The 72,089-nt window shown below is 40.4% G+C and overlaps 1 pseudogene; it reads right to left on the bottom strand.

Annotated features, from left to right (window-relative positions):
• Positions 1–19,470: 19,470 nt before the first annotated feature.
• LOC149226065 (V-type proton ATPase catalytic subunit A-like) lies at positions 19,471–45,979 on the bottom strand (annotated as a pseudogene).
• Between the last annotated feature and the right edge of the window lie 26,110 nt (positions 45,980–72,089).

The following is a 72,089-nucleotide window of genomic DNA, read 5'->3' as shown; positions in this document are numbered from 1 at the left end:
AGCTTGGTAACCTTCAATATATTTGACTTTCCCATTAGAAGGCTTATTAATCCTAGACTCAACATCTTCTAGAGAAAAAAATATCATCCTTAATAGATGTGTTTAAGATGGTGCCCATGGTGTCTGGAGAGTCATACAACTTCTTAAGATAGTTATCCCAATTTTCTAGGGGGATAGAATGATTATCTTTAGTTTTACGAACAAGCACATTCTGCCAAAACTTTTTGGGCACAACTTTAGAAAGGTGGAGAAGATGTTGTTGTCTCTTATTAATATATGACCTCTTCTTCCTCTTAATAAGAGATTTGTAAATACTTATATTTTGGAGGTTAATGCTTTCATTAGGGGCATCTTTGATTGCTTTCTTGGCAATTTTACAGTCTTTGTCATACTAAGGATTGGAAGTTCTATTATTTTTCTTATACAAAGTCTTATTAGAGAATTTTCTAATGGTGGTGGAAAGGGTAGTAGTAAAATGGTAATAGATTTGATCAATGTTGTTATTATAAGTCAGGGAGCCTAAATTCCTTTTCAAATCCCTTAACAAAAGGTCGATATTACTTCTATCGAAGTACATGTAACGTTTGCTTTCATTGTTCTCCTGCATGTGGGTGGTATACATAGCAAGATTGAGGGATAAAGACAGTGGTCTGTGGTTAGAGTTAGGCTCATACCTATTAAGAAGCTCAAAGTTTGTAATATGGTTGAGGACATGGATGTCAGAGATCACATGATTCACGACGCTGCTACCTAGCCCATGGAAACAGGTCATCTGACCGAAGAGAGATCATTTATTAATACCATTACAAATGATTAGGTCATGGGAACTACAAAGTTTGAGGAGCTCGGTGCCGAATAAGTTCTCGATTATGTCTTCAGATTTTCTCTTGAATCTATTAGCTAAGTGACCATCCTCATCAAGCCACAAGGGGTTGGGGTTAGAGTTGTTACTTAACATAATAGCTTTGTTAGTAGCAGTCCGAGCATTAAAGTCCCTGAGCAAAAGGATATTGCCTTCATTCCTTAGGTTGTAGATGTCTTTTTCTAAGGTATTGAAAGGAAAATTCTTATCCAGGTTGTTTTTCTTATAGGATGTAGAGTTGATAGGGGCGAAATAGCAGATTGCAAGGAAGATCCTATCGGTTGTAGAATTAAAGATATTGATCCAAATGTAATAGATATATGTGTTTGATTAAAAAAAATTATGTTAAAAAAACCATTTTGAACATTTCAAAAATTTAAATATTACTTATTTCTAAAATTATATTTTATTTTTACATTTTAATTATAAAAAATGATCTCTGGATTTAAACTTTTGTGATTCATATTACAGTAAATTCTTTCGGATTAATCACATTATCAGTTTTTTTATTGACATTTCAAACCAACTAATGTGGTTCATCACCAAGACGAAGATGAAGGATCTCATCTTGCCATGGGTTTAAATAATAGAGACGCATAATGTTCCAAATATGGAACATTATGCATCTCTATTATTTAAACCCCTGGCAAGATCATATCCTTCATCTTCATCTTGATGATGAACCACATTAGTTGGTTCGAAATGTAGACTAAAACACTGATGTTGTGATTAATCCGAAAGAACGATCTCAATATAAAAACTGATTTCATTGATATAAAAGTATCATTTTTTCGGTTAAAAAAAATATTATATTAAATCAACTTATATCACATAATATATTAGCCTTTTTTTTTAAGGAAATGGGTAGAGATTTGTGTTATTAAAAAAATTCTGGTTACAAGGCCAGAACCTTTACATATTCCATTTTTCCTTGTAGGTTTGAAATAGAGCACAAAGGCTCAATCCAAACCCTCAAACAATTTCCCCATGACACAAAATTTTTAGTACCTTTCCAACGATTTTTTTTTTGAAAAAAACCCAGTGTGTAGACACATTTACATTCCATTATTCACTACTTTTGTTTTGATTTAGTCTGACTTCTTATTTTCCATGGAAAATTACCTTTCCCTTTCTTCCCAACTTGAGTCCATTCTATGTTTTGTTTTATTTATAGCATATCATTTTTTGGCAACTGATTTTTGGAATCTTCTTCATCCACCTAATTTTCCAAAGAAGGTTCTTTTCCAACAAAAAATCTTGTGAATCCAAGAGGAGACCCATTTTCCATGAGGGTTTGCTGCTTTTCCACTTTCGTTGAGTCTAAAGGATCCTCACTGGCATGTTTTTTTTCCTTCTTGGTTTCTGTTGCCACTAATGCATTTTCTTTGGTAGCGTCTACTTCCTTCTTATCTTTTGGTTCTTTCTTATCCTAAAACTCTTCCTCTTTGTATACTATATAGTAATCGCACTGACCCCCTTCCCACTATTTGGGCCTTCATTGTTTTATTTTCTTTTTTCGATCTTTGTTTTTTCTGTAAACGTTTGGGGAAGTTTTTATTTACATGCCGTATTTGATAGCGTGCTCTACACTGAAATGAAACATTTCCATTGTCGAGCTTTTGGACCCAAGCATAGTTTGGAGCCACTAGATTAATCTCAACGGGAAAACCCTTATTGAAGTCCATCTCCACACATATTTGGGCATTATTAGTCTTATAAAAAAATTCAGTTTCAAGGTTTCGATAATAAAAATTTCCTAACCCATTTCCTTTGAGTTCTGTGTGTACTAGTGGAAACCAAATTACGGGCCAGCGAGTGGGAGTGAGGACATGAAAAATATCACTAGCATGGAGGTTGTGAATCAAATACCTAGCAGCATTGTGCATAATTAACGGAGTAGACTAATTCTTCTTGCAAGACATCATGTCTGGAGGCGTACTTAAAGAATGAGGCAGGGCATCCATGACACCATCGATGGATAGCCCCAACAAAAGCCACTTCAGGTAATTATTAGCATGCATTATGAAGTCGTTGACGAGGTAAGTACAAGAACCAAATGTGGGTCGTTATTGCCCTCATGCATGCATTAATACATTCATGCTAACCTACCGAGAGAGAGATGTTATGTGCCATATGGCCTGCAAAACCACTCATCCTTATCATGATTGAGACACATGGCAGTGGTGTAAAACTATCATGGGGTTATATATATTAACCTTAACATTAACATTATACATATTTTTAATTCCAAATTATAAGATGTATTTTACTTCTTTTCATGCTAAAATGAGTTTAATTAATAGTAAGAAAATCATTATTTTAAAAACTACAATCCTATCAAACATAGGATAATTATCATAAACTTAACCTTCTTAAGTGTAACTTTTTTTAATAATTCTTCACTTTAATTTATTTATATGTTTGAAATTTCAATAATTTAGAATTTTTAAAAATTGGGATAAAATCTTAAAGAGCAAAAGTTAATAGTTAAATATTTGATTGTAGTGTGTGATGCTTATCTATGCTATAGTAATGCATATATAGTGAATGCTATTTTATTGCATTTAATATGACTAACAATTGAAACTAATTAAATTATTTTTATGTAATAGTTTTGAGATCATTTCGTGGATTGTTGTAAATGTCACACGCAAAAATTTATATGCATAAATATTTATAGTTTATTTGATCGATTGAAATATCAAAGGTATGTAGAATTGTCTTAGACGTGGCAATGAGTCTAAGTCCATAATGAAGAGTGAATACTACTACATGCACACTACATGCAAGGGCCAAATTATGAGAAGGCTATCATAGTTCTGAATTTTTATTTATGTATGAGATAGATTGAAAATTCTTATTGAAATTATCGTGACTACATTTTATGATAACTATATGTATATGATATAGGTGAGATAATGGTTTCGTTTAGTAAGGATAGACGCTAATTGTAAACAAGAAATAAGGTGTTGGGATGGGGTCCCTTAGGTTAATTTTGGGGTAAAAGTCCAAGTTTTGATGTAAGGTTGATAAAAAAGATGTAAAGTCTCCGCGAATTGTGGATGCGGAGCATAGGTAGATAGGAGTCAAAAAGGGTTTTTACCCTCATTTATGTAAAGATTGAGTCAGTTTTGAGATCTACCCTTGGCTCGCTGACCATGGGATTGTATAAATAGGTGTTTCTTAGAGATTCTAAGGTAGATCTGTGTGTTTTTATGGGCACGACGGATGAAGTCTTAGAGAGTTAGCGCAAAGAAGTAAGTCTTAGAGGAGGAAAATGCTCTATAGCTGAGTGCACAGAGACCTAGAGTAGAGTCCGCAACTGAGTGCGCAGGGAAGTTTTTAGTCTGTAACCTTATACTGAATATCAATAAAGAAGACTATTGGGGAAATTCATATGTTTTATCTGTTTCTTTCTGTTGTTTATGTTTACGATATATCTTATGATGAAGCAATGTCTTTATGAATTAATGATGTATTGATGCATGAATCTATTAGATGAGTCTCTTTAATTGAACGTAATGAATTTTAAGTATTTACGTGAAGGTTATAATACTTTATGTTAAGTTTATTAAGCACTTAAGAAATTCTCTGTATATTCCAATATGAGATTAGTCTATGATGCACGTAAGTAGATAACCTATCTGTTAAAGGTTCGAAAAAATCGATCATAGACCTTCGTGAAGGTCTAGGGGACGACTGAATGAAATTACAACGTTCAATCCTCATGGCTTAAAGATCTGTGCGAAGGCAGATCTAGGACACAACACGACATCACACTGATCTCTGGGTGTGAAAACTTGGTTCCAGTATCCCCCCATATTGCTTTGGATGAGACTTCAGTTCGTGCTACATGGGTTGATGTCGAAAGGGCCAGTAGTGTAGGGTTTTGTTTGGCACAACTAACTCTGAACCTGGGTCAGGACCCTCTAAAGCAACAAATGGTTCCGTTGCCAGGACCGGGACTTGCATAAAGAGATGTGTGATGTCACATCACTGGAATCTGACCAAAAAGGAAATTGAGAAGTGGTTGGATAGGAAGATCCACGAATTCGCGGTGCAGGAGAACAGAATCCACATCTAACAAAATAACAGTGGTTGGATAGATATTTGTACATAGAAATACATAGAATTTTCTTCTGCACCTTCCCGATCGAACTATACGAGTGGATCACTAAGTTGGCAGACAAACAAGGAAGGTGGAGGCTTGACAGTCCAATAGTGTGGACTCCAGAACTAGTGCGGAGGTTGGAAACGTCTAAAGATAAGATCGCGCACGCTGTTGATCATTGGCTTGATCAAGTTATAGGAGAATTTGTAACAGAATTCGCAGTTGATACCTCAGTCAGTTACAGCGAAGCAGAGCGACGCTTCTTCAAGGGACTACGAGATAAGTATTTGAGATCCTTGAATACCTGGATTAAGATTCTCTTGTGTGAAAAGCAAGTTATGCCATTGCCTTGATGTTTGGATCTACACAAAGTGGACGAAGCTTTAGAAACCAAGAAAAAGCAGGGCCTGAATATAGGCCGTTTGATCCAGGTGGCTCTAGGGACACACACATGACAAAGAGGGCTTATGGAAGCTCGAAAATCAAAGTGATCAGAATGATTTCGAACTAGGACCAGAGCGTAGATCTCGTCGTCCTAATCGCGATGGTGTGAACAATTCGTCAAACCGAGCTCGTATGTGAAAGTTAGAGGTAGTCAAAGTTCAGAGTTGACTTGGGTGACTGGGCATGCTTAAGGAGGAGACAATTTCGCCAAAACTCGGCCACCGGATTCCGGCCAACCTGGGCCAAATTCTGGGCGAATTTGTGGCCTGGTTAATTTGTCTCCTTCAGTCATTTTTTGAATTTTTAAAAATGACTATTAAACATTTTAAATTGAAAAAAATATGTAAAAAAATTGGTGGCGGGCCATGACCTTGCCACCGCTGTCGCACCCCAAACTAAATCACAAGAAAAATTATTCTCCACCCTCCCACTGAACCGTTAAACATATTAAACTTAATATTGGGGTGGGCACGGGCCACCTCTGGTGGACCCGGTCCACACCCCCAAAACATTACCTATGCTATACATTTGTTGAATTAAAGTGGGGCTGGCATGGATCAAACCCGCCCAGCCCACGTGGGCCGGCCCCCACCGGGTGGCCCCATATATGGTGCGTACGCCATGAACCCAAAACAATAATTGCGCCGATATACCATGTACAAACCAACCTCCGCGCCATTTCCAAGAAAGTTATGAAGGGTTAAGGGGCGGGCCGCCCAATGCGGACCCGACCCCAAAATTTTTAATTCGGTTTAACATAAAAAACAAAAGGCACATTAAAATGGAGGGGTCACGGTTTAACCACCCGACCTCCTCCTTATTATTTGAAGTGTATACCAATCCGCCCAAATGGATTCATTGGTTTATTCGCTCACAAACTTATATAAACCTTCATTTCGACAATGCGCCCAGGCATGGAGGAACCAGGGGTGGGCACGAAAATTGACACTGTAATTTTTAATTAATTTATTGTAGGTGGAACCATGATTGAGCAAAATTCTCAGGAGGGTGAAATTTTTGCAGTGTCCAAATTGGACAAATTTTATGTCAATCTTACACCTCTCAACAACACGAACCCGATGTCGTAGTCAATTTCCTGATTTGAGCAGAAGATTTGCAGAGGACCTGGAGGAGGGAATCTTTGAGGAATCTAGGGGGAATCTAAAGATTCCTTAAGCCCCAGATTTTTACTTTCTCATAATTAAGAAATTTGATAGTCGATTTTGCACTATTCGACGCCACAAATCTGATGGTGTGTTCAAATTTTCCATTTGCTCATTTCATTTTTCAGCCACTTTTCTAAGTGGAGTGTAGGTGTTAGCATTCATGTGCGAGCAGCCATTTCCATGAGATTCGACGCCGCGAGATTGATGGTATGACTAGCTTCAGTAGTTTGACATCCTTTTCTTCATATGGCCCCTAGATGTGAGGTATATGCAATGTGTTCATGTACTTCTTTTGCTATGCATTGTGCTGCACAGATCCCTGTTTGATGTTTGATGTGGGATCTTGTTTTCTTACTTGCTTCATGATTTCTGCTTGATGTGATGCATGATTACTTTGAGATCCCTTTGTTGTTATGTTGATGGGATGCTCATGTTGTTGCCATGTATGTTTGTATTGAGATCCCTTTTATGCCATGTTGGCGGGATGCTCATCATGCATGAGTTTATGTCATACTGATAGGAGTCCTTTTGACTGAGAGTTCCTGTAGTGGAACATCTCTTGGAGCCACTCCTGCGTGAGGGAATTTTCCTTGTATGATAGCGACATCATCTCTTATGTACATCATCACTATTGACAACACTTAATGTAGTGGCCTACACCATCTTGACACCGAGGCCTAGAGACGTAGTCCCTCCTGGACGAAGTCCGTTATCAACGGCTTATGTTTCCATGTTTTGACGATTGTCATGCTCCTCTTCTTTACAACATGCAGATGTATTCATTTATGTTCTTTTAAAATTGAAATTTAACACATCACAAAAGTAAAAGGTCTTGGAAGGGTCCTTTGTCACACCCGGACTCGGATCACCGTTGATTGGACCTCCTTCAAGTGACGACGAGGGAGCGGTACAAGCCTCACCGTGGAGCGTTGTCCAATTGATAAGGCAGGGTTTTCCATGGATACATCGTCCATCCACTTCACCTCCACCTTCACCTCCATAACACACACCTTCGCCCACACCGCCACCACCACCACCTCCATTCAACATGTCGAATACAATGAAGTTGCCAGTTTTCAAGGGCCTAGGAAGTGAGAACGCAAATTAGTTTTGGTTTGTTGCGAAGGCTATGTGGACAACACAAAAAATCATAGATGATAATATAAAGAAGGTGCAGTTGGTTACCACTCTGCAAGATTGAGCTCTTAGATGGTACATTAAGTACTGCACCGATAATCCGTTGGCATCATTAGCAGACACTTAGGCCACTTTGAACAAAGAATTCGGTAAGCCTAAGTCTAACTCACAATAAGTAATTGGATTCAAGAAAATCACGATGAGGGCTAGTGAAACGCCCTGGGAGTTAGATCAAATATTGAAGTGCATGATCCGTAAAGCTAATATGCACCTCATAGATAGTTAGCACTGCGAATGGTTTATAGCCTCACTCCTGCCCCACCTAAGGATTGCTTTATCACAGAGGAAGATAGGGACTTAGGCGGAAGCTTTGGAAATCACGATGAGATTGCATGAAACACCTATTCAGGATGCGTCTTTGGGAGTCCAACAAATTCACTCACAGTTGCAGAACCTCTGCTTGGAATTGCAAAGCTTGAAAAAAGAAAAAGAGGCTAGGCTGGAGGTGCACGAGGAAGTTTGGTGCCTCAAGTGTAAGAGCCAGAGGCATGATAAAGATCACTGTCCTGTCTTCGAAAATTATATCACAGGGGCGGGACCAATGCCCCTGAGGTAAGAAGCTCCAACAGGACCAAGTGCGAGACCCGCGCTATGGTGCGCTATTTGTCAGGTGGCCGGAAAACATGTAACATATAATTTTCATTTGCTGCAAAAGTTTGTGTAGACACCACAACAATTGTTCTGTGATTTATGAAAATAGGTGGGCCACGATGAGCGCCACTGCCACAACTACGAATTGATGATGGAGAGGACGCCTACGTACCGAATGCAAGAAGAAACCCGCCCTCTGGATCAGGGCACTAGGGGAGCATGTGGAGGATATCAGGGGCGTGGATGAGGTCGAGGAGGAGAAGGACCGGGTAGAGGTCATGGACAGATCATTTTCTATAATTGTAGGACACCAGGGCACTATGCGTGGGAGTGTCTAAATCAGACATGCCCGTCATGTCAATACTGCACTCAGTTTGACCACACAATAGAAGAATGCCCTGTGTTGATAGCTAAGATGCAGGAGAAGAAGGCACAACCTCAGCAGCCTACCCAGAACTTGCAGATGATGAGGGTTGAGCCCCGTGAGGAAGATCTGAATGTGAATATCGTGCTAAGAAGCGGAATAACGACTGGTGATGATAAAGGAAAACAACCTGAAGAAAGTGGGTGGGTCCACAAGGCCCCAGAAAAGGAAGTTGGCTTCGATCTGGAACGTGTGAAGGAGACGTTTATGGAGGCAAAGAAAAACTTCACTGAGGCATCTACCTCAGGTAGTCAAGGCAAACTACCAGGAACCAACGTGCCCACAGAGATTGATCCCTCTATACTCACCACATTCTTGGAAACCTGTATGAAACTACCGCACGATAGCAAGGCTGTAAAGGGGCTATAGGAATTGATAAATAAGTGTGCTGGTAAGGAAAGTACTCCTAATGGACACTACGTAGTCAGGAAGATTGGAAAGCATAAGGCAAGAACAGGGCACGAGATGAGGCTCACCGCGCAAATAGGAGACTATGAGATGGACCAGGTTATTTTGGATTTGGGGTCTGATGCGAATGTTTTGCCTAAATAGACGTGGGAGAGAATGGGGAGACCTGTGCTGCAGTGGTCCCCAATTCAATTAAGGATGGAGAACCAACAAAAGATTATCCCCATGGGATGATTACATGGAGTCATTGTAGATATAGAAGGTGCGAGTGTGCTGACTGACTTTGAAGTGATAGAAATTGTTGATGATAACAATCCATACCCTGCGCTCCTTGGTATTGATTGGGCTATTGATATGAATGGGGTCATCAACTTAAAGAAGTGGACAATTTCATTTGAAAGGAAATCGCTCTGTGTTGTAGTACCATTGGACCATGCAGAAGGACCGCGCTATAGTGAACCGGTCCGTGACTATGAAGAAAGTGATGATGATTTGGATCAAATTTAGAAAATAACAGTGCGAGATCAAGACTGGATTAACCCAACAGCTGATGGACAGATTGCATGGAATAGTGAAAGCTCCTGTACATCAGATTCAAATGAAGAATTGGAGCATTGGAAGAATCGGTTACACGAAGTATCTACGCTGCACTGTAACATGATGAATAAATCGATGCATTGTGTATCATTGGAGGTAAGAAATTTACCCTATTATGATGGTTTAACTGATGGAGATAAGTTTTTGGATTCCTTTGAAAGAGAAATACATGAGGATCATCAATATCAAGCATTGGATTTGGAATTGCACGCTACGCCTATGCTTGCACAGTGGTGGGGTACACACAAAGACAACTTTGATGAATGGCGTGATTACAAAAGGATGATGAGGTTGTGATTTGGTTGCCCAAAAGTTCGGCTGACTGATAAATATGATGGGAGAAATGATCCACATGACCATTTAGTGAAATGGACTAAAGTTTATGGAGCAGAGCCACAGCCATAATGGGTGCATTTATTCTGTCATACTTTGGATATAATCCCTATGAATTGGTACCTAGAAACCGAGCTCTGCCATGGCATCGCAGACTGGGATATATTAAGGGAAGGATTTCTGATGACCTTCAGTTTTGAGGATGGGTTTGAAAACATTGATGAAGCTTTGCAGGAGGTTAAAGCAATGATCTTCAGAATACCCTAGGACCCTTTGGAGTTGGTTTAGATAGACTGGAGCACCCAGCTACGCCATGCGTTGGAATCCTATAATGTGACTGATGAAGGGGAGGATGAGGATCCAAGAAATATCAATATTCTAGAGGCAGAAGGCTATCTCATAGTTGAAGGTCTACAAATAGAAAATCCAGACATCACCGCGACATTGAAGACTAGGAAAGTGAACATTGGTACCGGAGTAGAGCCAAATTTTGCGAAGATCGATGATTACTGGGATGATGCCACGATGGATAAATTTGCTGAGTTGCTCCAAGAATATCAGGATTTGTTTCCTACAAAATTTTCGGACTTAAAAGGCATCATTGGTGACTTGGGCGTGATGAAAATTACCTTAAAGCCATGCGTGAAGCCTATTAAGTAGAGGCCATATCGCCTTAATCCCAAATACAAGGAAAAGGTTCGCTTAGAGTTGGATAAGATGCTAGAAGCAGGCATCATCAAACCAGTTGAAGAATCAGACTGGGTGAGCCCGATGGTGGTTTAGGAAAAGAAGCAGAAGGGATAAATAAGGATTTGCGTAGATCTAAGGAAGCTTAACAATGCCTGCGTCCATGATCCTTTCCCAACGCCGTTTACTAATGAGGTACTGGATAATGTGGGAGGGCCCGAGGCCTACTCATTCATTGATGGGTTCTCTGGATACCATCAGAATAAGATTGCGCCAAAAGACATGAGTAAGACAACCTTCACGATGGAATGGGGTTGTTTCCACTGTACTGTGATGCCGTTTGGACTCAAGAATGTGCCAACGATATTCTCTCGCGTAGTCATCGCGTCGTTCAAGGAGTTTATTCAAAAATTCTTGGAGGTATATTATGATGACTGGACAATGTTTGGGTTAGTAAAGTGCCACATAACTAGTCTACGCTTAATGTTGGATATGTACCAAAGGTATCAGATCACACTGAACCTGAAGAAGTGCTTATTCTGAGTCCCCTTTGGGATTTTGCTGGGTCATGTGGTGTGCAAGCAAGGACTAATGGTGGACCCTGCCAAGATCGTGGTGATAGTCAATTTGGAGGCCCTAAGGAGTGTCAAACAATTGCGTGCAATGTTGGGCCATACTGGGTATTATCGAAAATTCATCAAGGCTTATGCTCAAATTACCACGCCTATGGAGAAGTTATTAAAGAAGGATGCTACATTATGTTGGGATGAAGAATGTCAATGCAGTCTAGTTGTATTAAAAGAAAATATGGTCACCGCACCGATCTTGGTCTTCCTGAATTGGAAGAAGGAATTTCATGTGCACATTGATGCCTCGTGTATTGCGTTGGGAGTAGTGCTGACACAGGCTGGTGAAGGAGAGATGGATCATCCTATAGCATTTGCAAGTAGAAAGTTGTCAAAGGTTGAGAAGAACTACTCAATGACAGAGCGTGAAGGATTGGCTATGGTGTACGCACTCCAAAAGTTCATACACTATCTGTTGGGCGAACATTTCAAGATGTACACAAACCACTCCACCTTGAAGTACATAGTCAATAAGCCTGTGTTGGGGGGGAAGATATGCAGATGGCTGCTGCTATTTCAGGAATATGACTTTGAGGTAATTGTCAATCTAGGAAGGTTGAATGCAGGACCTGACCATCTGTCGCGGATTGAAATAGGGGAGGAGCCTACTAATTTGGAGGAAGGGTTGCCCGATGCGCATCTCTTCACGATGTGTGTAGCGGGTAACCATTTTACAGATATTATCCACTTTTTGACAACAGGAATGGCTCCAGAAGGATACACTAGTCAGCAAAAGAAAGAATTAGTAGTGCGTGCAACAAATTTCTCAGTAATTTCAGGACATTTATATAAGATGGGTTCAGACGAGATACTCTGATGGTATGTACCCGATTTTGAATGAAACAACATCCTCGTTGAAGCTCATGGGGGAGATACGGGAGGATATTATGCAGGAAAAGTGATAGCGTAGAAGATTTGGTGTGCGGGTTTGTGGTGGCCTATGTTACATAAGGATACCAAAGCAGATTGTAGGGTGTGCGATCCATGTCAGAGAACGGGCAGACCATCACGTAGGGATGAGTTTCCACTAAATCCTCAGGTGTCGTTACAACCATTTGAGAAATGGGAAATTGATTTTGTAGGACCGATTCAGCCCCAGGTAAGAAAACAGGGGTGCACTATATCATCACCACAACGGAGTATCTGACTAGATGGGTGGAGGCACAACCTGTGAATGATTGTCCAGGGGCCACAATAGCAAAGTTCTTGTTTGAGTACATGTTAACCAGGTTTGGCTACCAAAAAGTGTTGATAAGTGATCACAGTAAACACTTCCTCAATGAAACGATCAACGCGTTGACCAAGAATTCCAGGTTTATCATCAGAAGAGAACACCATTTCATTCACAAGATAATGGAATAGTTGAGGCCTTTAACAATATCTTGGAGAATGTGCTGACAAAGATTTGCAATGCACAACGAAATGATTGGGACGTACGCGTACTTGAAGTGTTGTGGGCATACAAGACTACTTGCAAAAAGATAACATGCCAGACACCTTTTCGATTGGTCTATGGCATAGAAGCTGTGATGCATATGGAATATATCGTGCCTAGTCTGCGCATAGTAGCTTTCACAGGGATGACGAACCGTGGAGCCTTGGAAGATCGGCTCGTGCAACTGATGGAGCTCGAAGAGGACAGATTCTTGGCTGGATTTCATCAGCAAGTACAGAAGGAACGTGAAAAAGCATGGCACGATTGACACATCAAGCTGTGCATGTTTAAGGTAAATGACTTGGTTTTATTATATGATAGTAAGTTTTCTAAGTTTCCAGGAAAGTTTTAGATGCACTAGCTTGGGCCATATGTCATCAAAGAAATTATAGATGGAGGCGCAGTTCAGCTCGCGAAGCTAAATGGAGAACCTTTTCTAGGAAGGGTGAATGGAAGCCGATTGAAGCCATATACAGGAGATCCAACTCAATGACTATATGATGGCATGACAGTATTAGTTCTCCTGGAAGCTGCAAGGGAGTGCGAGATTGTAAACTACACTACCAAGTTTGAGGAACTGCGCGACAGGGGGGCTGCACGAAAAAGGGAGACGTTACCATATCAGAAGTTGTGTGAAGGGAGCTACGCTCGAAAAGGGGATACTGTGCAGCAAAACCAGAAAGTGAGTGTTAGAGTCATTGTTCATGATTTGATAGCTACGAGATGGTTAAGAGGAGCGGGCAACCAACATTTAAGGCTAAAATCTTTGCACCCTTAGAGTTTTTGAGCTGTGCTGTCTATTGCTTATGAGCCGCTCATTTTTGAGGATTTGGTCCCGAGCCCTGCTTTTGCAAATTTTCCCAAGTTAAATAAGAAATTCATCTAGGAAAACAAGTTAGCAGAAGTGGTTTGATTTTCTGTACTTGGTCACCGATGATGCCATACAGGAAGTGATCAAGCGGTGGCCGACAGATTGGCACACCCCGTTCGACTTAGAAGTAGGCACCAACAAAGAAGTGGGGAGCTTAGCTGAGAAAAAACGAAAGGATGCAACAAAGCAGGTGACACAGAAGTTGGCCATGCAGCGGAAGAAGGAGGCCGAAGAGAAGGATCGAATGGAAAAGGAGCACACTGCCAAGGAACAAGCTGAACAAGAACAATGTGACTTCGAGCAAAGCGGCAAATCCCCTTCACCTGAAACTAAGGAGGAAGAGTAGTTTATGTAGGGCGGTGGCGGTGATGAGGGGCATAGTACCCCATTTAGGCTAAGGAAGCGTAGAGACGAGCAACAACAAATTGATTACCACAAAAAGACAAAGTCAGATAAAGCGCAATAGGATACCATCACTTTGACAGAGGGCAATCTCGACGAGATCGGTGACAAGGAGCCCGACACTACAACCAAAGTGTTGCAGCAATTCAAGCAACAATACATGTAGTCACTGGGAAATGTTTAGAAGGATCTGTGCGAACTGCAGATCCAAACCAACAGAATACAGGTGGGCGCAGGACAAGTGAGTGCCGCACAGACGAACCTGGCACTAGGGATGAGTTAGGTTGCAGAACTAGTAAGGACGGTGGACCACATAATAGTTTCTCTTCCAGAGGGGTCCTTGAGCATGGAATTGGCCGATGACAAGCTCATCTTAAGTACCCTGAAGAAAATCAGCCTCAATATTGCAGTGCTCCCCAATGAATTTCTTCACGTGCTACAGACAGGAGTGACAGTAGAACATAGAGCTTGGGAGCAGCGCGCTCTCAATTTAATAAGCGAGTTCTGGTTGAACAATGAACAAATGTTCGCTGAGAAGATGCAGGCCCTAAAGGAGAGGGATACCATCTAGGCCCAGAGCTCCTAGTTGGCGTCCGCGATTGCAGAGGCGTGCCGAACAGTGCCGAACTTGCACATACCTGAGGACGCACAATTAGAGGCCAAGATCCAGAAACTAGCTATGGGCATCCGCGATGAAAAGGCAGAGGTGGAAAGAGTTCAATTTGAACTCAATATGAAAATCACGAAGTTGCAGCTCAAGTCACAGCCTTCGACTCCACCCGAAGTCAGGGAACAACGCAGAGCTACCATCTAGGAAGGGATCACTACTGTGGATGCCGCCGTTGTAGACTGCACAACTTTGTTCGAACAAGAAATGGAGTTAGTAACAACCCTGTAGGAAGACCCCAACATGAATATATTGAGTACAGAGATCTGCGAGCTCCAAAAGTAGTATGACGAGGTTAGGGTGATGACGCGCTCAATTGCTGCAGTGCAGTGCCTCGCCAAGCTATAGGAGGGGAAGTAGCTCAGAAAAAAGAGGAAGTGCTTAAGGCAAGGTTGGGTCCTTGGTTGGAAGAAGCCTACCAAGTCTCAACCAACATTCAGGAGAAGCTCACGAACTTGCAGCTCACACAGCAGAAGATCAAGCTGGTCGACGAAGGACCAGTTATGGAGTAGCTCGTTGAACAAGTGAAGCAGACAGTTACACAAAGCGCTGTTGAGGTAGAGTTGTGTAGGTGGAGCTGGGGAATCTTCGTATTAAGATCATTGTGCCGGCCGAGTGACTCGAGGGAGAGTCACGATCTTTGTGTTGGGGGCCTGTTGGGATGGGGTCCCTTCGGTCAGTTTTGGGGTAAAAGCCCAAGTTTTGATGTAAGGTTGATAAAAAAGATGTAAAGTCTCCGCGAATTGTAGATGCGGAGCGCGTAGATAGATAGGAGTCAAAAAGGGTTTTTACCCTCATTTATGTAAAGATTGAGTCAGTTTTGAGATCTACCCTTGGTCCGTGGACCATGGGATTGTATAAATAGGTGTGTCTTAGAGAGTCTAAGGCAGATCTATGTGTTTTTATGGGTACGACGGATGGAGTCTTAGAGTTAGCGCATAGAAGTAAGTCTTAGAGGAGGAAAAGGCTCTGCAGCTAAGTGCGCAGAGGCCTAGAATAGAGTCCGTAGCTAAGTGCACGGACCCCTGCAGCTGAGTGCGCAGGGAATTTTTGAGTCTGTAACCTTATACTGAATATCAATAAAGAAGACTGTTGGGGAAATTCATATGTTTTATTTGTTTCTTTCTGCTGTTTATGTTTACGATATATCTTATGATGAAGGAATGTCTTTATGAATTAATGATGTATTGATGCGCGAATCTATTGGATGAATCTCTTTAATTGAACGTAATGAATGTTAAGTATTTACTTGAAGGTTATAATATGTTCTGTTAAGTCTATGTAGATTCCAATATGAGATTATTCTACGATGCGCGTAAGTAGATAACCTATCTGTTAAAGTTCCACAAAAGTCGATCATAGACCTTCACGAAGGTCTAGGGGACGACTGAAGGAAATTACAACGTTGAACCCTTAGGGCTTAAATATCTGTGCGAAGGCAGATATAGGACACAACAAGATATCACACTGATCTCTGGGTGTAAAAACTTGGTTCCAACATCCCCCCATTCTACTTCAGGTGAGACTTCAGTCCAAGCTACGCGGGTGGATGCCGAAAGGGCCAATAGTGTAGGGTTTTGTTTGGCACAACTAACTCTGAACCTGGGTCAGGACCCTCTAAGCCAACACAAGGATCTCACAATAATGACACTAAAACCCTAAGATATGACTTAATCAATATGAGCTATGTTATGTTATAGGCTTCTAGTGGGACACTTTAATAGCAAGATTGTACAAGCCTATGCTTTGCTTGTGTGTGAAAGCATTCACAAAATATCATCTAAGGGACTATTTAGTAAAGAAGGAGATGCTTGAGCTTGGAAGTGTGAGTGGAGAAAGAAAGATGCAGCTTAAATGAATCTATTGCGAAAAAATAATTTTATATGATAGTTGGGCTTATGAGTACATTATATATTTTGAGCATGTCAAGGAAAACAATGAATTGAATCTCACCCACGAGCAAGGATATTCATACAAACAAGTATTATGTTGATTTTCATACTTTATCTCAATTATGATTTCTAAATTTCTATCGATGAAATAATTGTTGCTTAAAATGGTTATGACATGAATGTTTCATTTTATAACTGTTATAGGCATGTGTTAGAATGCTAAAGGTTTTGTGAATGTCCCAAGATGACTAAAAGAGATGATTGTTTGTTGTTGTTCAATATAAACAACAATGAGACAAAGTCGAAATGAATAGAATGGCATTGTAAGTACAACTAAAAAAATGAATCCATTGAACCTTATTAAAAAGAAGAGAATGTCAAAGATAGCATTATTCCAAGGGGGAGAAAAAAGTAATATCTCAATCACAATGATTGAACTTGATACTTGTTTATATTGCAATTAAGTTTTTCATTACTATTTTTTCTCCGTGTTGGCAGCATGGTGTTGGCATTGATGTCAACAAGATTCTGGAGCTTAAGTTGATGACTGGATGATTGGGCTAAGTTTAAGAATGTTGATGCTGTGATTGATATGGTGTTAGCAGAAGGATTGAAGGATGCAGGACCAAAAGTACATAGTTCTACAAGACTTCAACTACTTGAATGTTTGCGCTACAAGACTCTAATTACCAGACCATCTGTGTTTGTGTTACAGGACTCCAATTACTGGATTGTATACATTTTCCATCAGAATTTGATACTCTGGTAATTAATAGTCTTATGGAGCTTGTGATGATGTTCTATTGTTTGCAGAGGATGTATAGGCTTTGGAGGTGTCTAGTAAGATGGTGGTGAAGTTAGAAGCAAGTGGAAAAGACTTGGGTCAGAGAAATTTCAATTTTCCTCACTTTGGAGCAGTAGTGTGGTCTCTCCATTAGCATAGAGAAACACTAAGTAGTGGCATGGTCTTCTACTATTATGAATGCGAAGTTTGCTACAAAGTGATGCTTTAGTGCCAACAACATTTTCCTATAGCAGCTTAAAAAAATACCACAAGCCTTTCTTAAACACATACATGGAAGACATAATATGAATGATAAGGTGTCCAACATTCCCTCCCTTAATCCGAAGGGGTACGTATGAGTCCACGAAGAGAGTTGTAATACAAAATGTGGAAAAATGCATGAAAACACTAGGCTGAATGTGCTCTCTAAAATGTTGGTATAAGGGGGGTGGTTTAAGGATTACCACCAACACTAGAATGCTTAGTGCAGTTCCTGGAACTCTTCCAAGTCTAGAAAGAGGAAGTGTTCTGCAAGAGGAAGTGTTCCTCATGTTTTGAAGAGGGAAACCTTCAACCTTGAAAGGGGGGTCTCACCCCGCATAAAAAGAGAGAACCTCAACCTAAAAAGGGAGGTCTCAACCTGTGATAGTTTAAGGATGACCAACAACTCTGGAATGCTTAATGCAATTCCTGGAACTCTTCCAAAACTGGCAAGAAGATAAAGTCTTCTGCTAGAGTAAGTGTCCCCAATTCTTTGAAAAGGAATCACCAACTAAAGGCATGCTCAGGGGCATCTTAGTCTCTGGTTACAACTCTGAATTTGGTATTGCAGGTTGTGGCTCAGGCTTGCTTGATGTGGATTTGAAGCTTGTAGATGACCATCACTTCCCCCCCTTTCAGATACAAGGTGATAAGATGAAGAGATCTCAACTGCAATAATTTTCAATATTCGAGAACAAATCTTGTTGTATGAGCGAAATATCTTGTTGGCTGTAGAAGCCCATTGCCAAGAAGCGGTCCATCCAGGATGAATCCTTGTTCTTGCAGCAGGTTTTTTTTTGAAGCATCTGTGTGAAGAATGGGTATGATGACCACAATGCTTGCACAGATGAAGATTAAAACAATGATATTTCACATGGCCAACTCTGTCACAATGTTGGCATTTAACAATCTATTGTTGCTGCTGTGGAAGAGGAACATAATCTAAGACAAATGAAGGTGAATTGTCATGAAGAAATCCAACACTCTAAAACTAGACGGGCTTTGAGTAATCTGGAATGTGAAAGGAAACCTTCTTATCATATCCAAGTCTAGTTTTGTGCTTGTTATGGACAAGCTCTTCCCAAGGTTTGATGATTGGCTTGGGAAGTGTAGGCTGGACTTCTAAATCTGCATTCACATGTGCTCTTGAATCAGCCTCAACTTTACTATCTTGATTAGTTTCTGCATGTTGATGGGAGTCAATTTTTGACTCAAAAAGAGAATTTTTCTAAACAGAAACAAGTTCAGAATCATGACTATACTTCTGTAACTCCTCTTGCTGTAGCTGTGATTCAAGCTGCAAAAAATCAATTTGTTCTTGTGCATATTGTAGACATGTCTGAATTTATGAGAGAGAGCCTTTGTTGATGTTTACCTTCCCATCAACAGTGGAATGTATCAAGGTATTTAATAAATCTAATACATCACTAATTAAATCCATTTTCACTTACAACAAAAGAGTACTGAAGCAGCTCTTTTTCTTTTTTTTAAGCGAGAGAAAAATGGAAATTAATAGAATGGCTTGTTTTCTTTACAAAATTAATCACTATGAGCAAACTTGCGGCACATCAAGAAATCTATTGCCTGTTTTCAATAATTTAAATAAGCCTACATTGAAAAATACAGATGTGAAAAAGATTAAGCTGCTCAAGATTAATAGTATGAAAAGAAAAAGAAAACTTCTGTAGCAAGCACCACTAATAGTTATAAACTTATCGATATTCATCTTCAAGATTGTGGAAACCATCCATCAAGTCTTCATACAATTTACTAAACTTTTGTACCAAGGTAGGCTCTCCTTCTGCAGGATCTTCAAACTTTTGAGACTCTAATTTGTAAATAAGGTCTCCTAAACATTGTTTTATTATATTGTAAGTAATCTTCTACCCATCATGACCAGCTCCTCTTTCTACAACTTGATTAGCTAATGTATTGAAATGGATAATGTTTCACATCATCCACACAGACTTGTAAAATGGGCAGAATCTATCATACAAAATAATTGCATTCTGAGCCAGATAGTCTTTCCTTTGAAGTTTTTCAGTCTCCAGAACAATTTTATCAGTTTCTGCTAAAGCATATTTGCCAACAAGTTGGACAATTTCATTCAGATCATCCTCTCGCTGCAAGACTTCATGAGCTTTGGTCCTAATATAAATAAAATCTGGGTCGATTTGCTCATAGAAAGATTCTAATGCCTTTGTATATTTGAATATGAAATAAGCCAGTTGACAGATGGAAAATGCTTGCGTTGAGCAAGTTTTTTTTTTTCAAGTCCCCAAAGTACCTGAACAACACCAAGTGTGGCTGCACTTACCAGATAAGAAAAGTCTCCACTGAGAGGAGAAACAACTCCAATAATTGTCACACTACCTATGCGGTCTGGACTTCCTAAGCATTTAACTTTACCAGCCCGCTCATAAAAGGATGCCAATTGTGCAGCCAAATATGGTGGTATTTGAGAACCGGGTATGGAGGCCGAGTGCGAGGGCTAAGTATGGAAGTGGTAACACATTAAATGGAGGATGAGAATTGTGTGTATGGAGGCCGAGACCATAGTGGTATTGAGGCCGAGCATTGTGCGTGTAGTTGGAAAATTTTACTTATATGGAAAAAATTTAACGTATGGTGGTTGGCCTTTAAGAGCATCAATGGTATGGTGCTAACGCAGAGCGGTGGGACCTCCAGACAGTGTATGTATATGGAGAAAATGTATGGTTAATGCTTTGATACCAGGGCTGTATGGAGACATTAGAGAGTAGATTTATGGAGGAGGGGCTGTATAGAGACAACAAAGAGCAGATTTATGGAGGAGGATGTTGGGTCCCTATAATACTAGTGATTACCCCATTACTATTGTAGTTATACCCCTTATTTATATTGTTGTGCCCCTATTACCCCCATATTGTTATTTCTGTGCCCCATAGAATCCCTCTATTGTTATTTTTGTGGCTTTATATTATTATTGTTAGGTCGGCTGGATTATATTGTGACTCCTTAGACTCCTATATATAGAAAGGAGGTTTTGTCATTTGTATCATCCAAGAATTGTTCATTTATGTAATGTAAAGGAGGTTGCCCCCTCGAAGAGGCTGAATTCTAAGGCGTTGATCTATCTTTTCTATCTTTTCTTGAGCTGGTTTCATAACATTTGGTATCAGAGCTTTGGATTCTAGGGTTTCGCTGCTCCAAACAGGTCATCGTGGCATTTTCGCTATAACATTTTTTCTGTGACGTTTCAGAAGTCGCAAAAAAAACCCATTTGAGAAGAAATCGCGCTGAACCTTGGGTCTGAATTTCAGATCTTTTCGCGTGATATTTGTAGAGATATGATCTGAGGAAGTTGGTCTTTTTGCAGACTCCTGAATTACATTCAAAACAGGTGACCTGGGGAAAATCGTCATAACTTTCTCTCTAGGGATCGGATTGAAATTTCGTAAGAAGGTACAGAAAGAGGACGGACTGTAGTTTCCTGTATGTGTGTTTCAGATTCAAAGGTTGAAACAGTGACTCGTGGCACGTCGTACAAGTTCGCTCTACTGAACCAGTCTAAAAGCAAGTCACTGTGGGAGATTTCACATAACTCTTACTTGGAGAATCCAATTTGGCTCAGACTTGTGGCATTGGAAAGAGGACGCAGAAGGCTACTACAGGTAGCAATTTCAGAACTGGATGATCCGAAATTACAGAGATACATCAGATTCAATATCAGGCTTCTATAAAGTGAAAAAAGATGTGTAGTTTTTTTTTTAAATTTTTATGTAAGCTTGGTTTAACGGAATTCAAAGGGCATAGTAAAGCATTATTATCGGTAACTGATGCCCCGAGGAAAGAAAATGCAAACACCTAGTAAGGAACCTGAAAGCTCTAGCATGACTCATGAAGAAGAGGAAGAAATGCTACATGATATATCAAAATTACAAGAACAAGTGCAACAAATGTCACGCTCACAAAAGCTAACAGAAGCTAAGATAAGTGGCGTGGAATCTAAGATAAATGGCGTGGAATCTAAGATAAAGGGCATGGAAGCTAAGATGGAGGATTCGATGGTAAATTTGAAGATAGATTTGAAGACAGACATGGAAGAATTGAAGAACTTGCTACAAGAAAGGGTCACTAATGGTGAAAAGGTAGTAAAGGAAACTCATGATGAGAACAAAAGAAATGTTAATCATGATTCCATAGACTCTAATGTTGGATCGAAGACTCACCATGTTCCAAAAATCGATATGAGGAAGTTTGATGGCAAGGATCCCGCCACATGGATATTACAGATGGAGCAATTCTTCGATCTCAATAATGTGCAAAACACACAAAAGGTACGTATGGCAACTTTATATTTGGAACCAAATCAGTTTGTATGGTATCAATGGCTTTTTTCTCGTAAACAATTTATCACTTGGGCAATTTTTACGGAAGAATTGATAGCACATTATGAGGATACAAAAAGCAACACTTTTTTTAGCCAATTGATAAGTCTCAAACAAAAGGGTTCAATAATGGAGCACATTGAGGAGTTCCAAAAATTGAACATAAGGGTAAAAGATATTCCAGAGGAGCATAGGATTGATGTGTTCATAGGGTCTTTAAAGGATAATATCCAACATGATGTGCGCCTTTGGGAACCTGATTCATTAGAGAAGGCATTCAGGTTAGCAAGAAAAATGGAAAGCAAAATTATGGCAACTAGGAAGCATACCATTCACAACTATAAAGACGGAAGTGTTGTTGCCCATAGTCTTCCACAACCTACAAGGTTGACACCACAACAATTGGAAGAAAAAAGAGCAAAAGGGCTTTGTTACAATTGTGATAGCAAATACACAAAAGGTCATAAGTGTGCTGAGAAGAAATTATTCTACATAGATTGTGAAGAGGAAGAAGAAAAGGAGCAAGAAAGGTCAAAAGAAGAGGATATATTCCAGGAACAAAGCCTAGATGAAGAACAAATAAATCCGACCATATCTTGTAATGCATTGGCGGGAATTACCACTCCTCAAACCATCAAGATAGAAGGACAAATCAAGAAGAAAAAGGTAATAGTGTTGATTGATTCAGGAAGCACCCACAATTTTATTCATTGTAGGGTAGCAAAAGAATTGAATTGCTTCCTATATCCAGCACCAGAGTGTCAAGTGATGATTGCAAATGGAGGAACAATAAATTGTTCTGGAAAGTGCCATAATATCAAGCTATCCATGGGAGAATATGTATTGACTAGCCCAATGCTTTCCATTCCAATGGGAGGTGCTGATGTTGTACTAGGAGTCCAATGGCTACAATCCTTGGGTACAATAGCTTTTAATTTTCAAGAACTTTTCATGAAATTTTCTGTGGAAGGAAAGGAAGTTGAATTAAGGGGTATTGCAGGGAAACCAGGAAAGATAATCAGCTCTAATGGCATGACAAAGCTTCTAAAAAAGGAGCAAAGAGGTGTAATTGCACAATTATGTTCGCTAGATGTTTCCACATTGGAATCATCTATTTCTCCAGATCTCCAAAAAGTCCTGGACAATCATTCCAAGGTATTTGAGACTCCCAAAGGTCTCCCACCTATGCGTGATCATGATCATGCTATTCATCTGATTCCAGGAAGTGTTCCTCCAAACATCAGGCCGTACAGATATCCATATGTCCAAAAAAGTGAAATTGAACGTATGGTTGCAGAAATGCTAGAGGCTGGTATAATTCAACCGAGTCAAAGTTCTTTCTCAGCTCCAGTAGTATTGGTGCACAAGAAGGATGGATCATGGCGCATGTGTCCAGATTATAGGGAGCTCAACAAGCTCACTATTAAAGATAAGTTCCCCATTCCTGTCATTGATGAATTACTGGATGAATTGCATGGATCAATTTACTTCACCAAGTTGGATCTTCGTTCGGGATATCATCAAATCAGAATGAAGATTGAAGACATTCCGAAAACGGCATTTAGAACTCATGAGGGTCATTATGAATTTTTGGTCATGCCTTTTGGCCTTACCAATGCACCTTCAACATTTCAAGGTTTGATGAATTCAATTTTCAAACCATTCCTTAGAAAATTTGTGTTAGTATTTTTTGATGATATACTAATCTACAGCAAGTCTTGGAAGGATCATGTTGAACATGTTGACAAGGTGCTACAACTATTGGAGGAGAAACAATTATATGCAAAAAGATCCAAATGTTTCTTTGGAGTCCAGGAGGTGGAATATTTGGGTCATATTGTATCTCATGAAGGAGTTAAGGTAGACCCTAGCAAAATTAAAGCCATTAAGGAATGGAAAATCCCCACATCCATAAAGCATCTGCGAGGATTTCTTGGGTTGACAGGGTATTATCGCAAGTTTGTTAAGAATTATGGGAGAATAGCAGCACCTCTAACAACATTATTGAAGAAAGATTCATTTTCATGGACTCCGGAAGCAACAAAGGCCTTTAAACATCTTAAAGAGGCAATGTGCCAAGCACCGGTCTTAGCTACACCGGACTTCACAAAAACCTTTATTGTGGAATGTGATGCTTCAGGAAATGGAATTGGTGCTGTTCTAATGCAAGATGAAAGACCCATTGCTTTTGAAAGTCGTCCAATCAAGGGAAAGTTTTTAAGCAAAGCTATTTATGAGAAGGAAATGTTGGCAATACTCCATGCACTTAAGAAATGGCGACCCTACCTAATGGGAAGACACTTCAAGGTAAAAACGGATCATGATAGCCTTAAATACTTTTTAGAACAAAGATTATCCTCTGAAGAGCAACAAAAGTGGGTCACAAAGATGTTGGGTTATGACTTTGAAATCATCTACAAAAAAGGGAAGCAAAATGTGGTGGCAGATGCACTCTCAAGAAAGGATGAGGATATGGAAGCATTGTTGTGTGCCATTTCTATTATCCAACCAGATTGGATAAACGAAGCAAAGGAGGAATGGAAGAATGACGAAGAAGTGTGGGCACTTATTCGAAAGCTACAACAAGATTCCAGTACTTCTGATACATTTAGCTGGCAAAATGATTCGTTATGGTACAAAGATCGCTTATACCTCTGTAAGAATTCCCAGCTAAAACAAAAGATTCTTATGGAATTGCACACTTCTCCCTTAGGAGGGCACTCAGGATTTTTAAAAACTTACCACAGGGTTAAGAAGGAATTTTTTTGGGATGGCCTTAAATCAGATATTCAAAAGTTTGTGGCGGAATGTTTGGTTTGCCAACAAAATAAAGTTGAAACAATTAAGACACCGGGTCTATTACAACCTTTATCCATTCCAAGCCAACGTTGGGAGGAGGTTTCAATGGATTTTATCACAGGTTTACCCAAGTCTGAGGGAAAGAGTGTCATCATGGTGGTAGTTGACAGACTTACCAAGTATGCACACTTTTGTGCATTATCACATCCATTTAAAGCCAGTACAGTTTCTACTGCATTTATGGAAACAGTTCAAAAGCTACATGGAAACCCAAAGATTATTGTAAGTGACAGAGATCCCATTTTCACTGGAAATTTTTGGACAGAATTATTTTCTTGTCTTGGTACTCAGTTAGCTCATAGCTCATCTTATCATCCTCAATCTGATGGGCAAACTGAGATAGTAAACAAATGTTTGGAAGGATATCTTCGTTGCTTTGTATCTGATAAACAGACACAATGGGTCAAATGGTTGCCTCTGGCTGAATGGTGGTATAACACTTCCTTCCATACAACAACAAAAATGACCCCATTTATGGCACTTTATGGGTATCAACCACCATCAATCACATCATATTTAAGAGAAAATTCTAAGGTTCAAGCAGTGGAACATCACATCGAACATCAACAACAAGTCCTCCAACTCTTAAAGGATAACCTCGTGTTGGCACAAAATAGAATGAAACAACAGGCAGATCAACATCGCAGTGAAAGAAGTTTTGATGTAGGTGATTGGGTATTCCTACGGCTACAACCATATAAGCAAATGTCCCTAAAGCAAGCTAAGAAGGATAATAAATTATCACCAAAGTATTATGGTCCGTACAAGGTGTTGGAAAAGATTGGTACTATGGCATACAAATTGGAGCTTCCTGCAGCTTCTCGATTGCACCCAGTTTTCCATGTTTCATGTTTAAAGAAGGTTATAGGCGACAAGCTCCCAGTTCAAACAATATTGCCAGAACTTGACGAAGAAGGAAAAATTATATTGGAACCGGAAGCAGTCACAGAAACAAGAACTCGACAGCTACGAAATCGATCAATTTCAGAGTATCTTATCAAGTGGAAGAACTTATCCGCTGAAGATTCCACATGGGAGGATGAGAATTTTATGCAGAAGTATCCAGAACTGCTCAAGCGTTGAGGACAACACTTTTTTGAAGGAGAGGGGCATGTTGGGTCCCTATAATACTAGTGATTACCCCATTACTATTGTAGTTATACCCCTTATTTATATTGTTGTGCCCCTATTACCCCCATATTGTTATTTCTGTGCCCCATAGAATCCCTCTATTGTTATTTTTGTGGCTTTATATTATTATTGTTAGGTCGGCTGGATTATATTGTGACTCCTTAGACTCCTATATATAGAAAGGAGGTTTTGTCATTTGTATCATCCAAGAATTGCTCATTTATGTAATGTAAAGGAGGTTGCCCCCTCGAAGAGGCTGAATTCTAAGGCGTTGATCTATCTTTTCTATCTTTTCTTGAGATGGTTTCATAACAGAGGAGCTGTATGGAGACAACGGAGAGTGAATTTGTATGAGCAGACTGTGCATGAGTTAACACAAAGCACTATTACCATTACGATGCTACCAAAATTATAAAACACATATACCAAGGAACATACTTACCATAGTTATAAAACGCGGTCTTCAAAAACATTTAACGCACAGGCAGCATTACCAACGGTGCTAGCTCTCGTGTTGAACTAGGTATGAGCGTCCTCACTGGAATACCATCACTGCGAGCGTCCTCGGAGCAGCGAAGCATCCTTCTCATACCACTCTGCTCTATGTCGTTTAGTCGGTTTTATCTGTTCTTCACCTCACTGGAAGCCAGAGGCACAAAAGTATGGAGGTTGAAGGCACAATCGGCTTGGACAGTCGGCTTTCTATGACCCTATGGAAGCAACGTCAGAGGTGGTATAACATATGGTGTATCGGGTACTACACTGGACCAGAGCCGTAAAGCATGATAGTCGAGGGGCTGAGGGTATTACACAATCAAGTGGCCGAGTGGTGGCATTAAATAACCTTTATCCAACGGTGGTATGGGCAATCGCGCCACTGAAGCAGAGCCGAAAATGCATGTAATAAAACTATCATGCATATTATTACATGGCAAAGAGGAGAAATGATTTGATGAACCAATACCACAGAGAATAATGGCAGAAGCATTTTTGCATTGGAAAATATATAGAGTGCATGGTTGACAAGCGCTCAAAGCAACCTAAATGATATGTCAATATTCACAGGAAAATAATGGCTCAAAATGGAGCAGGACTAGCAATCGCCTGCTTTGATACCATGGTGACCTATGCAGGTTAAGCACATACATGGCAGACATAATATGAATGATAAGCATGATATTGCATCTATTATTTACATGATATACATTTATAGTACATGGTGTGACCTTGGATTCATATTCCAAGTGGTCTCTTGGACTCCCTTCAGTTGTTCACCTTCCACACCAACCCTTAGAGGATTAGGTGTCCAACAACCTTAAACCATAAAATTTTCCATGGATTCACTGATCATATTTGATTGGATTGAGTCTTGAATGTACATAATGATTTGGTCACGCTAGTCCATGCTAATGGAATTTTATAATTAAACTGATCTGGTCCATCATTGATGTGTGGGGCATCATAATTAAATATTATTTCTCATGGATTTAGCTGGTCAAAATAGTTATGAATGTATTGATTTAGTCGTCGTGGTCCTTTTTGGTTATGGAAAGAGTTTAAGTATTTTTATTTGGTCCTAATGGTGAATCCAGCGGGAAACAAAGATACGATCAAACAATGTCATGGTTTTTTCCCGTAGTAAATGTTGAGTCAGCTTGGTTAACTTTCCAAATTCATGTATAAATATAGACCTCTCATCGCATATCAAAAATCATGGGAAATTGATCTGAGAAATTGAGTGATTGAGTTATTTAAAGTGTAATAATTAATCTTTGGCATAGACATTTGCCTATTGTATATATGTTTGATCTCGTATTTTTATTTTTGTATTCTTTCATAGGATGCGATGTTTTGTCATCGCAGGTGGATATGAGATGTTTTTCCACATGTTTAATATTTATTAAAATCGAATTAATACCAATGAAGATCTTTGTCTGCTCAATCTAAAAGTGAACTTTTGAGATCTTCGTGGATCAAGTCCTACTTATCGATCTAATATGGCAAAGCAATGGATCCAATTAAAGGTTAGACAATGTGAGGGAGTGTTGGATTGCTGTAATACAAATTGTGTATTCCTATCCCTATCTGAATGTTAGAGAGATGGTGCATTTTACTTGAGCGTGAGAGATCTAAATTAAAGTGTGATGATGTGTGCATAAAGTAGTGTGATGTGCTATCTCCGTGAAATCAATGACTATGTGCTAAGCTCAAAGGAAAATGAGCTAATGCGATTTGGATTGATTGTGTATGTGTGTCACCCATGTATTTTTTTTTTTTGAACTGAATTATAGTGTGCACCTGTGGGTCGAGTTTTGATTGAGTGCAAAGACCAACAATTGTTTTTTAGTGAAGTTTTCTGTGTGACCCGTATAGAGTGTGATTCCCAAATATCTATGCATGTGGAGGAGAATGATATGAAGAAAAGATAATGCGTAGAAGTATAGAGGACCAATGTTTGTGATGTTATGAGATCAAAGCAAATGAAACAATGAAGTACATTATATAGTTGGAGTGTGAATGAAGAAGACTGTATAGCTATTGTCCGCTGAGTATGAATGTCAGAGTATGGATTGTACGCAAAGATCATTGTGATACTGGTCGCGTTGTGAACACGTAGAGAATGATTTGAATGGATTGAGAAATATTGATCAAATTGTTGTACATTGATTGTGCAAAGAGTATATACAATGATGGTTGAGAGCAGTTCTTACAAGGCTTTGGCTGTTATGTTCTATGTGCCTAAGAGTATTTATGTTTGCAAGGGTTGATGTTTAAGGTTGTCTATATTGTTGTCATTTGTTGTGAACAATAATTCCACTTGCTGGTTGAATGTGTTGTCACGAGCTATTTCTTGTATAATTTGATGTATGTGTGTGGGAAATTGTTTTTGATGAGCTAGGGTTTTGTCGGAGTATGTTGCTAGGGTTTATCATTATTGATGGGAAGAAAGGTTTTATGATGCAGAGGTATTTGGTATTGTTGTGAGTAGAGGTCATTCTATTGAGGATAGTGTTGTTGTTCAAAGTATTGAGTGTGATGCTATTGTTGGGTTGATGAACTAGGGTTTGTGGTAGAATTTGTAGTGCACAAGGATATTTGGATTGATAGTGAGAGTGTCTTGTTTATCAATTGTTATTGTTACAAATATGTTGATCAGAGAATTTATTATTGATGTATGATGTTAGGGTTCACTATTAATGTACATGTTGAGTAGAGCTGACAAGTTTTTCATAAGGTTGGTTGATATTATTGTGAACAAAGGCTATGTTATTGAGGATAGAATTTTTGGTTAGATATTGAGTGTCTCGATGCTATTGCTAGGGTTTGATGCACATGTTGAGCAGAGAAATAATCATGAATGTAACTATGGGTATATGCTAAAATATCGATGATAGTGAGAGTATGTTGCTACTAAGTCTTTGTCAATGCCAGTATTTGATGCTAGAACTAAGTGTCAGAGTATATGATACTGCTAGGGTTTGCACATATTTTGTTCTGCAGGTTGAGATCAGAGTCATGTGTTGAGGATAGAGTTGATGTATTTCCCATATAGATAAATTATTTCATATGCCGTTGAATGATGATTTGATACTATTGATTTGCAAAGGTTTATAGTTAAAACTATTGAAATTGACTGACTTTGGTTTGGTAAAAAAATTATTTTGTTTATTGAATGTTATTAGTACAATGATTTTATTTTAGAATGTGAGACTTATGGTGCTAAGAATTGGATTTACAACAAATTGATTAGCAACAATTGTTGTTAGGGTTTTCCATTCGATGTACATGTTGAACAATAGCAGATTTGTTGGTTAAACAAGATTTTATTGCAGATTTGGTTTTGTGTTTTGTATTGAGCATAAATTTTTAGTGGATCCAGTGTGAAAATAGATGAAACATGGTCCACAGTTGTTTGTGTAGAGAAGGGTATAGTGGGTCTAGTGTGAAAATATATGAAACATGGTCCCCACTTGTTTGTGCAGAGAAGGATATAGCGGGTCTAGTGTGAAAATAGATGAAACGTGGTCCACAATTGTTTTTGCAGAGAAGAATATAGTGGGCCTAGTTTGAAAATTGTGAAACATGGCCTACAGATGATTTCTAATGATATTGTGGGCCCTAGTTTTAAAATGGATGAAAAGTAGTCCACAAGAGTCTGATGGTAGGTGCCTTCAACGGGAAAGTGGTTGCTTGGTGACAATTGGTAATTTGTTAATTTAGGGAGTGGTGGCTAGAGGAATTTTTGAAGGTGGCGGCCTTCAACAGGTTAGGGCCTATAGCACTTGGTGGTTTGCATAGTTGAGGAAGTGGTGGCTTTCATCAATGGGTGCTTTCTCACGTGCATTACAAGTTGGAGCTTGCACTAGTGGTGACTAGTGATTCATGTATAAAGAAGAAGGTTGATAATAATAAGAAGAAGATAAGCAATTGTAGGGTGGTTTTTCTCCCGGAAGGGTTTCCACTAGAATCCTGGTGTTCATGTGTTGATGTGATGCTTTTATGTTCTTTGATGATTCATGTTTCTCATGGTTTACTTGTGCATTACTACTCATAAGGTCTAATTTACGCATATGTTATTTGATGTTATTACCATATGGTGTTGGCTAATTACATGTTGATTCAATAAATCATAAAGAAAGGGGGAAAATTAATAATTGGTGACTAATTGAGTGAAATACCAATTCACCCCCTCTTAGTATTTTTAACAATTGGTATCAGAGTGTGTCCTTCACGAATCAGTTTAATAGCTTGTTGTCGCTGTGACAAACACCCTCCAAAATTTTTCCTACATTCAAATTTTGGAGCCTCCTTATGGTCATGCCATCTTTCATTTCAAGTCATTAAAGTCATGATTGTTCATGTTGCTCAAGTGTTGAAGTCTTCCTTCAAATTCTAAGTTTCAAAGTGACATACTTATTTTGAGATGCCTCCATAGAAAACCTCTTCTGAGAAATTCTAGCAATTAATGCACATCCTTGCACTTAAGTAACTGTGCAATGCCTAACCATAGTGACTGCACAGAGCCTGATGACAGTAACTGTGCAGTCCCCAGTGACAGAGACTCCATAATATTTTGTGGACAATTCCTGCATAATTCTTGATGACAGTGCCTGTGCAGTCCCTAGTGATAGAGACTACACAATCCTTATGGACAGTAACACTGTGAGGGCATCCTCTACAAATAGTGATTGCACACTCTTTGTCGATTGTGAGATTGTACTTCTTCAAGTAAATCAATTCACTCTTCACTTCTAGTTACTTGACATGCACTAAGCGCACTCACCAGTATTAACCATAATTTCATGTATACTTTCCCTATGTAAAGAGTCCAGTCTAAAGCTCATCTTCACATTCATGTTTTTCTTCTGGGCCCTATGCACTATTGAAATACAAGGAGAAGCCTCTCACTCATGGTTTCAAATGCCCCATCATCTAGGTGAGTTACGCAACTATCACTTTTTCTTTCACAACTGTGGATTTCACTTTATTTTGCTCTTAAATGCGTTGTTTTTTCTTGCATTATCTTTTACAAGTGTCTCTTTTTCCTACTTTCATTCTTGCATGTGTCTCTTGTGTTTTCTTTGTGTTTGCGAGTGTCATTTTCACTCTTGCATGTGTTTCTTTCACTATTTTTCACACATCTTAAGAGCTCCATGGCACACCTCCTAAAGGCAACTTCAACATGCTCTCTTGCACTAGTTGATGATATTTATCATTAGAACATGTCTTAGACACATTCCTATGACATAACACACCTTTTGGTTTCAATCGACACTTGTGTCACCTCTTGTATTTTAAGCGTCACAATCTTACGTTTTGATTGTCGCATTTAGAAACAAGTGTCGCTTTTTGTAATTTCGAGATATTCATGTTGATGTTCGATATTGTACATTTTCTTGTCTTGTATTTTATGGTATGCATGTGTGTTATCTTTGTTTGGGACTTGTCTGGATGTCATTCTCTCTCTCATTCCACTGATCCCATTCTCTCTTCTTGGTCCTCCCATTAGGCACATGTTATCAAAGCACTAACGCTCAACCAGGTGATGAGCATTACACATCCACAAGCCTTAGTTATGAAACTCATACCTTCTAGACTTTTGAACTGAACCTTTCTTGAGGATAGCTCCCATTATTGCGCATTGATAACTTTCAGACATAGTCACTGAAACCTTGTTGCTTGTACCACCTCACTACACAAAGCCTTGCTCATTTCTGCCCTGTTGCGCTTTGAGCACATTTAATCAATAATGAGTACTTATTTAGCTCCTTACAATGACAAACTACGCAATACAAAGGATTCCTTCCCATCACTACACAATGAGCATCCCCATGGTAGTGACCTTACCTTATGTTGCTTACATAAGCTCTTTATGCAATCCATTCACCAAGAATGACTCGTATTTTGCATTGAACAATTCTAGTGGACAATAGGTCCATCTCTAGGTCACTGCAGTGCTTAACTACGCAATCCAAGAATCTGCGCCTCATTCACTGTGAATAGCATAGCTACAATGTTTAGTCTTGCCACTCTTGTTGACTGAAACCCATCACTGCAAAATTGTCTTATCCTACCTTGCCTCAAGTACACATTGTGCAATTCTAGTGTCTAGTTGGGTCATCCCTCAGTATTTGCAAATATCAACTACGTAATTGTTTCCTCCTCTTCCTTGATCACTATGCACCACACATACTCAGTCAGCAAGCTCATCACCCTTGTCTTCTGGATCTGCACACTATTCAAAACCTTGATTAGCCCTCCCTTATTGTGTATTGCGTAGTTCAAGTGGAAAGCAGAACTATCTCTAGGTCATTGCAGTGCTCAACTGCACAATTCCTAGGCCCCTTCTTTATGCCTTTGCACAATGTCCCATCACAGGAAGCCTCATATGAGAAAAGGTAGAAATATAGGTGATTATAGAACTAATATTGTCTTTCCGTGAATGATTTTAATTTGCATGTACTATCACCTCATCATGGAAGATGATGCTTAAGGAAGTCATCAAGAAGAGGTCACAAGAAGGGCATTTGTGAAGACGAGACAAAAAAGTGCTATCATGCATGAGTAAAGGAATCTTGGACCACGACAAAGAGATGACAACTCATGAAGCTTCCAACACTCATCCAGACCCTTTGGAGGGTAAAGATGAAGGACATCCTAGATAAATCATCAAGATTTGAAGAAATAACATATTATAAAGGAATCTTAAGTCTCATGTCACAGTCATTCAAAGTGTCAACACAAGAGCGTTGTTTGGTCCCATGTATTTTGCCACATAATTTGTGGAATGTAATTGTGTAATTTAGAAAATGAGAAAATGTAAAATATGTGGAAGCCCAAGGGTCACACATGGAACTTGAAGAGTCACTAGAAAGTTCTAGATTCATGTAGAAGCCCAAAGGTCACACTGAAATTCAAAAAGTCACATTGGAGCTCAAGAGTCAAGAGGGAGGACAAGAGTCACAAGGGAGGTGGAGAGTCACCTCATTTGTTATAAATACACTCTCATGCCTCAAGAAAAAGGTCTTTTCACCTTGGATTCTCTAGTTTGGCATACGAGATAAGATCATTCTTTGGAGGAACAAGTGGTGACTTAATGTTCCATTATTGGGGCTAGTGTTGCATCGTTGTAATTGTGTATCTTGTAACTTTCACTTAATATACAAATCTCGAAGAGTTGAAGTGAATTCATGCATATATCATGAATGTTGGAAGACCATTCTTTCATTTTTTTCAATGTTTGTTCATGTTTATACATACTAATGAAAATGAACTATTTCGTTGGTTTTGGTATGCATCTTGTTGAATGTGCATTGCCACTTGCTTTTATGATCATTGTTATCTTGTGAAATACTTTGTAGGTTAATCAATGATTCTTTCCATGCTCTTGTGTGTCTCTTTTAGGATGGTACTATTACTTTTCTTCTAGAGGCTCACTCTTTCTTTTCCCTTCAATAAATCTGCAATGCAACTGTGTGCTTCACAATGTCAACTTACTTGCTTATCTCAAATTTTGTGCATAATCTCTTATGTTGATAATTTCATTTGAGGCAAATATCTAAGAATAATGGTGGTCAAACCTATTATCTAGATGGGGTTCCTTCTCCAAACGGTCTGAGGTCTAGTTTGGACTCCATAATGGGGAGACCCCTTTGTTAGCGGATTTCTAGCACTGTCAACATAGCTAGAATGAGATCTAATGGATTATGGCGAGGAAACATAAGAATTAGACAACTAAGAGGAAGAAGTCACTTCATAAGGAAAATGATTGTGCAAGTGATGTATCAGATGTATTGGCAATATTAAAATTTGTGGAAAAGGGACAATCAAATGCATATAAGCAAGGTGTCCTTGTGCTCAAAGACCAAGTATGGAGAGAAAGGATGAAATATAGATTAATATCTCTTGGATAAGATGTTTGGAAGTTTAATATGTAATGGCTATACTAAAAATATTCCATCAAGTCAAGACCTGCAAAAGAATGATCAGGAAATAAATGAAATTTACTACAACATACCTGATTCAAAACATGGGAAAGTCATATGCATCTGCAAAATATGCATGGGATAACTTGCAGGCCATCTGTTGGCCGATGAAATTACCCTTTTTTACCTAGTTCCACCTATCCCTTTTCATCTACTTTATAGCTCTTATGAGGTTAATTTGTATCCCAATTAATGAAAGGTATATCATGTTGGCATGTCTTCTTGAATTGTTGATTAATGAAGTGGTAGTCATAGGGGAACAATACTTAAACGACTTGCTGATGAAATTATTTGTAGATTACTAAACAATTCGTATAGAAGATTGTTACCCATCATGATGCTTCTGATTGTGAACTAGTGAAGCTATTCGAGGCTTGAGCCAACTGACCAACTGCCTTGATAGCTGGGAAATCCACCTTTGTTACTATGTTTTCATTTTGTTTACTATTTGAGGAACCGTTGTATATTTTTGGGACAATTAGATCACCATAATTTCTAGGTTTGTTAAGTTATGCTATTTCATGTAATGATAGTTGTGTATAAGTATGGCACAATTGAGAAGAACTAAATGATCTTCGTTTCGATTGTAACATCATAACTTTAGTTTGTACTCTTTTTATGAATTAATAAGAGTAGAAACATATCATTAACTTGATGTGATCTATAATTCTTCAGCCATGACCCTGATTAAAGAGTTGGGCCCACTCTTTCAAATCAGGTGTCATTGGAATATAGTTCGTGTGGTATAGGTATGTCTTTTAATGGTATTGTTAATGTTAGATGATTGTCGTTATTCAGAATTGTTGTTACTATGGATTGTTGTTATCGTAGGGTTGATGTTATTTAAGAATGTTGTTACTCGATTTGTTAATTTATGCTGCATTGATTTATAACTCTTTTGGGCCAATGACCTTGTATTTTGTAATTGATCAATGCTGGGTAGGGAACCTGTAGTTTGCATAGACCTTGCATGATAACCTTGAAATAACCAGACGGACCCTGGGTTGACAAATAAATGTAAAGAGGGACTGAATCTATAAACCAATATTAGGACCCCAACATTTTGGCGTCGTTGTCGGGGAGGCTATCAAAGGCACAAAAGTACAACCAGTATTGACCGTAGTACCCACTCTCTCATCCTGGTCAAGCGAGGTTTGCACCAACCCTTTTACCAGGACCTGAGCATTAGGATTATGTTGATTGTTTTGATTTATTTTTCTCTCTTAGATTGTATTAACCAGCTTCTCTTCTCCTCTTTTGAGTTTTAACCTTGTAAGCATGACATAAACTTGCAAATAGTTAAATCCCTCTTTCACAAAGAAAACCTAGTGCTCTAATACCAAAATGATTTGATTTAGAATATTATATTTCTGTGCTAAGATCCTCCTCAAATTAGAAACAAAATTCTTTCATTGTACTTAAGGATTCATGAAATTTTGCAAGTGAAATGATGAGTTTTTATGTTAATTTTATGAGCAATTTAACATAAATAAGGGATTGAAAAACAACATAAAAATGTACAGAACATCATCAAAAACACATTACAACAGGAACATGATAAAGGAGTTCACCTCTCCTGGGCTACGTCTCCTTGGTCTAGCTTCCAATGGCTTGGGCCTCTCTATTATGCTCAAAAGTGTAAAAATATGTGTTTACAATGCTCAAATGCTTCTGCAACCTGCTCCAATGAGTCCAAAATGTCCAAAAAATGGCCATCTAGCCTCTTTTTGCATCCAATTTGGTGGAAAACTAAAGATGTTATGACCTCTCCTAATTTTCCCACTATTCGCTCCACAAATTGCTCCAAATCCCACATGATCCTACAAATTAGCTCCAAAAAGCACTAACTGAGTGAAATTTTCACCACAGAGTGGTCCATAATATATCGGCACCAACTATCCCATCGCAAATCAAAATCGGCAGGAAACCAGAGGTCTTATGGTCTATGAATGCGAGGGGCAATGTGAGATTGCGATATGGCAGACTCGACGGTACTATTAATTGCAACCCTTAGCTGCATCACATCTAGGATCCTTTCGCAAATCGCAATCGGCAGAGAACTGACGAGTAACATAATGTGAGACTCTACCTTTTGTGGTGTGGGATTTCGATTATCGCATCGCAACCCAGTACATTGGGGGCCGATTTTTGTAATGCCTTCCCTATTGCGAAGTGTGATTACGATTTATCGCATCACAACCTTGACCTTGCTTGGGGCCGATTCTTTAACACGACCCACCTACGATATGTGATTTGCGAAATGCGGGGGACAATGGTGGCGTGCCACTTGGTGCTTCCCCATTCGCTGAAGAGCCCTGCCACATCACATTTTCTTGCCATTTGTCCAAGTCAAACCTTCACTTTGACTTGCTCTAACTTCTCCATACAAGATCAGATTCGAGTTCCGTTCACACCATTGAAATCAGGATGACGAGTTCTTCGATCTGAAGCTAAATTTATAGAGATTTTGACAATTTGAGTTTTGACCCTAAGTTTGAGCACCTGATCACATATTGGGAACAAGATAGAGCTTCTTTATTGATATCAACAAATAGTAGTGGAAAGATACAAATTGATCTGACCATGACACCAACTAAACCTTCCTCAGGATCTGTCCAACCCAAGCCTCAAAGATCACCTCTCAAGCATGTGAAAAAGGATGCCATATAATGGAAGATGAACATCTCTACAAGGAAACAAGGGTTTCCTTTGACTAGGAGTGCAAGAGGCACAGGGAAAATCAAACTTGATCTGGGGACAAAATGGACTATAATGTTGATATCCTATCTCCTTCAATGATTAGGCCTTCCCATGAGGTGTATAAATACCACCAGAAATCAGTTGATTCAGTTAGGCCACGGGCTCTTGTAGGTGAGATTTCGGTGAAACTCGTAAACCCCACTTGAGAAACATGAAATATTTTTATTTTTTTCATATTTTAAATTATGTATGTGGGTTATGTATTATGGTACCCATGTGTGTACGTGCTTTTTAAAGGGCAGAGTCGCGTATGGAATTGAAAATATTATTTTTTAATAAATGATCAAGTCTGAATGGGAAAGGGTTTCCCAAAGCCATATCAGAGCATCAGAACTACATGAGTGTTGAATGATGCTATAACAGATGCCCCCTAATATATGAGTTCAGAAGGGGTACATGATGGCCGAAATGTATTAAGTATAAATAGAGATAATTTGAAGACCCAAGAGGAGATCACTAGATTCAAACCCACTGAATAGCTATAGAAGGAATCAGAAAGAAGACTCATGTATGAGGCGGGCATACCCATGCTCAGAGATAGTAAAGCATGTTCATTGATCAAGTAAAAAGAGGATCCATCATGTATACATAAGTGTACAAAGAAGACTGAAGAATACATAGTGGATCATCTGATCATAGCCATAAAGGAACATAACAGAGCTATGTCTCAATATCACATATAGAAGAAAATATAATCAATGATGCTCGAAGAATGTGTGATCACTGATGTTGAATAACTGATCCTCATAATAGTACCATTTCATATAGGTGGAATAGTGGTACTACATAAACTCGGGTGTCAACGTATATAATATTGCTGAGATGAAATGCAACATATAGGGGTGGCTGGTAACACTGGCAGAAAACTGAAGGAGATGGCAAGTGACCAAGATGTTTTCACAACCTAAGGTCTTCACTGACCGCAGATGGTACATTATGGGAATAAATGAGTTGAATTCGATCATGTGAGAAATCGTTTGATCACCAGCTTTTGATGCATATCGTTAACAAATGCAAGACAACTCACCAATAATGATGATGAGAGTCAAGGTACCCTAGTACAATCTAACAAGTGTGAATAAATATGTTGAAGTCAAACACTTGAGAGATTATATCAATCATGAGACATTGATGTATTCCCACTGTTGATAGCGAAGGAGTCTGCCGCTGATGACTGTAAAACCTAAGGAAATAAAAAAAGGAATCTAGCTCTTGTTCCTAGAACAATGAGTTGGAGTTAATGGGAAAAGATATGCTGGAAGGAAGGCGTTAAGGCATCCCACATCAACCAACGTGAGTGTAACCCGCAAGCCAATAATATGGAAGAACTCGGATGAAAATAGATGAAGTAACCATTCTGAAGTACGTTTCTTATGTACACAAGATGTAGCTAGTGCACAACAGAAACCCTCTGAACCAACCAATAGTGAGAGATGACACAGAGGTGAGGAATCTACCAATAGGGTCAAATGGAAATCATGGTACTGCATAAATACCAATGTGTTATAATGTCAGCTAGCGTCAAACAAAAGGGAACCCACCCAGTCAAAGACCCATGATATTGATCGATGCTGAGAACAAGGTCACCTATCAATGATGTAAATAAGTCCAGGGTGTGGCTCTAGGCCTATTCTCAGAGCAATTTGTCAGAGTCGATAAGAGCAGACCCGCCAAAAAGAATTCAATGGAGACCTTCTTAACCAACACGAGCGAAGGACCAAATAATTGATGTGATACTGAAGATAAGTTGACAGACTGGGTATGGCTGACTGAAAATGAGTCAAGAGACACTATAGAATGGCTAACACAGGTTACCTTATCTTGAACAATAGCATGGCTCATATGTGACTTTATGGCATCATAAAATAACTTTGTATAAGTTTACAATGCAGGAGGCATTAACAAACTCTCCATATGATTGGAAGAGATAACCAACCAGAGGAGTAATGACTCAAGAACAAGGTTATGGTTCTCCTAAGGTCGAACTAAGTACCATCCCAAAGGAGGAAATACTTATTTTGAGTGATTTGTTCAAGGGTGACATAACTAACTCTTGCTGCCATCAAATATGGAAGTAATTGTCCCGTTCTCGCTCTTTTTGAAATATATATATATATATATATATATATATATATATATATATATATATATATATATATATATATATGTTGTATTTTTCATATTTAAAGTTTGAAAAAGAATAAAAGAATGCCTATAGTACAGTGGAAAGAACAAGTGTTAAAGGAAGATGCACTAGTTCCTGGGACTGGAACATTCCTATGCTCAATGCAAGGTGGTGAAAACTGGTCATCAACACTCAAAGGAATGTTCTTTCCATGGATAAAAGGTGTCAAGTCACAAAGGCTAATGAATGCATGGTTTGAACTTGTAGAAAGGTCATGGTCAAAAGTGGCTTATACATGAGTCCAAATGAAGTTGACTTAAGGACAAAAAGGTACAAGTAGTCAATATGCAAAGCAACAATACAACTTAACATATGGGAGCCTCTAGGGTATAAAGCGAGAATAATAGCGAAGAAGAAGAGAAATGAGGCTTCATTGCAGAGTCATGGCGTGGCTAAAGAGGACTCTTGAGCCTAAGAATTTCTTGCAGCATGGGCAACATATGCTAGCAAGGATCTAACTAGGAAGCCCATGTAAGGAATGGCTCTACCATTATGTTACGATTTTATAATAAGGCGAGTGAAAGTGGTTTTAAAACCGCAAAATAATGGGGTTGGTCCTATGGAAAAATATCACAGTATGAAGTTAAGATGCAAAATGCAGTAGAAAAAGTGATATGTCCTAACCTATATGCCAGCGATGAAAACTATACCTGCCATGATAGGTCTGCAATCTTGGAGTCAAAGTGTTGGAAAAATGTCACAAAGTATTCATTTACCCTGGAAAACAACCTCCCCAACATTTCAAGACAAAAATTAAAAAATTCATGAAAAAATAAAATTTAAAAAGTATGAACTTTAAAAAAGTGGGGTTTTAAAGTTTTAATATAAAAAATACATTTCAACTCACCAAAATTCATTTTAACTTGCAAGTGTTGAGAGCTTGAGATCTTGGGAGAAAAAATTGGGCAACTCCATTTCACGATTTCCTCAACCAATTCGTCAACTGAAGGCTTCCACGTAATTATAAATCCATAATGTCATCCAATTTATTCATTTCGAATACATTCAATCGATTTTCATCGTAGGAGTTTTATTTTTAAAATTTGTCTCTATGTGTACGTGAGTCGTCCCTTTGAAAACTGCGTATAGAAATCCTTGCATGCAGCTTCTTAAAGGAAAATACAAGTGTACACGTGACTGTCATTTAAGGAAGTTGTGTACGCACAGAGAAGTTTGAAAATTTCGACTTCTAATGGATGAATCTTCTTAAATTTGTAGGATGGCAATTGTTTGGAAGGAGAGGGAGCATAATGATGTTGATAATGAGGTTTTAGAGGATCTAATGGCATTGGATGCATTAAGAAGATGTGGATTGCTCAAATTTTTCATGATGTCAAATATGAAAACCCAATCTCAGTTGTTAGATATACTTGTTAATTACTGGGATCCAGAGTAGGAGGCTTTCATGATTGATCAAATGCCCTTACAAATTGATGTGGAAGATATTTACTTCGTCGCAATACTTTCCCGATGAGGGGATGCTATTGATATGAAAGAGAGGGCCTAAGGAGAACTAAATGTATCCGATTACATAGATATCTACTGCACACCATGGATAGATAAGGTCAGATCACAGATTCTGATAAAAAATGTGAGTATCCTACCAATCAAGATTATCCTCTTCACCATTATCAAAGTAGAAGGCTCAGTAGCTCTACATCATGCCTCTTAACCTGCCATGTTCTTGGCAGTAGAGTGCCTTCATCCGAAAGTCTTTGACTTGTGTACAGAGATCTTGGTCTGTATGAAGAAGCAACTATCTTCAGTGAGACGAGAGAAAATGAAGCATTTTGGCTACGGGAGAATATTTTATTCCTTTTTCTTTGAGAGAGTACCAAGACTCTAACCCAGAGTGTCTACAACCATCAGAAGTCCTAGGGATTTGAGAATGGCTAGATGGGCATACTTTATCAAGCGACTAGGCGGAGGTGAAGTCATCCGAGCAACATTTAATGAAGATTTCTTCCTCTGGTGGGAGGAACAAGTCATAGCTATAGATGACTATCCCTATGCAGGCATAGACTACCGAGAGGACCTAGATCTAGCACTTCCTGAGGGCGCTGCATGGGGTGAGATGGGTAAAAATTTTAAATTTTTATGTTATTTGATTTTTTTTGATTTTGAATATGATCTTAAGAAGTTAAAAATCTTTTTCGTGAAACAAAAATCTTACAAGATTATTTGATCATGATGCAGATGTTGGACCAGTGAGACCTAAGGGTTTACCTAGGCATAGGCATCATGGTAGAGACATGGAGAGAGCAACAACTGAGACCGAGAGAGTCCTTCATACAGTTCAAAGGAACTTGGAGAGTTTGACTCGCCAGGTTCCCATGGTAGCCATAGAGGATCTCCCTGAGGCCATTCAGAGGCGAGTGGTAGGAGTACCATGAGAGTGGGTGTGACTCTTCTGATGGGTGGTGAATGCCTTTTTCTTCTTCCATGATGCTCAACTAGGGCAAGGCCCACATAATTAGATTTATATGACTGATCTTTTATGGAAATAATCGAGTTTAAGCCCTAATTTTGTAAGACATTTGTCCACATTTTGTAATATTTTGGACATATTATTCCTATCCATATACAAACGGTTTCAAAATGTTTTGATCATCTATCCACATGATTTTATGATGTTTTATGATTTTAATGTAATGAATGATTAATGTGCCAATCTAATGCTTCATTAGCTATAGAATCAACAAATGAATTTTCTTAGCATGTAATATGAATAAAAGTAATAAAATTAAATGATCTTTGTAACAATCTCACTCTATAAAATTGACAATGTAATAAAGGATCTCTCACACGATATATGTTATTTAATTGAGACACTACCAGTTGTGAATCCAAATAAATGACTAATGATTCAATACCAAAAGCTATTGCTTCATATAGTAAATTAATGACAACACTATCTTCATCCATATTGTTGGATGCAAGACTGATACATATGCATGCCTCTTGAGACTAAAAACTGATCAGATGGATAATATATTACCCAAGCGGTGGAAGCTAAGTTCCGAGTATGTCTACTAGCAGCATCGACGAATCCTAGATACGTCAGATCACCCATCAAAACCTGCCAAAGCAGATAAAAAATACCAACATTACCATGAGACCCATAGACAGAAACAAACAACTATGTACAATATTTACAAAACAAAGAAAATGCTAGGCAACAACCTAGGAATAATACTTCTTAAGATAGAGCCCATTTCTGGGCTCCGTCAACACATTTCCATCAAAGTCAACCAACTCATGTGCACCTTTCTTCAAAAAAATTTTGATGATGAAAGGACTATACCACATGGGTTTGAACTTCCCTGCCCCCAAGGTGTCCTTATCTTGGTCATAGAACAGGACAAGGTCACCTTCAGAGAAAACCCTAGGATGCACAATCTTGTCATATTGGGCCTTTACCCTCTTTTTATGAGCTTCATTCATTGTGGTTGCATCCCGATGTTGCTCATCGGTATGTTCCAAATGAATAAGGTGTTCTTCAAGACTATATGTGTTTGGAAGAATTTCAACTTCTAATTTAAGAGATGAGATCTCATATTCCACAGGGAAGATTGATTCTAAACCATAAACTAGTTAAAGGGAGTAAAAACCATGGCGGTCTTGATAGACATCCGGTATGCCCAAAGTGTAGGATATAGCATGATGTGCCAGTTGGATTTAGATTTATTGATTGTCCTTTGCAAGATAGTTTTGATGGATTTGTTCATGGCTTCAACCTGACCATTAGCTTGAGGATAGTATGGAGATGAATGCTCTTGCAGAAATCCCGATTTTAAATCCAACTCATCCATCATCTTATCCTGGAAATGACTTCCATGACTAGTGACAATCTCCCTTGGAATACTGAAACTTGAAATGATTTGGTTGACTAGGAAAAGAGTTGTTGTCTCACCATTATTATTGAATGCAGGCATAGTTTCGACCCACTTTGTAAAGTAGTCTATTGTTATGATAATGTACTTGTGACACTTAGTCGAAGCCAGGTTACAAGTCGTAAAATCAATACCCCACTTTATGAAAGGACAACAGTGATGATGAGGAAAAGAGGAGCTAGATGAGTGCAAATTTTCCAAGTATATACTTGACAAGAATGGCATTTCTTGACTGCTTCTATGTAATATTTAAAAATCAAGGGCCAAAAATAGCCTGCATGAAAGATTTTTTGGGCTATAGCAAGCCCAGATAGATGACCTCCACAAGATCCACTATGGCATTCATTAAGAATAGACTCAACTTCTTCTAAGGTTAAACAATGCCTAAGGATTGAGTCAATCCCGTGACTATACAAAGTGTCACCGATAATAATATAATTTCTAGCTAGGTGATGCAATTTTCTACGTTCATCCTTCGAAAAAATTTGAGGAAACTTCGAAGTCTGGAGATATACTATGATGTCTCCATACCAAGGATAATGTGAAGAGATTAGGAAGAGATGTTCATCAAGAAATGACTCTTCATAAACAACATCCTCTTCACAAGGCAACCCTGAAATCAATTCCGTGAATACTAAATATTTTTTAGACTTGGCTGACATAAATTCAAGATCTAATTCCTGTAAGATGACATTCCAGTTATTATGTTGGGTTGGCGTCAGCCAACACAAAAAATTTCTAAGAAGAATATAATGATGGAGCCACTAGACAACGTGAACTGTTGCTAAAGCCAATTTCTCTATATGAGAATACCTAAGTTTAGGATCGACTAAGCCTCGGCTCAGATAATAAATTACATGCTCTCTAAGAGCATCATCTTCCTAAACTAGAACCATACCAATGGTTTATTCTTCCGTAACGAGATACAAGAGGAAATCCCCGCTATAATTGGGTGGACTCAAAAGAGGAGCAGTTGTCAATGCCTTTTTCAAAGAATTGGAAGAGCATTGACCAAAATCGTCCCAAACAATTGGAACTCCTTTCTTCAGTAATAACGTAAATCCTTTCATAATCTCAGTGTAATTTACAATAAATCTCCTTAATAAATTGGCTTTTCCTTGGAGACCCTGAAGTTGATGAACCGTTGACAGGGGAGGCAATTGAAGTATTGCCTCAACCTTGAAGGGATCGACTCGAATCCCTTCATTGGACACAATGAATCCCAATAATCGATCAGATATGATAGCGAAAACACATTTATTATGGTTCAACCGGATCTTATAGTGATGACATATTTCAAAAACCAAACAAAGGTGATGTGGATGATCAATTCTCTTTCGAGAATGAGTAGCTAGGTCATCCAAATACACTTCTATTATGTTCTTAATGTCGCGGAAAGCATAAGACATGGCCCACTGAAAAGTAGCTCCAACATTTTTTAGGCCAAAAGGCATCTTCTTGTATGTAAATGTACCCCAGGGGAAAATAATTGCTGTCTTGTTTCGATCTTCATGACGAATATTTATTTGATTAGATCATGAAAAACTATCCATGAAGGAAAATGTCTCATTTCTAGCATACTTATAAATGATTTAATCAATGAACGAAGCGGAGAAACTATCTTTAGGACAAGATTATTCAAATCCCTAAATTCGATGCATACCAAGATCGTTTCTTTCTTTTTATCAACATGGAATGGATTCGAGATCCATTCAGTTAGAGGAACGGGGTATATGAAACCCACCTTAAGCCGTTTTTCAACCTCAACTTTAATAGTTGTTTCTTTCCTAGGATTTACCGGTTGAATATTTTTCCACAGGCTTAGTGTTTTCATATTTATTGATCTCATGTTGAACTATGGATGGATCGATTCCAGACATTTCTTCATAAGACCAAGAAAACACATCTCGAAACTCCTTAAAAAGGTCAGTATAAATCTTGATTTCTTTAGGGAAACATGCAGCTCCGATGAAGATATTCTAGATAATATTTGGATTACTAGAAATTTTCATTGGAATGGTTTCCGAGATATTGGAAATTACCTTCTGTGTTGGGGCCAAAAGATTTAGAATTTTATGAACACTTCCAGTTGAAGAAGGATCGGACAAATTTGACTCAACTCGATGCAAATCAAGGAGAAAATATGACCAATGATGAAAATCATCCCACGGTCTTTCTGCACCAATCATTGCTTCTATGATTTCCTCTTTGGATGGTAAGACAATGCCAAGGCAGTCCATAGCTGAAGTAGAGTCAAGAGTCCAGACCGGAGCCACATCACCATCCAATTCCTCTGATGGGAGAGGAATGGGGTCCAAATCTATAGAATTCACAAAAGATTAGTACATTATTTTTGCTACAGATATAGGATATGCCATTCCACCAAATTTCCCCTCTTCCAATGTGTTAGTAGAGGGGGGTAAGGGCGAAGGATAAAAAAAATAATGAGTTCTGAATGAACCTTTTCGAGGAGTGATCCTGGAGGAAGAAATGGCATTAACATGAGTGGTAAGAGAATGAAGATCAAAAGTACCCATTAATGAGGAATACATTCCAACTCCTAAATTCTCAACAGACTACTTAGTATTCTTCACCAAGGGGATGGTGTTACACAATAATTTGTCACTGTCCTCATTTCAGTCCTTCTGTTGTGTCATGTGTCAAATCAACATGTCCATATCTTCCCACTGATGTAAGAAGATTAAGCAAATGCTCTCTGTTGCTGCAAATTGACCCTCATTCCCTAAGTTTCTGCCTCGTCGCGAGTAAACCCTTAATATACGCGACATTCCCATGTCCATAACGGTCTCATCACAACTCCGTCGCTGGTGTACATCTGTTTCCCACGACGGTTGGATTTCTAGACCCGGCGCAAGGTTATGAGTTGTGTATTGCAATGACGAGTCTGCATGCATTGCCTCCTCACGATGCTGTCGCGAATAATTAGTTTATGTCCCACGACGATCTAGATTGGGCGAATTTGTTTCAACAGTCGGCCTTCTGGATGTCTCCAAACCTAGTTGTTGGCATAGTTTGGGTCGCCCTTCCTCCTCTGGTATGGTAGTTCCGTCATTTGTGCTACCTTCCTTGAGGATGAGCTCTTCCTTCCACATTTCATGGAGACTCCTTCTCCTATTAAAGCACTCACCTTTGATGTGATCAACTAGTTAATAGTTCTTTTAGTTGGGTAGTGTTGCTAGTGCTTTTGAGTTTGATAGATAGCTGGTGTGGGTGTGACAAGTGTGGGATTGTTGATAGCTTGTGGAAGGTTGTGGAGTGCCCTTAACTTTTTTTTAAAGCTTATGAGTGAGAGAGAGACATTGTATGTTGGGAGATTCATCCTTGAAGAGTGAATGCTTGAGAAACATATTGGCTGGACCCTATGAGAAGGTTTGCGACGTTAAGACCTGGTTGTAAGCTTGCTCTTAATTCATTATTAATACAATCAATGATGTTTTCCTATGTCTTGTATGTAATTTACTTGATAGCTCATGACTTCTTGACTTTGTGAGTAAATAGATCATTGTTGTTTCCCGGTTACGTGCTTTGTTGTTTTTCCTTTGTATTGTTTCAGGTTAATCACTCATTGAGGAGAAGGAAGTGGAAGCTGGAGCAGTGCAATGGAACTTCATCGACCACCGGTTTGAGGTAGGCCTCCAATGATGACTGTTTAAGGAAATCAATTGTTGATCTGTCTTTGCTGTGACTAGACCCACTCTAGGGCTAGAGGGGTTGCCTCTGTCCGCAGAGGGAACACTTTCCTGCATCACAAGTTGGCGACTCCGCTAGGGAGTCCATCCTATGTTTTTCTCTTGTTTGCTTTTGTTTGCTTTTGAGTCAATGCCTTTTGGTTTTTTGGATTGAACCATTAGTCTTTTGGGTTACCTGGGTCAATCTGGGAAATCCCTTTGTTTCCTGTAAGAATAGACTGGTCTTTGTTTGGGAGTTTTCATTTAATTTTTGTTGTTTTTAAGTTCATCGCTGAAAAAATTTAAATAGTTGCACCGACGTCACGTTGTATATGTTTTGTAAGTCTATGCATCGCTTAATCCCACCACACAGTCACGACGATTCCTGAAATCGGCCCGTCGCGTGAAAGACGTGTACTTTCATGACGACGTCACTTTGTTGCTACAACTAGTGGCTGATCGGCACTAGTTGCTTGTGTTACACCCGCGACGATTCCTGTAGAATTGTTTTTTTTCAATTCTGCCTCCTGAATTCATCAGTCTGGTTCATCCCTTGTCGCCTTTCTCTTATCTATTAGTTTGTTTTAATTGCTTTTAGTTAAGGTGCTTATTCTTCGGTTTCATTGAAGTGAATCTTGCTTTTTGACTTTGTGACCTGGTTTTTCAAGTTTTGAATTATCTGGCTTGGTTACTTGTTCGTCCAAGATTCATCCGCAACCCTCCTATTGGTTTGCTTGAAGTTTTTCCATCGCTTTTTTCTTGCTGATTAACATTTAGTGTTATTTGTTGAACCAATTTCCATATTGATTCGATTGTTTCACTACCAGACATAGATTACAATTGTTTGGATCAATCAGTTTCACGCTTGCTTGTTTGTTTCTTTAGAATTCAAAGCTATCAAAATCAAAAGATTGCATTCATTAGTATGCGAAAGTGAAAGTACATTTTTCATTCCAAGTTTTCATGTTTGAAAAATTAGAAGGCAAATTTTAAATCTCTCATTAGTAGTATCAATGCACTGTAAGGATTGATGTGTTTATACATTGTGTCTCTTGAGTGACTACATTCGCTGATCTTGGTTTTGTCTTGGTTTGGGAATGATCTCTCTACCCTTTTGTAAGTAGGAGTTCATCGAAATGAAAGATGCTTTATTCATTCTAGTTGCATCCTAGGTTTTGATATACATACGGTAAGGCTTGGAAATTGAAACATAATTCAAGATCAACTCTAAAATGAACTGAATAAACCTAACAATACATTGGAACATAATGCACATTATTTAGAGGTCTAGGCTAGAGACGTGCTCCGGCGTCGTTAAACCTAGTCTCTATTGTTTTCACTTAAGGTTGGGTGATTCCTCCTTTTGTGATCCAATAGCTGCTAGCACGGACTTGCGCTCCCAGTACCGTCGAGTATATGTTGGGAGACCCCACTAGGTTATCATCCTATATCCTTAGGAAGCCGTGTCTACCGCCTTGCAAACCGTAACGCACCGAACACAACATTCAGGAAGATTTACTACCGTATGGAAAGTCCTTGGTTTTCATATGATTGCCAAGGTATATATGTAGTTTTACGGGTTGTTTGGTAAACCTTTTTCCTAGTTCTCCAGAGTAGTCACTTTCTTTCCTTTTTGGACTCCCTAAAAGAAAAGGTCCATCTGAGCACTTGTCCTTTCAAGCTCATTAAATATTCGAAGGCGACTAGAGTCATCTTTTCGTCCTTTTCTCGACTCTTTAAAGATGAAAAGGTCAAGTTCTATTCCTGTGTCTTAAAATTTATTTGGCCACGTTCACATTTACCCTGTTAGATCTTGTTTGTGTTTTAGTTTGTGTAGGGTTCTTTCCTTACTCGTTAGTTTTCCTAGGATTTTGATTTGAATCATCCTAGCGGAATCACCGATCCCGTCTCCCGTTCCAAGTGACCAAGGGTCTCCATCTTCTGTCACTTCCGAGGTACCGGTTGTTAGTGATACTCTTCCTGTCATCCTGAGTATCCAACCGCTTAAATCTCGTGCTCTAGAGGATGAGTCTTACGATATTCGTTGGAACCTTATTTTGGAGCCTTCTGAAGAAGACTTTCCCATGACTCCTCTGGGTGTTTCAGTCTCAATGTCTTCCTCCGACATGGATGAGACGACCCCCATCTCTGGTGAAGAATCCTTTGTGGCAGGAGGTGAAATCCCTATGCCTATGGAAACTTCGCCCTTCCGTGTCACTTCTCTTGGTGTCTCATTGCCTCTGCGCTATAATTCTTTGGTAGACATCATCTGTTCTAGGTCTCCCCTTTCGAGTTCCATATGGTCCCGTACTGTTGCTCCGACTTCGGAGCCTTTTACAACCTAGATTCACAATGTGACTGTCACATCTGTTCTGAATATCTCGACTGTTTGTGTGGCTTCTTTGACCCCTGTTGTCAGCGCCGTCACTGCATCTTCAGTGGTGACTACTGTTACTGGACCTTCAGCTGGTCCTACAAATAGTGGTCTAATGGCGTCCGCATCTCGAGTTGTCGATCCTACCCTATCTACCCCACCTTTTTCTGGTTCCATTCCGACAAGGGAGGCATATGATCAATATTTACAAGCTCTTCAGAATCAGGATCCACAAAATCCGTTTCATTATTATGATTCTTGAGGAGCTCCTATTTATTACCCCAGACCTATGCCATCTCAGCCTGCGGTTGAGGTATCGATTCCATTATGTCTGTTGCTTGGGGTGCCACCACTTATCATGGTGGCCAAGCACAGCCTTCAAATCTTCAAGGACCACCCTATCAAAGTTAGCTATCTTACAGGTAGCCCCCTCACGGACAGCCGTATTATAGACAACCTTATCCAGGGCAACCTACCGGCCCACAAGGACAACCCTTCCAGGGACAACCTTCGGCCTTCAGTGGTTCATCTTTTACATACTTCAGGCAACCTTCTGGTAATCCGGGACAACCTTACATACAACAAGGCCAACCTGGTATCCAGCAAGGCTACCCTTCTGGGCAAGTCGGTCAGCCTCACGTTCAGCAAGGCCAACCCACTGTCCAACCTAGTCAACCATCTGGACAAATTGGTCAGCCTCAAATCCAACCAGGCCAACCAACTGTCCAGTCTGCTCAACCATCTGGTTAGTCAGGGCAACCCTCGGTTGTGCAAGGTCAACCCAGTACCTAGCAAGCTCAACCTTCTGGGCAAATGGGTCAACCTCAATCTCAACCAGGACCACCTTCTAACCAGATGGCTCAGCCTCATTTCTCCCAAGGACATCCATCTGGGACTACTCAACCAGGCGCTCAAACGCTCATCACTTCTCAAGCCTCACCCAGTTTTCAGCCCCAGACCCAATTCAGTCTCCAAACTCAAGTTGGGCCCCAAACCTAACCTGCTCATCAAGTGAAGTCTGGCCCCCAGGTCCAGTTTGGAGCCCAACCGCCTTATGATTTTCAGCAGCCCCAAGGGAAAACTCAATTTACCCCATACCAAAATTACCAACAACCATAGGTTAACCCTTATCAGAATTTCCAGCAACCATATGTTGCTCCTATGTGTCGGGTTGGTAATTAGTGGAATGCAGGGGGTTAAATCTAGGGTCAACCATCCAGTTATAGCTATAACCCCTATGGACAAAACCCCTACGGGCCAAATCCATCTGGACAAAATCAATGGGGGAAACAGGGAACTGGATGGAACTCTGGTGCTATTTCTTATCCGCGGCCTCAGATGTCCTTCAACCCTCAATTACCCTTTTTGCCAACGTTGGAATTACCGAATGTGTCCAAACTGACCAATGATCCTATTCTTCATAATCCGTATTGGCCACCGGTTCCAACTAAGATTCCCGGTGACTGTCCCAAATTCGATGGTAAAGCCGGAGAAGATTCCCAAGCTCATGTCATGACCTATCACCTATGGTGTTTGTCAAATTCATGGCTTGATGATTCAATCCAGCTCTGCCTATTTCAACGGACTCTCACTAGCTCTGTTGCCAAATGGTATATTGAGTTGGCCCGTGGAACTTCTTAGGACTTTAACTCACTGGCTATGGCATTTTTAACTCACTTTCAGTTGCCGATTCGATATGAAATGGGCACACACCTCCTAACATCTTTGAAACAGAACACGGCTACGCATATCTCTGATCACATTCATGAATGGAGACGTCGTCGCCGTTTAATTAAGTTCTGGATCCCCAACCAACTTCTGACCAAGTGGTTTACGGCCTCGTTCGTTAGTCCAATAGCCCGAGACATTGCTATGGGGGCATGTGTAACTGAAGAGCAGGCCATTGCATGTGCTCAGTACCTTGACTTGGTTTATTCCCAGTCTGGTATGTTATATGATATTTTTCCAGATGCTCCACGACTCGAAACTTCCCAAGCCCCGTCAACACCATCTGTTGATGGTGTCATCGGTTCCATTAACGCGTCCTCTCGAAAAGCTCCTGCCAACCCTGCGAAGCAAAAATCTAATGCTCCAAATGAAAATGCTTCCCAGGCTTCGTCTAATTCTGGTAAGACTTCCGAGGTTAACGCTGTTCAGTCCACCTCGGCGGATAAAACCTCGAAAGGTAAGAAGAAGGGAAAAGGAAAGATTAAAGCTGATCAACCTAAGCAGGATCCCCCTAAGCCTATGGCCAAGGAAGGTGCCAAGTGAAAACCTAAGTATCCTTGTCTTATTTGCGATGAGGATCACTATATTAAAGATTGCCCGAGGCGTTCTGAGGTTAGTCGTTTGTTAAAAGGTGCCCTTGGGACTCCTGCTGTGCTCAAAGAGCCTTTTCCCTCCCAGCAGACTCAAATGGTCGCTGATCCTTCTCAATCCTCTTCTCCCTTCGGCTCTCAAGTTTTTATGGCTGGGACGATCCCCGTCCATATTAGTACACGGTCAAAAGAGTATCTTTCACCCACCGGGAAGGAAACTGAGGTCCCCTCTAGTGTTCCTCCGTCCAGTTCGAGTCTGCTCCATATCGAGCGACCTAGTACTGAGACGGTCATTTGACCTCCTCCTAAAGGAGTACTCCGGAAGTCTTCTTACAACCCTAATGCTCGTGCTGCTCAGCATTATAGCATCGTTGAGGACTTAGCCCAAGCTCCTTCGGCTATGTCCGCATTAGAAGTCCTCCAGAGCTGTCCCTCCCAGAGGAAGTCATTGTTATCGGCCATCAGTGGCATTGACCCATTTGACTCAGAATTGATCACTTTTGACCTAGAAAATCATGTACCGAGACTGCCTCACCAGATAGCCTTTCTTATTCAAGTCATCATCAATTCTAAGACTATTCACCGTACTGCTATTGATGAAGGCACTTCTACTTGCATTATGTCTGTTGCTTGTTGGAAGGCTATTGGTTCTCCAACCCTGAGCCAGTCTCCCAATACCTTGGAAGCCTTCGATGGGAGAGATTCCCATCCTTACGGTATACTCCCATGTCTGCCTATTACTTTGGAAGGGAAGACAGTTGAAGTTGTTGATGCCAATTTGACTTACAACCTCCTCTTAGGACGAAGTTGGACCTATGCCATGCGAGCTGTGGCCTCATCTCTATTTCGTGTCCTTAGTTTCCCTCATCAAGGGAAGATTGTCACGGTAGACCAGCTGTCCTTCTTCACCTCTTCTTCTTCCGATGGAAATGTGCCTTTCATAGAGCATACCTTAGTTCTGTATGAGAGTGTGGGAGCTGGACTTTTTAAAGATCCTGCCCTCATAGGCATTTTTTCACTCCCACCTCCAAACATTGCTCCCGTCAATATGATTTCTGTTCATTCTGATTTGTGGGTTCTTCCTCCCGCTGATCGAATAGAATCTTGGGGTGATGTCCTGCCGAGCTCAACTACGTCGAAATTTTTTCTGCATTGGCTTCTTTTTCTGAGCCTACTCCTTCAAGTAGGGCTCTCGACTCATACGTCCAATCCCCTTGGCTAAGAGATGGCGCTTCTTTGGATCCCTTACAGGAAGTCTTTCCTTCAAATGAAGCGATTATTGAGACTATGTCTTCTGAGGAACCCCCCTGGTCTGATCATCATCACCGTTCCTCATTTCTCCCTACCCATGGGGCTATGCTTACTTGTCTTGAGCGGTTTGCTTCCTGCCTCCCTTCCCAACCCCTTTAGACACCTATATAGGTCCATCAAGTTTTCTCTGAAGGCAATATGGGGAACATTACACAAACTCAACCTATCAACATCTCTGTTAATCCAGGGGTTGTCGAGCATATTCACGTTGGAGTAACCTATACTCTGGAGGAGATTCAACTTTATACGGACCTTTTTCGAGAATTTTGTGATGTTTTTGCTTGGTCGTATGAAGAGATGCCCGACATCGATCCTAGCATCGTGGTGCATGAAATACCTACGTATCCGGGAGCTAAACTGCTTCAACAGCGTTTACGCTCCGTGCACCCCCGAAAGGCTGCAACTATCAAAGTAGAAGTTGAGAAGCTTCTTAAAGCTGGTTTTATTTACCCTATCCCGCTTACAGATTGGGTTTCTAATATTGTCCCTGTGACCAAGAAACAGGGCACTATTAGGGTATGTGTTGATTATCACGACATTAATCATGCTTGTCCCAAAGATAATTTCCCTACACCTTTCATTGACCAACTCATTGATGAGTGTGCTGGGAGAGAGATTTATTCATTCATGGACGGCTTCTCTGGTTACAACCAGATCAATATATCACCCACAGATCAACACAAGACCGCCTTTATTTGTCCGTGGGGTACTTTTGCCTATAAGAAACTCCCTTTCAGTCTCAAAAATGCCGGTGCTACCTTCCAATGTGTAATGTCTTATGCGTTTCACGATATTCGGCACATTGTACAACCTTACCTGGATGACCTCCCGGCTCATTCAGCAAAGCGCTAGGACCATCCAAAACACCTTCATGAAATCTTTCTTCGCTGTCGGCACTATCGTATTCACCTTAATCCGCATAAATGTGTCTTCTGCGTTGAATCCAGCAGACTTCTTGGGTTTTTCATCTCCAAAGAGGGCATCCGCTTGGATCCCCTTAAGGTCGAAGCCATCTTGAATCTTCCTCCCCCTACTTCTTTGCAGCAATTGCAGAGTTTGCAGGGTAAAGCTAATTTTTTACACCGTTTTATTCCAAACTATGCTGAAGTAGCCAAAGGCTATACGCGGTTATTAAAACAGGATACCCCTTTTGTCTGGGATGCCGTTGCACAAAAGTCATTTGAGCAGCTCAAGGCGCTCCTTGTTTCTGCTCCATTTTTATGTCCACCTAATTATCATTGAGACTATACTCTTTATTTAGCCGTCGTCGATACTACTATCGGCATGGTTCTAGTCTAAGATGACGATGATGGTATTGAGCACATTGTTTACTATCTCAGCCACAATTTACTCGATACAAAAACTCGATATGCCTATGTCGAGAAGTTGGCTTTGGCTACCGTTCATGCCATCCAATGTTTCCATCACTATATATTTTTGCACACCACGATGGTGATTTCTGATTGCAACCTGATGACGTACATCTTGTCATGTCAGTTACTGGGGGAAAATACTCAAAATGAATTTACTACGGCCAAGTCTAAGAAATCCCTTGTTTTTGCTGAGTTTCTCTGCTCCCTACCATCTGCAACTACGCCCTCTCGATCAGAGGACCATATTCTGGACAAGTCTCTATTTTTTATTAGCACCCTTGATCCATGGTATGGGGATATTATTGTCTACCTTCAGACATCCTCCTTTCGTTCTGATTTATCTAAGGATGCTCGGCGACGTATTCGCCATCATTCTCAACCCTATCGCATTATTGGGGACACCCTGTATCGGGTCGGCGCTGACTCTGTTCTCCACCATTATTTGACATTCGAGGAGGCCGAACGAGTCTTGAATGACTACCACTCTGGTGCCTGTGGAGGTCATATGTCTGGATATGCTACTGCTCAAAAGATCCTCTGTGCTGGTTATTTTTAGCCATCTATATTTAAGGATTGCATTCTCGCCGTCTGCTCTTGTCATGCGTGCCAAATCTACCAATGGAAGATGCATGCGCCCCCTGCTCCTTTGCACCCTATTGTTACCGTCGGCCCTTTTGCCAAATAGGGCATTGATTATATGACCTGTGAACCTTGCTCGGCCGGGGGGCATGGGTATATCATCTTTGCCATTGATTATTTCACAAAATGGGCCGAGGCGATGCCTACACTATCTAATGACGGTAAGATAGTGGAACAATTTTTATTTAATCATGTCATTTCACATTTCGGAGTCCCTCAGGCTATCGTCACTGATCATGGTTCTCATTTCCGTAATCATATGATGACCAAGTTAACAACCCAGCTGGGCTTGTGGCATGATAGTTTGACGTCGTATTATCCTCAGGCCAATGGCCAGGTAGAAGCTGTCAACAAAGTTTTGATCACAATGCTTTAATGCACCATTGGCATGCACAAGTCCAACTGGCATCTGATGTTGTTTTCCGCCTTATGGGCCTACCGAACTTCTATGAAAGATGCCACCGGATTCACCCCATTCCAATTAGTTTACGGTATGGAGGCCACTCTTCCAATTGAGTGTGAAATCCCTTCGCTTAAATTAGCCATCGAATTTCTCCCAAACACTACTAGAATGGCTAGATGAAACCTGTCGACTAGACTCTCTAGTTATTGAAGCGCAGACGAAGAGAGTGAAAAATCACTTCGACCAAACTGTTCATCCCCGTTCTTTTGTTGAAGGAGATCTAGTCCTACTCTATGATCAAGCAAATGATAAGCTGGGGGTAGGCAAATTTGAACCTATGTGGCATGGGCCCTACATTGTGAAACGTGTCTCGCAAAAAGGGGCTTATGAGCTGATCGAATATGAAGGGAATCCTCTAGATAAGCCCCGAAATGGGCTTTATCTAAAAAAATATTATGCATGAATCCCGTGCATCTGATTTGTACATATGTGTGTTTTTAGCATGTGTGTTTTCAGTGTGTGTTTGCTTGTATGGCTTGGTGTGTAGGCGTAATCGCCACTTATTGTGTCTTTTTACTTCTTTTGCAGATGTCTCCCACACCTTACATTGGTTTCACTGATGGTGCCTGTCGTAGTACCCGAAATCTTTCCTCTACAGCATGGGTGATCTACGATCCTCACGGTGAGTTAGTAGACCTTCAGGGCATTTGTCTGGGTTTCACCACAAATAATGTCGCTGAATACATCACTGTTATTGAATTATTGACCGAGGCAGTTAACCTCGATATTCATGCATTGGTTGTGAATCTGGATTCTCAACTTGTTGTCCACCAACTCAACGGGCGTTATTCTGTCAGAGATCATCAGATTTTAAGGTTGTATTTACGTGTTAAATTATTGGAAAGAAGTTTTTATTTTATTACATATCAACACATTCCAAGAAGATTAAACACATTAATTGATGCATTAGAAAATTATGTATTAGACAGACATTTACGCAACATGTAATCAAACATTGTATAGAAGCATTTAGACACAATAATGAACCATAAGATAACATGTATCTATATCTATATATATATATGTGTGTGTGTGTGTGTGTGTGTGTGTGTATGTATGTATGTATGTCATGTGGCGCACTGAGGCGCTCAAAAAATAAGTGTATATGTCAAAAAATAGAGTCTGTGTACGTTTGAGACACATGTCTCTAAAAAAAATCAGCAGGAAGTAAAACCTAGGCATCTACTGCGGTGGGTTATGCTCTCTGTAGCACACCACTGCTCGTGTGACTCGTCTCAAGAGTCTATGCACCCTAGGTAGCACTCCTACTATATGTATCTGATACTCTATGGGGACCTCTTCGATCCCCTTGTAATCTGGGATCCCCTCTGTCAGGCCCTCAAGATTATGGGCTACTGTATCCACTGAACTGCCAGCTGGGGGAACCAAGGCCAGCTCCCTGATGCCTTGTGGATCCCTCCGTGCCTCTGGATCTAGTCCCACAGGCCTCTCTGGTCCCACATCTGCAAGTAACATAAGATACATCATTAAGACATATGCATGAAAAAATCTAAAAAACATCATAAAAAACGAAATATAAAAAATAGTGTGATCAAGTGTTTTACCTCCATCATCCCACTACTCACTAGTAGGCAGCATCATGTCGAGGTCCCCGCAAAAATCCATACATGTGTATGGCCAATCCTCGACAAAGATCATCTGGCGATCTAGCCACTCTTGGAATAATGTCCCCCATGACACTAGTCGGCCACCACCCCCTCATGGCATGACATGTGCCCAGCGAGTGATCCGAGTCTCCTGTGGCCTTGGTCTGTCTAAGTCCATGTCCTGCAACTGAAGTGACGGCACTCGCTCTAGCATGAGCGTGATTAGAATAGATCTGTAACCAAACTACTTCACCTCCCTGCGACAGCACTTGATGAGCTGCCTCTCCATGTTAATGGTTATTGCTTCAGCCTAGTTGTACACGGTCGGGTTAAGGCAATCAAGAGCTAACCAAAGGTGCGTCTTTTTTGCCTCGTGTTGGGCTTGGGAGACCACTGCTCTCATCGCCATAAATAAAACCGAGCGGAGGATCAGATCTTCTAATGTTGGAATTGACCATTTTCTGCTAGAGCTTGATTTATGTGCCCCCACGCACACCCGTGCTATCAATATGTCCAGTGACTCGCCACCGGTTCATTGCCCCTCTAAAATTGGTCTCTCATCGCGACAGGACAATCCGGTCTAGAAATATATATCCATAGCATCGAACTCAATGTCTTTGCCCCAGATAATAAACTTTCCATCCGTTGGGTTCCAAGCACGAATTAGCAACTCTAACAAGTCAGGTTGGGCCTGAAGATGTGGAGTGAGAAAGAAATTTAGTAATCCACAAGCAAGTAAATCTCTTCGGCACCCGGGATCATTGAATGCTTGTTCGTCATTGATATCATGAGTTCTTTCTTGCCATACAAATGCCATGATGCCCTACATTAAAAGGAAATATGAATTATAACCCTTTCTACAAGTTTAATTTCATAAATTATAAACAATTTCAACTTTATGGCACCGTCGTTGCTGTTTTCCAAACAGCGGTGATGGCTCAAGTTCAACAACTCATTTTTCCCGTGATCAGCGTGAGAGTACATCAATCTCACGTGACGATCTCGAAGGTGGTGCGTTTTACCACGCTCGGTCGTCGCTAACCCGAGCGGATTTTCCGTGACAATCGAGAGGCGGATTCAGATTTAAAAATTTGCCTAAAATCACCTTTCTAACACCAAATTGCATTAAAAAAAAAAAAAAAACCACTGAAATGCAGTGCAAGGAGGAATGTATTTACTTGGAGAAATTTTCAGGCGAAACCGTGGAACGTTGGTGCTAGGATCGACTTCGGAAGTCCGCTCAGGTTGGTGCTCCAAAATACCAAAAGTAAAAATGCACAATGTAAATGGTAAAAAATAGAATTACCACACCCCTTTTTATAGTGTTTTCTAAAAAAATTAGAAATTACACTTTAGGGTGTGGGTTTTTTCATTTATATTGGGTTTTTAATTAGGGTTTTTTGGGTTTTCGACCTCATTTCTACATATATAGTCTATTTATGTCAAATGGATCTTATGGTGTAATGTTTTATGTAGAAATAGCGATGGCTGGCTCGTATACACTTGATCCATATTTTTCGCAAAGTCCTCTTTAAGCTCTTTTCCAACTTAAAAGACGAAAAGATTGTCGAGTTATTCCTTTTGACTCGTTAAACAAAATAAGAGGCGGTCCACTTTGAGCTCTTTTCCGACCGTATAAATGTGAAAAGATTGCCAGAATTTTGTCGTTTCAAGTTCGATATTGGTTACGAAACCGACGTGTTTTCGATTTCTTTTCTATTTTTCTGGATCGAGGGCACTAATCACGAAAAGTACTCTTTGGTCGTAATGGTCAAGCAGTTCTCTCGAGTATTGTTTTATACTTTTTCAGGCTCGAGGGACACAAATATACGAAAAAGGACCCCCCCTGGAGTTTTATTTTCCGTCTCTTTTTCAAACTCCCTAAACATGAAAAAGACTCTGAGTTTTACCTATGTCGGACTCGTTAAACCCTGACGACATTGGACTTGTCACCATGACGAGACTCGAGCTTCTCCTCCCTAGGGATCGTTAAACTATTACTAGGTTGGATTCGACCGAAGGTCGAACTTATATTACAAGCATATGCTATCCCCTTCAAGCTTGTTTTCAAAAATAATTGGGGTACTCACCAGCAATGGTGGGGGAAAATTTGGAAATCATCATTGGTTATCTGCGACAGCTAGTCACTCTTGAACATCGACACTTTTGCTTCTTGTCGGGTTGGGATATCCATACATCGTCATTTGGCCTTCCATGGTTCTAGGTTTCCATTTTGCCTCATTCCATCTGATCCATGTTGCCTCCATCAAGCCTCTGATCCTTTGGTATCAAAATGCTGCCACTCTCTGGAGTCGTGTCGTTGATATGTTCAAGAGTATAATCCTTCTGCAATTCACATCCTTACCTCCTCCTCTGATATTCTATTTCACCATCTACCACTTGTTCCTTATCTCATGTTGTTGATGGGGGAAACATCATGGCCCTCCTGCGACAGATCGTCTCCTGTCAATGCCAGCTCATTATCCAGGAGATTGATCTAGAGATCTCCTTCAGTACCTTGGAGCTTGCATGCCTCAATGGCAGGTTCTTCACACCTGATGATAGACTTTCACCATTGGTCTTTGATTGGGTGATTCCACGAGTGTTCGACTTCAACTCATTTTTTCACACTTAGTGGATTGTACTGGACAATACCTTAAGAGCCATTTGCATTATTGATGGTTTCTCTCGTGCTTGTTAATGGTTTACATCATTGACCGGTAATCAAGCGACTTTCTATCATGTTCGACTTCAGCACATCTATTCACATGATAGAATTTGTACTATGATCGGTTGGGTTTCAAGACCCCGAACTAAGATTACATATGTTCGGGCTACGTGGATTGGTTCGTGATTACATATATGACTCTTGATGGATGGCTGTGACCATGCCCGAGTCTTCATGGATGGCTGTGACCATACCTTTGTCATTATTATGGTCTTATCACCTGGGTGGCTGCGTCCATACCACAGATCGAGTTTCATATGTCTTATGGATGGCTACGCCGATGCCTAGACTATATGTATTTCACTATCACAGGTATCAGTTGTGCTTGCGCCCGCAGGATCTTCAAGGTGGTTCTAGTTCAGACAGTTTCATAAAGCATTTCACCCCTCCCACTCTCTCAGGCTTCATGATTTAGGGGGCATCTGTTACACAGTAATTTGTCACTTTCCTAATTTCAGTCCTTTTAATGTGTCATGTGTCAAAATCAACATGTCCATATCTTCCCACTCATGTAAGAAGATTAAGCAAATGCTCTCTGTTGCTGCAAATTGACCCTCGTTCCCTAAGTTTTTGCCTCGTCATGAGTAAACCCTTAATATACGCGACTTTCCCATGTCCATAACGGTCTCATCGCGACTTCGTCACCAGTGTACATCTGTTTCCCATGACGGTTGGATTTCTAGACCCGGCGCGAGGGTATGAGTTGTGTATTGTGACGACGAGTTTGCATGCATTGCCTCCTCACGATGCTGTCGCGAATAATTAGTTTATTTCCCGCGACGATCTAGATTGGGCGAATTCATTTCAACAGTTGGCCTTTTGGATGTCTCCAGACCTGGTTGTTGGCATAGTTTGGGTCGCCCTTCCTCCTTTGGTATGGTAGTTCCGTCATTCATGCTACCTTCCTTGAGGATGAGCTCTTCCTTCCACATTTCATGGAGACTCCTTCTCCTATTAAAGCACTCACCTTTGATGTGATCAGCTAGTTAATAGTTCTTTTAGTTGGGCAGTGTTGCTCTTGCTTTTGAGTTTGATAGATAGCTGGTGTGGGTGTGACAAGTGTGGGATTGTTGATAGCTTGTGGAAGGTTGTGGAGTGCCCCTTAACTTTGTGTTAAAGCTTATGAGTGAGAGAGAGACATTGTATGTTAGGAGATTCATCCTTGAAGAGTGAATGCTTGAGAAACACACTGGCTAGACCCTCTGAGAAGGCTTGCAACGTTAAGACCTGGTTGTAAGCTTCCTCTTAATTCATTATTAATACAATCAATAATTTTTTCCTATGTCTTGCATGTAATTTACTTGATAGCTCATGACTTCTTGACTTTGTGAGTAAATAGATCATTGTTGTTTCCCGGTTACGTGCTTTGCTGTTTTTCCTTTATATTATTTTAGGTTAATCACTCATTGAGGAGAAGGAAGCGGAAGCCGGAGCAATGTAATGGAACTTCATCAACCACCAGTTTGAGGTAGGCCTCTAACGATGACTGTTTAAGGAAATCAATTGTTGATCTGTTTTTGCTATGACTAGACCCACTCTAGGGCTAGAGGGGTTGCCTCTGTCCGCAGAGGGAACACTTTCCTGCATCACATATGGTAGAGTTAGAAGATGCACTAAGATCATTAGGAGAATAAGCCATTTGATTAATTGTAACAATTCTCCCTTCATGAGGGAAGCATAGGATGCGAAACAACGATGAAACAATAGCGTCCATTGTATAAACCCAATTTCAACCCAACAAACGATTATAATCAAGGTTGGCATCAACTATCTCTACCTCGACATTGACAACCTTGCCCGCAACACAGACGGGAAAGGCTATGTTGATGGTGCTGGACCTGCCAACATTCACGGGATCACCCCGGTATGAAGTCCCAACTAGACCTCACACCGTTTGGTGTGGGAGTCCCATCCGGTATGATGACCCAGTTGCCATTGACTTAAGGATTTTCATCAACTCTTTCTTGTCGGCACAGGAGAGTGGTCTGCTTTGTCTTCGAGAAGTGATGTTCGTGTGCCTGGTCATTGCTAGTGTACTTGTGTCAATGGTTCTTTCACTGTAGAGGGAAAGGGTGGGAGTGAGTCCCAAGTTGGTTGTGATGAAGTCCCAACTCGGCTAGGAACACACAACACAACAGGACGTGCATAGCTTCTAGAGGAACAATCCACATAGATGTGGCAATCACAACACACAAGGTAAGATAACACGTACAACACTCAGCGAATGAGTCCGTATGAGTGTAACAGTTGTTACAACAAGTTTTATGTGAAAGGTTTGTCTGCTTTCTCGAGGGGGTATCCACCACGGGTGAGACAACGTTAACAACACATACAACACATTTTCATTAACATATTATGTATTACAACAAGTGAAATAAGTTCAAGTGTTCAACGTAGGTTAAAGCAACATGCATTACAAATGTTCAAGATTAGTCTTACAACAGTTACAATACATGTGAGAAAACATGTTAGCCTGTTAATAGGCTTCTGAATTAAGTGAAAGTTCCAAGACACATCGTTACACCATACATCACTAACCCCGAGTGCGGGGCGTTGGAGCCACTACTTACTCCTCAAAGAAAAGATTACAGACTCTCTTGGCTATGTGGGAGGAGTTGAGGTGAAAAGATCCTTCATATACAAATGAGGAGGTATTTATAGCCAAGGGTGAAACTGACCCTTGTGGCTGTTTGACTACCCTCATGACTGTTTGAATTCCATGACTTTTCGACTTTACATGACTCTTTGTACAACAAGTGGGTCTCTTGGACTTCCATGTTACATTACATTGATTTGACAACATGGCCCACAGTGGAGATGTGGACAACATGACTCATGACATGAATCGACATGACAGTGCTGGTACATTCGTGCTGCTGCTGGAGTGCATGTCGAGCTGCAGTGCTGCTGGGTGATGGATGTCTTCATGGTGTGTCACAGCTTCACCTCCACATGGCAAAGTGCACGGAGTCTTTGATGGTCGTTTTTCACTTGATGTTGCTTTGGCACATTTCTCCTTGCTTGTATGTTGGAAGGCTTGACAGGATCATCTGTTCGCAAAAGGTGCATGTTCGTCCATTCGTCCATCCGTGAGTGCATCTTGCATGTTTGCTCGTCTGTCCGTCCTTGAACACATCTTTGCATGATCATCTGTTTGAGATTACATCTCTTCGTATGTATCACTTGTTCATCCATTGGTGAAACTATCCTTCTACATGTGCTCCCTCCTTTCATCCCATTCGTCGTTGTGCCATGTTTGTTGGTGTACCTATACCTACAGTCAGTCATGATGAGATGACATCAAATCCAAAAACCTCCAATTCTACCATGACACATGATCATTTCGGATGCAGGTGACCGGGAGAGGAAGCAAAGTTGTGAGGCAGGATGATGGCTCTGAGCACTACTGTTGAAAATTGTGCAAGATTCACTAGGTGATGAAGATGGGCAAACTGAATCGACAATGACTGTCCGAGAGGTATGGCTCGGCTGGAAGGAAAAACTGCACAAATTTTGGGAGGGACAGTCTGGGCTGTAGGAAGGTAAGGCAGACAGAATCTACGCATTTTCTAAAATGAGCAGGTAGTAAGGGCTTGACAACAAAATTTGTGCAATTTTTTGGAGGAACAGGTCGGGCTGCATGGAGGATCAACAGGCAAAAATTGTGCAGTTTTTTGGAGGAACTGGCTGGGAGCCTAGCAGCCAAAACTACATAATTCCTGGAGGGAACTGGCAGCTGGTTGCTTGGTCACTGGCAACAAAAACTACACAATTCCCAAGGGGAACTGGCAGTCAACTACTGGGAGCTTGGCAGCAGTAACTACACAATTCCTGAAGGGAACTATCATTCTACTGTTGGGAGCTGCTGGCGAGGGAAACTGCACTGACGCTGGGATGCCAACATGTTGATCATCTCTGAGCAATTTCTAAGCGGAGAAGACTACTGGGCAACAAAAGGCTTGCTCATGAAAACTCCGCAATTTTCTGGATGAACAATGGGTCGACTATCGAGAGGACTTACTAGGAAAACTGTGCAATTTTCTGAGGGAGACAGAGACGGGCACTCGGTGTCTGTCTGACCTGTCTCCACAATTTCCTCAGTTAGCAGATCAAGAAAATTCAACAGCATTTGCACAATTTTTTATGGGAGTCAGTTCTGGGGTGGCTACCGGGTTCGACTCTCCGGGTGGCCAACATGAAAGTTGATTGGATTGCTTGCGAGTAGCGCAACTTGAAAAGACTTGCTTGGTGCTTCTGCATTGTTCTGGGTGACATTCGATCAAGTTGATGGCAGGGTGATAGTATGGCTATTAGAGGGGAGTCTGGTAGTCAGAACTTTAGTAAAATGATTAAGTGTGTAAACGAGTGAAAGATGAGAATGTTATCTTGCAAACGCACACCAACATGACTTGACGATGAGATGACTCAAACCAACCTGACACACATGTTCAACATGACTGAATGACGATGCAAGCGACAAGTGCAACACTTGTGATTGATCATTGATCAATAGTGACGATGTTTGTGCGACAATGGATGTGACTCCGTGTGTGAGTATGACAAATGATTTCATAGCAAACATAACATGTACACACGAAGCGAAAGCGTTGAGCATGAAGAGAACATGGTCGCAAGCAAGACATTGACATCAACATGCAGAAGCTTGGGTGGAATGAACAAGCAAGGTGGGTGTGAAGGCTCACACGAGCTCACAAAGTGAACTCGAGTGTATGCAACAATCAAGTGAAACTCTCAAGGGAGGCTCCAAATTTGGGTGCAGGCCAAAATTTTGGAGTGTGATTGTAGCCTCTACAACACTTGGCGACACACTGGTAGAAATCTAGCATCTCTGTTTTGTTCATTGATAGCACAGGGGCTTGGTCTTTTAGGGAGTATTGAATCGTTGTGCGGGTTACTTCGGCTTCCCCACTTACCCCATGGACATACATGGTTCACCTTTAGCCAACTCAGTCAAACACAAACAAAATTTCATCTTGATCGTAGTGTTTCGAATCTGGGAAGGGTAGTTTAGCTCGTGAGTTGAAGATTTTTCAGAGTATAAGTTTCCATCTCTGGTGTTGCTCCACTGCCAGTAGGCCTGAACAGTACCCTAGAGGAGTGACGTAGGAACACACACATTGCTCCACTGCCAGCGAGCCTGGTTAGTACCCCGGTGGAGTTGCATGCTTCACCTCTTTGCGTAGGAAGCCTTTCTCTTCTTTCACCTTTGTATTTTTCAAGAGGAATATGCATAGGCACTTATTTATTTTTCGGGTGGAAGAGGGAACCCGTCTTATTGAGAGAAGAAGAGGTTGTTCCTTCAGAGAAGCATGTAAGATCTCTGACATAGGTTTTCACGTTTAGATTTTCCGCTTCTCCATTTTTACTAGTTGGATGAGCTTGAACACACAGAGCAGAAGGCTGAGTATAGGCATGGGGATTCCCAGTGTGGACACAGGTTCATAGTTGGACCAAAAATCCCCTTGCAGAGGGTTCATATATTCCATTAATACTTCATCAGCCGAAGGTTATAACCAAGCATGGAGAAGATGAACACAAGACTGGCCAAGTGTTGCAGTGTCACAAGTCTCTTCAAATGTCAGCCACATACTCTACTCAAAAGCCAGAGCATAGTAGTTGGCAGCACTTATTTCTAGAAGCAAAAATAGTAATATACCAAGGAAACAAAACAAACATGAACAAAAATAGTAAGGAAAGAAATCAAAGTGAAAACAAAGGTAATAAGAAAATCAACAAGGCATAAAACAACAAGCAGCAAGAAGACTATGTACACAAGATGGGTGTGGCCTGGCCTACTGAAAATAATGCTTGAGATCTTGGCCGTTGAAAAAAAGGTTGTCAATCCTCCCGTCAAGTGACTGTAGATGATACGTATGTGGGCCAAGTTTCTCATGGACCATATACAGACCAATCCATAGGGACTGGAACTTCATATGTTTTCCCTTGTCTTCATGGGGATTATCCTATTTCAGAACCAAGTCACCAACATCAAAGTTAGCTTTCCCTATAGACTTCTTATCGAACCATCTCTTGATACGGTTTTGGTGGAGTGTGATTTTTTATTTTTCTTTCATCCTTTCTTCCTGAAGCTTATGGAGAGCATCCATCCTACGGTGAACTAGATGGCAAGGCTTGCCTTGGGATTCTTGTGAAAGCTGAAGTGTAGACAAGTAGATATTTGGTGGAAGGATGGCTTCCTTACCATAAACCAGGAAGTACGGTGAGGTATTTAGAGAAGGGTTGGATGTCACATGGTCAGCCCATAAAGCATTCGTCAGGGTGGCATGCCAATTACGCTGCTTAGAAAAAACGGTCTTCTTGATTATATGGATGAGGTTTTTATTTGTGGATTTTGCTAGACCGTTTCCTTGCGGGTAATAGTTAGATGAATGCTTTAACACGATACCATTTTGTAATGCAAATTCATAGAGTTTCAAAGACGAAAAAATAGTTGCATTGTGAAAAACAAGTGATACCGGAACGCTGAAGCTTGAGATGATGTTTTGCTGGAGGAAGCTGATGCCTCTTGGTTGTTCACTTGTTTGAGTCGAACTGCTTCTGTCCACTGCGTGAAGTAGTCAGCTACTGTTAGGATGTAGTGTTGTTGTTTTGACGAATGAGGGAAAATTTCCCCAATGATGTCCAAGCCCCACTGTTGGAATGGTTTAGTCACTGCAACGGGGTGCAGTGGGGCTGTTGATCTCCGTGTTCTGTCGGTGCATCACTGATATACCGGGCACTTGTGGGCATAAGCATGTGCATCCTTGAATAATGTGGGCCAGTAGAAACTGGCTTGCATAACATTATGTGCAGTGGTGTTTCCCGCAAAGTGACCCCTAGCGGGTCCGTCATACAAATCTTGAAGTACCTTCTCTGATTCTTGTGCCTCCAGGCACCTGAGAAAAACTCCATTACTGTGCTTTTTGTAAAGCACTCCGTGCACTGACTGATATGCTAAGGATTTTAGGCGCAATGCCATCTTCTGTCTGATGCAAAAGTGAGAGGGTACAATGTTGTGCTGAAGGTACTGGCACACATCTGTGTACCAAGAGCTTCCGTCCTCAGTGGGTGTTGCTCTCGTTATATCATACATCTCAATATCACACTCCCATTCGACGAGCTCTTCTTCACTCTCTAGAGTGTGTATTGCTTCAGCTGCAAGTCTACAGAGCCCATGTCCTTTAATCATGTGAACTGGCTTGAATTCAAGATCATATTCTTGCAAGCCTGTCATCTGGTTCGCACATCGTTCACCCAGTTCTTGTTGTACAAGAAATGTGCGAACTGTTGGGTTAGGAACGAAGACTATGTAGTGGTTCTTCAACAAGTAGGGCCTGAAGGGTTTCACTGCCTTGTAAACTACATAAGCTTTCTTGTCAACAGTGAGGTAGTTGAGTTTTGGTCCTTGCATGCTTGCACTCATGAAGGAGTTTGGGTTCATCTCATCCTTCTGAGTGAGTACTGCACTAGTGAATTGTCGGAGGTGAAGGTGTATAGCAGGAAATACTTCTTAAAGTCTGGGCTGTAGAGTGCAGGTGCTTCCACAATGGCTTGCTTGATCTGGGTGAATGCATATTTTTCCCTCTTACCCCAACTGTAGACTACATCTTTCTTGATCATGTCTTGCATGGGCTTAACTATCTGCACATAATCCGATATGAACTTCTAGAGGAAGTTTATCTTGCCCAAGAAGGACTGCATGGCTTTCTTGTTGGTTGGGTAAGGGATCTATGTGATAGTATGGACCCGGTCCGGATCCACCTTGATCCCACTTTTGGAAACAATGTGTTCGAGGAGGTTCCCCTCTGACATTGTGAATACACTCTTTTTGGGATTCAAGGAAATCCCGTATCTCTGGCATCGCTCAAAATTTATCTTCAGATGGCGTATGTGGTTCTCTCGTCTTCTTGAGAACACAGTCACATCATAGAGGTATACCACTATGCTCTGCCTAATGAGTCCGCGAAAAGTGATGTCCATGGTGTGCTGAAATGTTGCGCCTGTGTTTACAAGCCCAAACGACATTTGTCTATAAGCGAACATACCCCACTTGGTACGTAAAGTAGTTTTTTTCTGTCAGGTTCTGTACTAGAATGTGATTGTATCCTGAGAAGCCATCAAGAAGGGAAAACATTTGTGCCCCAGATACTATTTTCAAAATATTGTCCATATATGGCACGAGGTAGTTGTCTTTGTCTGAGGTGCGGTTTATGTTTCAGAAATTGACACACAAGCGGATTTTCCCGTACTTCTTACGTACAAGAAGAATATTTGAGACCCATGTGGAATGACGAACTTTGTATATGATCTGTGCATCCAACAACTTATTAGGCTATTTCTGTATGAGGGGTTCAAGTGACGAATGTACTTTCCTCAGCTTCTGTTGATATGGCTTGATCCCTTCTTTGATCGGGATGATGTGTTGGATGATTCGCATGTCATAAGTTTTCAGATCATCATACGTCCACGCAAACACATCTTGGTACTGTTTGAACAAGTAGATATAGGCTTGTCGCTCTTGCTATGTACAACATGTACCAAGATTGACAAACTTTAGATCTTGTTCTGTTCCCAGGTTAATCAGTTCGTGCCTCATGGTGGAACTGTGGGTCTTACTATTCCTTGGCCCCTAAAAACATTCTTGCAAGTCATAAAGCTTTTCCAATGTTGCCACACCCTTTGTGATAAGGTGGCCTTTCTTGTTACTGTTAGTGTCAGTCTTTGCAGCCTTCCACCAGCGATCAAACATGCTCTTACAAAGTGGTCTTGGGGTGTCAAAGTGAAATTTTGTCATTTCAGTGAGTCTTCAAGTAAAATTTGGTCACTAGGTATTAGGTCTAGGATTGTTTTCACTCCTTCCTAAGTTTTCCAAGTATTGGTCCACATCACCATTCGGCTGAGCGTACCATCATTCAAAGAGTTGTCATCATTATTTCAAGTTCCAATGGGTCATTTTACACCTCATTTGTGCTTTAGTTGTGCTTAGGTAAGGCTCATTTCCCTCTCCGAGGGTTTTGAAGGTAATTTTTCTTGGATGGTCAATAAAACTTGTATCCTAATGCTCATACACCTTCCCCTATCCTTAAAATACCTTCTTAAACACTTCCCATCACTGATATCCCTCAAATTCATCATTTTCCCACAAACCCTAGCCTATTGCTACAATTTGACACTTTTCTAGGTTAGGCCTGTGTTTTTCCCTTTTGGACCCCTTCCCCTCACTCAATCCTTGAAATTCCACTTTCCCCTACTTCCTAACATCCCTCCCTACTTCCCAAAATTTTCTCAAGAAATTAGAAGCCCCTCATCCCCTTCATTTACCTTCATTTCTACAAATCCCTTGTTCCACACATCGGGATAGGTTTTATTCAAATGATTTTTTTGAGCAAGAAAATATGAATTTGACAAAAGTGAGAGAGGTTTTTGTCCACCATAGACCCAAGAAGAAAAACCTCCTTCAGTTTTTACACAGGTCTCATGGTTTGGGAGAAATGTCCAAAACATCATTTGCCTCAGGAGAGTTGATGCACTTCTGGAGTGACCTTGGGAAAATAACATTTTCTCCTAGCGGGAGTGACCAAATGACTTTCTTGATGAGTCAAATGATAACTATACATAGAGAGATTTCCAATGAGCTATCATGAGGTCCATTTGGAGTTGAGGAAGACCTCCAAAAGTTGACTAAAATAGAACTATGCATTTTGGCAACCTCATTCTGCACATTTTGACCAGTCTTGGAATATTGAGACTTTGATAGGGAAAATGAGCTCCAAATTAAAAAATTCAAGATTTCCAGGAAAGTAGACTCAACATTCTTTCCAAAGAGCTATCCCATGCTCAATTTGGATATTGGGATGGCAGTGAAAAGTTGGATTGAAATGGCACTGCGCGTTCAGGAGGTGGCGCTGCGTGTACAGGCTGAGCGCTGCACGTAGGGCGATTCCGGCAGTGTAAAATAACATTGTGCTACGCGTTTAGGAGGGTACTACGTGCTTGTAGCAGGCACTATGCATTGAGCAGCAAGGGCCAAAGGAGCCTCCAACTTCTTTAAAAAGTCCAAAATCACCCTCTCATCCCTCAAGCAAGTGTCCTCACTATACCTCATCATTGAATAACAATTGAAGTGTTTGAAGGTAATTTACATTGGCAAAAGAGAAACCCTAGATTCTTCCTCAATTACACCCTAGAAACCCTAACCCCCATTATTTCTCCCACCACCTATCACTAAAGCCCTAAAACCCTCCCCTATATCACTCCATAACATTTTATACCCCTTCATCCTTCATCCCACAAGCTATACTTCAAAAAAGGACCCAAGCCCTTCTCCCTCATTTTCATGATTCATACCCTCCCCTTCATTTTCTAGCCCACCAAACACCTCACAAGGTCATCTCCCATTCCCTTATTCCTAATCACTCTTGCTCACTTCCTTCATCCCTTTTCTAGGAGTGCATAGCCTCAAAATTTTCAAACATGGACAGATGAGAAGGCCAAAGAGACTAGAGCTACTGAGGTGCCCGGGACCTACATGACATATCAGAGGGGCACAAGGAGATTGTTTGCAGCTGATAGGCAAGTGTTTGCTCCACAGGATGTGGAAGGGACTTTGCCTTCTTCATCAACACAGCAGGAACAGGTGCAACAACTGCACAAAGGGAAAGAAAAGATGCAGGTGGAAGATCTTGATGATGAGGAGGAAGAAAGAGACTTTGATTTGACGGAGCATGATGAGCCAGAACAACATTATATTCATCATGGCATAGAGACAATTGACTTAGAGGCTCAGGATGAAGCAACAATAAAGGACATCATCATACAGGAAAAAGAGGCTCAAGTCCAAGCATTGATGGACAATTTGGAGAGAGCCAAGTATGTCATCACATATCTAGAACAAGAGAAAAAATAGCTGAGTGATAAGCAGGTCCTCATGGAGCTGGAACTTCTCAAGATAAAAAGACAAGGTGACAAGGGTGAATCAGCTATGCAAAAGGAAGAGGCACTGGTCACTTTGACTCCCATTGAGAAGGAAATTGAGGGTGATAGAGAGATTTGGCTTGAAAGAGTCAATTTGCACTTAGAGAAGCTATTGCAGAAGGCCAATAGGGACAACCAGATCATCAGGCAGATGGCCTGCCACTTCAGGACCCAGAACAAAATTTTCAAGATGAGGGTCAAACAGATGAAAGTTAGGCTAAGGTGGGATCTAAAGGGAAAAAAAGAGGAGGATAGGCTTAGGTTGCTTGCTGAACCTTCCTTGGCTCATCAAGATGCTTGATGATGGCACTGCTCACCAATTTTGGTCAGGTTTGGAGGAGATTTTGTTTTTTTGCAAATTTTGGAAATTGCACACACAAAAAATCTGGCTCAATGGCACTGCGCTTTTCCTAGGGGCACCCAATGGAAAAATGGCTTGCATTTTTGGATTCAGAGCAATGGGTACATGTACCCTATGGATTTTCTAAGTTTTTGGGGCAGAATTGGTCCACCAAAACATCAAAAAACACCCTAAAAATGACCTTTATGCCACCTTTTGGACACACAAAAGCAGTCTTGAGAGAATCCACTTTTGAGGGGTCAGATGAGCTTCAAATGAAGAAATTACAGGTTTTTTGGAAAGTAGACTTGAAGACATTTCCAATGAGCTATCATGAGCTCAATTTGGATGCCGGGAAGGCCTCCAAAAGGGACCTAAAAGTGGTACTGTGTGTTGGACCAGTGGCGCTGCGCGTAGGACAAATTTTGCACATGATCGCCATTTCACCATGTCTTTACTATGATCTTGGATTTTCTCTCATGGAGTATGTTTTACTGATGTAAATGATGACTTGGCTTGTAAATATGATGGATAATTAGTACTAGAGGGTAGATTCATTAGATTAAAAGTAATTTTGAGAACAAGTGAATCAGTTTCCTCACTTTTAGAGGCAAGTTGTTAGGATGCCTAGATTCCAGTTTCTTGTTCAGTGTTGGTTAGATTAGCTCCTCATATTAGGGATTCAACCCCTAAGGATGGGAGGAGGTTGAATCAATGCCTATATCTTCTTCTTCTTTCTCATTGTAAAGGGTTGGACTCAGCTGGATGCTTATGCCTTGATTGTACATCATTTTGTAGCAGTTTAGCAAG

Source organism: Pinus tabuliformis, chromosome J, assembly GCF_031772625.1.
Source record: "Pinus tabuliformis cultivar Carrire ecotype Pingquan chromosome J, CPIR1, whole genome shotgun sequence".
Classification (NCBI taxonomy): Eukaryota; Viridiplantae; Streptophyta; class Pinopsida; order Pinales; family Pinaceae; genus Pinus; species Pinus tabuliformis.
Note: the sequence above shows the minus strand (reverse complement) of the source record. Positions and strands in the feature narration are given on the sequence as shown.